We start from the raw sequence: 71,929 nt of genomic DNA, 5'->3' as shown, positions 1-71,929 counted from the left end.
CTTTCTCCTTTCTTATGCCAAATTGGGGCTGGTCTGTCTGGGCGACGCCAGCTCTCGCAAGAGTAGTTTACACTTGCAAGGGAGAGAAACAATAAGTTTTGACTACTGGACATTCCTTTTATTAGGGTAAATATTTTCCCACCTAGGATGTTGGTGTGTGTGCATCACGTTATTTAGTAGGGGCTAAGAGCCATGTCTGTCACAGCTTCTCTGTCTGCTGTGAGCCTAATCGTTGTATATGTTCCCAGAGGCACATTGTAGCAGCACACCTGTGCTTCTCACAGCTTCAAAGGCTGTGCTGGAATTTATGTTAAGTGCCCTGTTGTTTTGGCTCCCTTGTGTTCCCAGCAATGCTGGTCTGAGAGGGGGCTGGCTGTCTGGCTACACCATGCAAATGGCCATTTTGAAGTTTACTAATGAAGCGCTGAAATACATATTCAGCGCCACATTAGAATGCTGGCAGCCACAGCGCTTCGAAATTGACACTGCTCGCCGCTGCGCGGCTTGTCTAGACGGGGCTCCTTTTCGAAAGGACCCCGGCTACTTCTAAGTCCCCTTATTTCTAACTGCAGATAGGAATACGGGTATGTCGAAGTAGCCGGGGTGCTTTCGAAAAGGACCCCCGTCTGGACGAGCCGCGCAGCGGCGAGCAGTGTCAATTTCGAAGTGCCGCGGCCACCTGCATGCTAATGAGGCACTGAATATGTATTCCAGCGCTTCATTAGTAAACTTCAAAATGGCCATTTGCATGGCAATTTCAAAGTTTTGAGCTAGTGTACACGTAGCCACTGAAACACAACATGCTATATGGCCTCCATTCTTTTTCTACTGTTTCATTTGAAAGGCCTGCAGAGCAGGTGACCCAGCCTCCTTGGGCTCCTCACAGAATACAGACTAGTCCCCACTTCAGAATCTGAGCTGGCCATGAGTTCAGTCTTACCCTGAAAGCTCATTAGACCAACAAATGAAATTCTTTTTTCATACTTGTGTTAATCCCATCAAATGGGGTACACTCTGTTCAACGCTGAGCGCCAACATGCCTTTCTTTCTGATGACATCTGACCACTTGCTGTTGGGTCAGCCTCTGTCTCTCCTCCCAGCCTCCCCCAGTCAATCTTGATCGGGGGCTCTCTCACACATACCCTTATTGGGACTGTGCTGTACACACCCAAACCATCTAAGCGTCCACTCCCTCCTTTTTTCATTTAAGGATGTTACTTTGAGCACGCCTCGAACACACTTTTAGGCTCTTACCTAAGATGCTCATTATCTCAATATTCCAATCTTCTTTTTGCTGTCCAATACTGAGTGCCAGACATTGACACTGGAAGGACCACCACTTTGTGAACTTTCCCTTTCAATCTTCCTGTCACATTCTGCACCGCTCTCTTTCCATTTGTCTCAGGGATTTATTATCTAGCTCTACTTTTGCCATCCATCGCCCCAGATTTTCAAACCCATTTATTAAAAATGTTGCATTTTCAGTCACCTGCCAATCTAGTTTCAAGCATAATTCTTCAGTGTTCATGTTATTGAAATTGCACACCATAGACTCTGTTCCCCTCTGCCTACTTTGAGCTCATGGCTCTCCAACACATCTCTCCATTAATCAAGATCCTCTTCTTACTGCCTAGAATGTCATTTTCAAACATGTGCAAAGATGCTTCTTTCTGTATGTTTCTTGTGAGGGTTTCTAGGACCAGGACAAACAAGAAAGGGCTCTATGCTGCTGCCTTATGTACTACAACCTTTAATACCAGTTCATCAGTTTCAGCACTAGAAGTTGTGGCTATTGGCATTGCACCTACATACACGGCTTCAACAAGCCATACAAAGTTCTGCACAATTCCGCCCCCCCAGCCACATGGCCTCCCCTGGAACTCAGCCAATAGCTTTTTCCAGAATGAAGAACTTAACATAAACATTTTTCCCCCTGCCCTAACCTATTCCAAGGCCTGCTGCAAAATAACGATGGTTGGCAGCTGGTAGAAAAAAAATGTGGTACTGTGTTCGTGATTCGTTTCAGGACCATGAGGGGTATTCTATAAGCGATGCACTGTGCCCCCACACAACTGTTGTGGAAAGTTGACTGGAGCTATGGTATAATAGCTAAGAGAACAGAGTGAACCCCCTGCTAAATACATTCTGTAATTTCCCTTTACAAGGGCTTTTGATTAGATCTGGTGAAGAAGCAGTTTTACATCTGACATGAGCTCTACTAGAAACTATATTTTCTTGTGCAGGATTTGATCACCCAGGATGCATTTCTGTTTCCAGCAACTAAGATTCTATTTCTTTTTACTTTGTCAAGTTGCGTAAACCTCCATCCTTAGTTCTCGTACAACAAGATGCAAAGAACAGAGTCTCAAAAATAACCCAGACATCATAATCAAACCAGCTGACAAAGGGGGTGCTGTTGTCATCCTGAATAAGTCAGACTATGAACAGGAGGCAGCCAGACAACTCTCTTACACCACGTTTTACAGACCCCTCTCCACTGATCCCACTTTGGAATTCCAAAGGAAATTACAACAACTACTGAAGGAACTCCCTGCTGCTACTCGGGACCTCATTCACTGAGACACACCATCTGAGCGGCAGCCTGGATTATTCTATTTACTTCCCAAAATCCACAAACCTGGAAACCCCGGACGCCCTATCATTTCAGGCATTGGCACCCTCACTACCGGACTATCCAGTTACGCGGACTCCCTCCTCAAACCCTATGCCACCAACGCTCCCAGCTATATCCGAGATACCACTGACTTCCTGAGGAAATTACAAAACATCGGAAAAGTTCCTGATAACGCCATCCTTGCCACAGTGGATGTAGAGGCTCTGTACACTAATATTCTGCATAAAGACGGATTACAAGCAATCAGGAATACCATCCCTCATGCCACCACAGCCAATCTGGTGTCTGACCTCTGTAACTGTGTTCTCACACACAATTATTTCCGTTCTGGGGACAATTTATACCTCCAGATTAGTGGAACTGCTGTGGGCACCCGCATGGCCCCACAATATGCTAATGTATTTGTGGCTGACCTGAACAACGATTCCTCAGCTTTTGTCCCCTATTACCCCTCCTCTACTTAAGATACATTGATGACATCTTTATGATTTGGACCCATGGTACAGAGGCTCTAGAGGAATTCCACAGAGACTTTAACAATCCACACCCCACCGTCAACTTATGCCTCGATTACAACATGCAAGAGATACATTTCCTGGACACTACAGTACTAATCAAGGAAGGCCTGATCAGTACCACACTGTACCGAAAACCTACTGATCACTATACTTATCTACACCCTTCTAGTTTCCATCCTTCACACATGACTAGATCCATTGTTTACAGTCAAGCTCTTAGGTACAATCGCATTTGCTCTGATCCAACTGAGAGAGCCCGAAAAGTACAAGAACTTTACCAAGTATTCATTAACCTGAATTACCTATCAGGAGAAGTAAAAGAACAAATCGACAGGGCCAGACGAATATCCAGAGACCAGCTACTCCAAGATCGGCCCAAAAAAGCCAAGAACAGAACACCACTGGTCATCACCTACAGCCCCCAACTCAGACCACTGCAACGAATTATTAAAGACCTACAATCTATCCTTAATCAGGATGCTACACTCCAGAAGGCCCCGGGTGACATGCCTGTTCCTTCCTACAGACAACCTCCCAACCTCATGAGGATCCTCACTAACAGCCACAGTCTATACCCCAGGAATACCAGTCCTGGAACCTTTCCCTGCACCAAAGTCCACTGCCAGCTTTGTCCACATATCTTCTCTGGAAATACCATCACTGGACCTAACCAGGTTACTCACAGAATCACGGGCACTTTCTCACGCGCCTCTACTAACATCATATATGCCATCATGTGCCAACAATGCCCAGGTGCTTTGTATATTGGACAGACTTCTAACTCCCTTAGACAAAGGGTCAATGGGCACAAAACAGACATCAAAACACTCCAGATCCACAAACCAGTTAGTCAAAATTTTAATGGAATGGGGCATTCTGTCAATGACCTCAAGGTATGTGTGTTACAGAAAAGGAATTATCGCACTGTTTTGGAAAGAGAAACATCTGAGCTGGCTTTTATATTCAAATTCGGCACATTCACACATGGTTTAAATCGTGATGGGAACTTTCTGAGTCACTCTAGGGGCTTGTCTGCATACTTGGCTCAATCTAATTCTTGACCTTCCCCCCCAACCCCTCTGCTCTCGGCTTTGCTCACCTTGCTTATCTTTTTCTGATTTGTCCTCCTTGCTTACTGTTTTTGGTTCTCTGTGTCTTAAATATTGAGTCTGTTCTGCTCTGACTATGGTCTGAAGAAGTGGGTCTGTCCCACGAAAGCTCACCTAATAAACCATTTTGCTAGTCTTTAAAGTGCTACTTGACTGCTTTTTGTTTTGAACTCAATTAAATGTGTCTAGAAGAAAACCGAAATGTTTACCTTACTCCCTCCCTATCCTGGCGGCCTGGGTAAAGACGCCTCAACCCTCCCGTGTGGGAGCAAAACGAGATGTGGCAGATACCATTTTGGGAGGAGTTGGTTTTGGGACAGGGATTATGAACACAGTGAATCTAGAGGTGATCAAAAACAAGTTCAGCACCTTATCTCAGCTACAAGATAGTCTTATTCAAAAGCAGGTGCCCACCAATATGGATTTGGTCCAACTCAGTTCGGGAAACTTAAAAGCTAGATGACACATGTGGCAGTGGCTGAACACTACCACCTGGTTGCTGTATAAAAAAGAGATGGAATTAGGGAATAAAACTGCAATAGCCATTGGGTGTACTAACATGCAGATTCTCAGCTCGGCAACACTTGACCGTAAAATGTATTGGGTATTATCTGGACATATTAAGGTTTCAGCACATCTCCTGAAACAATGGAAAAGATCACTGTTTAACACCTACAGGTATAAAATGATACAGTATGTCTCCAGCATAATTTAACCTGATTTACTGTTTGGCGAAATTGTTGTCAAAGTTGCTCACCGGCAGTCTGTGGAGACAGAGCTATGGAAGGTGAGCCCACTCCCAATACTGACCGTGGGAGCCGTCTGGCTTCCCCGGGCTGTGAGTCAGTGGGCTGGGAGAGAGGACAAACGATTGGATACTCGAGAGTGTAATGAGTGGAGCCCTCGGAAATGGGTCTGCTTCTCCCTGCCTGTCACCACAGAGCCATGCAGTACAGAGAACTCCTTGGGAACATGCATATGGGACAAATTAGAAAACATAACATGGGTATTGTTCAATGGGCAGTGCGCATGTGTCACCTTCTGGGAGAGTGTGGTTTGGGAAGACGGGAGCACCAGCCAGCCACCAGTGCATGAATGTAGATGCAATGCTAGTGTGCTGCACACCGGCAACCACACCTACTAGCTACCAAAATTAAAAAAAATACAAACAACTCTAACTACCAGTGTGGTTAACTTTTCTGTAAACCTGAGTTTGGACTGGCATAATTCAACCCATCTTGTGCTGAAAGCAACAGAGGTGACTCAGTTTTTACAACAGACACAGAAGGATATAGGGAAACGTATCAGTCAGATACTGCATGCGAACGGAGACATGTTAAGAATTGCTGTGTCTAAAAAGGAAATCACTACATATCATTAGTATGAGATCTTCACAGGCTGGTCCCCCACATCCAAGGGCATCCTATCAGTTATGTTCCATCCCTTGCTAATCCTACTGGTATTTTGCTGTATTTGCTTGTTAGGTATGTGCGCCATGTGTTGTTGGATAAAATGACTGTACTCCAAATTAAAACCACAGGCTCACATTATGGCTCAATATATAGCCTTAAACCAGTTAGGCACCACAAGCTATGAACCCAAGCTGCCAACTCAGGACTGGTAATTATGCAGCAGGTGCAGAACATTTGGGATGTGTATGTGTGTTGTGTGTGTGTATAAAGGGTATGTAAATAGGTATTAAGTACTCCTATAATAAACGTGGCATACTGCCTTGTCCCCTAAAAAAGATCCTGTCTGTATTTTCTGCATAACACTTTGCCTTCATGATATTTAGCGGCTTTAATTCCATTGAGTTGTAATGCAAGAAACCTACAGGCCTGTATTCTGTAAGACATTAGCTGAAACATAAGTGTGGTTACGTAGGCCATAGCTGTTGGCATAGGTGAATACCAGCCTTCTGAGTTTGGGGCCTATAAAGCGCTGGTCAACAGCTGGAGTTGGAATGTGCCGGTACGTGCTGCCTTAAGGACCGTGGAAGTGATCAGCACAAATCCACTTAAGCGAGGGGTGATGAGGATGATCAAGAGGTAAAATGGTAGCTACACATATTAATCTAGACTCCTCTAGAAGAAAGACACCTCAACATTAGTAGGGTGAGGAAATACAAATAAGAAAAAGGGGAGAAACCCCTCCAGAATACACAGACATAATGGTGTCAGTGTGATCTCTTCTATACTTTAGTGTTCCTGCTGCTTGTCAGCGCTATGTTTGTTCCAGAACTCCTCTTAAACCATAAGAGCTATGAGCACAAATTTTGGTATTCAGCTTCCTCTTACCCTAACTTAAACCAGGATCAGGATTTGGTTGTGCATAGAATGTGGGATATGCCACAAATCCTAGAATTTCTGAACCGTGGAAAGGGAGAGGCACTGACAGGAGGGACGGTAAACATTAGACTCACCACTGGGGGCCACGAGTACAGGGAACAGCAATAATCTGGTGTAACACATATCAGAAACCCTCAAAATCATTCCTAGAGCAGCTCTCTTAGGAAAATCTCCAATCTTGATTTAAAAATGGCAAGGGATGGAGAATCCGCAATCATTGGTGAAGTATTGCAATGGTCTCCAGCCTGAGCTGATCTAGCTTAAATTTCTAGCCATTGAATCATTTTATCCTTTTCTCGGGTAGACTGAAAAGTCCATTGTCAGCTCTTTGTTCCTCACGTAGGTGCTTACAGACTGTCAGAGACAGAGATTTGGGTGGGTGAATGGATGCTGAAGAACGAGTATAAGCTCTGTGTGTGTTCATTTGTTATAAACTAATTCTGAAAATGAGCTTGAACGTGTGCAAGTGTGTGGGTGACTTATCTACACTAGAAAACTATTTGGAATGCATCTGCCATGATTTTATCTATACAAGAGGAGACAAGTTGGCTTGAATGGGTGCTGAATTGCTTTGGGAAATAAGTGGGAGGGTGTGGTGAGATGACTGGTACGTTGCATGTTTTACTGAAATCTTTTAGATGTATCTGTCCTGCAAAGACCTTACTAAAAATTAAGAACCTTTCATACAGTTTAAGCCAATGGATGCGAATGTCCAATAAGTAAAAGAAGCTGTGAAAAATGACATTATTTTGATTTTTAAAGAGAGTGGCAGGGCTAGCCTCAGTCCTGGGCTCTGGGCCTCTGTTTAGTCCACTGGCCCCATGGCCAGGATACTGTTGCCCCTCTTGAGATGGTGCCGGGGAGATGGTGGTGTGGGGGGAAAGGGACCCACCCACTCTTTCCAGGTTCTGGCCCATGGGCTCTCTGTGGCTGCTAGTGGTGGGGAAGGGCTCCCCTCATCATGAACACCACAGCTCTCCTCCCTGGGCCACTTCCCCAGATGATTCCTCCCCCCCGGTATCTTCTCCAGTTAGTGGCGGCAGGACGTTCTGCCTCCTGGATTGGCTCCTCCTGCATGATCAGTCTCTTCAAGCCATACACTAAATCTCAGGGCCTCCTGGGCAGGGGCCTTAGCCCCTTGTGGCCAAGCACTTCTCTTCTGTGCTGTGCTGTACTTCTAGAAGAACCCCTTTTGCTCCTCTTCTCTCGCTTTCTATCCTCTCCTCTGTCACGCTCCTCGCCTACTGGGCTAAGGGTTCTTTTAAAAGCAGGCTTAAGTGGGACCAGCTAGCCCCAATTGACCCAGGGCAGCTTCCTCCCCACCGTCTTTGTCAAGTCTGTTTAAAATAGCTGAGTCTCTTCCTCCGTACTGTCCGACGTGGGTGCATACACCTGAATGACTGAGATGTTGAACGGTTTTGCTTCGAATCACGTGACCATCATTCTTGCACTCACTGGTACGAGACAAGGAGATCCAATATCGCCAAGTATCTTCATCACACATCTGGAGAGCACAATGGACAAGATGAAGGAAGAGGTAGAAGGGATATCTGTGCACGGGAAAAGAATTAACAACTTGAGGTTCGCGGATGATATAGTTATCATTGAGGAAGATGAGGAGAAGCTGGTGAAAATGGTGTGGGTGTTATATGAAGATCGGAAGCGGTATGGACCGATTATGAACATGAAGAAAACAAAAACAACGGTATTTGGAGGTAAGGAAATCGGAAGGAAGATCAGGGTGGATGGTATTGAACTAGAAAATGTAGAGAAGTTCACATATCTGGGGAGCAACATAATGCATGACCTAGACTGTAAGAAGGAAATAGCGACTAGACTAGCGAAAGCAAGAGCGAGTTTGAAGGCGATGGATGAGATCTGGAAAAGCAAAGCAATTAGCTTAAAAATGAAGCTGGGCATCTGGAAAACGTGTGTATTCAGCAGCATGTTGTACTGATGTGAGACATGGATGATAACGAAAGATTTGAAAACAAGAATATTGGCGTTCAAAAGGAGTTGTTATAGAAAGATTCTGAGAATAGGGTGGATGCAGAAGGTCACCAATGCAGAATCATATCGGAAGACACAGCCGAAAGAGAACCTGCTGCAGAAGGTTATAAAAGAGAAGCTACAACTATTTGGACGTATTTGAGGAATGAACGATGAACGAAAAATCAAGACTCTAGTATTCGGCATCATGGATGGTTCAAATAGGAGAGGCAGACCCCACAGAGAATGGATAGATGATGTAGTAGATTGTTGTGGAACTAGTCTACAGAAACTAAGCCACTCTGCAGTGGATAGGGAAAGATGGAAGGAAATAGTGAGAGAGGCATCAGACACCAGCGGGTGCTGAGCCCACGGTTATTGATGGTGGTGATGATGATGATGAGCTTCCTCCCCATCTGCTCCCACTCTGCTTGTTTGCCAGCCCCACTTTTCCCGCTTGTACTCACCCCCTCCCAGCCTTACCCTGTCACAAGAGAAGCATTAAAGAAATAATGTAGAAAAAGGAAATGTTGTTCCTGGCGTGAAATTAAAATGTGATTAATTGCCAAATGCACGTAGGTTTTGCAGAAAGTTTGGTGAAGAACTCTACATGCGGAGTCTTGTTGGAAGGTGGGTCTTATTTCCCCCAACAGAAAGCTAAAACACAAGCCAAAGAACAGCTTAGGGTGGTAGCATGTGCCAACATTTTTATGATATGTGGTAATGTTAGTGCTAATATAGTACTGGGGTAACAATTGGGTGTAGCTCAGTGTTCACAATCAGTTCCTGAAGAAGGCTCCTAAGCACAAAGAGAGTCTCACCCCCTTTACGGGTGTTGAAACTAGTGATGAGTCAAGAAATTGCCACACCAGCCTGAACCAATTCTGGTAACTAATAGGGGTTAGGGGATTATTTGCTTTTTGCTTTCCTGGTCTCCTGAGAGCACTATAATGTCACATAATGGTTGTTGAAGTGCTCTTTACCGTACTAGTAACCATGTGACAGTGTTGTTTTGGTTTGTTCCTTACTTCCCTCCTTTCCCCTCACAAACCTAATGATGGTAAACTCCACCTATATAAATCACATGACTGTGTGACTATATAACACCAGATGCCTGGCCATTCTTGATCACATTTGCTCTAGATTTTGCTTGTCAGTGTCCAAACATCCTAAGAGGCTTTTTGCCACTATGATGCCAGGAGGCTTTTCAGATGTGGAGCCGGCAACTCCAGAAGTTCAAGCGATTGCTGACCAGGTGAGTTGCATCCAATGAAAGAAGTAAAACAGACAGTAACGGTAGAAAAGTGTGTGTCTTTAAGGCAAATGCTGGAGAGATGATGGAATTAAGCTAAACTTTATTTTAAAATCTAACATCCAGCATTGCAAATGAAACCCTCTTGATTGATTCCAAGTATGGGTGTTAGCGGATGGCCAGGTGAGATGCCACTTATGCCCTTGTCTATGGCAGAGCCCACCAGTGACCAGGCTGAGAGCCGCTGAAAAGCAGCTGGGTTCTTTGTTTTGTGTTCGGGTTTGCACAGTAACAGGAGGAGTCAGGTTACCACTTAATCAATTACTTTGTTTATTTATCTAACAAGTTAAGCTCTTACTGTTACAATGTTGGTTTGTTTGTTTACCTAGCGAGTTAAGCTCTTGTGGTTACAATTGTTACAAGGTTTATACTTTGATTACAAATAGCTAGCGTACACTCTGATTCATAGATCTATACTTGTTAAATGCGTGCAAAAAGAAATGAAAATTAAAATACCTAGCAGGTCATACTCTTACCACTGCATTACCAACGTGGCTTGGCCAGTTTCCTCTCGATCCCCTGGGGAGAAGTCCTTTGTCCCTTTTTCTCCAGAAGTCAGGCATCACCAGGGACCTGGGGAGACCCCCCACCCTCCTGTCCGGCAGGAAAGATGATTGGAGCTCAAATAGGGGGTCTGCCGGACCCCTCTTCTATACCCATTGGGTTACATAGGCTTCTTCCTTGGTTTAATTGAATTAAACTGTCTGATGCTGGTTCTCACAGGCAGTTCAAGGGTGTAGTTCACACCTGTGAGGTAGAAAATTGAGGGTATTTGTTCCTTAATGGGCCAGGAGATTTTCCTCCTGTCTGGGACAAGTATCCTGGCAAATCAACTGATGGTAATTAGCCAAGAGCACTCCGAGGCCCGGCTGTTAATTAGCCCATTGTTCTTAGCCTTGCACGATGGGTGGGATAAAACTCCCTTTCCTCAAAGGGGGACTGTGAGGTTTGATTCATGTTCGTGAGACACACTGAGGCTGTGTCTACACTAGCTCCCAACTTTGAAGGGAGGATGGTAAGTTGGGCGTCTGGAGATTACTAATGAAGTGCTGCAGTGCAGATACTGCACTTCATTAAACTAATTCTCCCCTCATGGCAACTTCAAAGTAAAGGGCCTTTGACATGGCCCAGGCACTTCGAAGTACAGGCGGGTGAGTCGTGGCTACACGCGAGCCAGTACTTCAAAGTTTAGCACTTCGAAGTTGCTGGGGGGGTGAGGGGAGGAGGAATTAGCTTAATGAAGTGCTACATGTGCATCACAGCACTTCATTAATAAACTCCCGGCACCCTGCTCACCATCCACCCTTCGAAGTAGGGAGCTAGTGTAAACGCAGCCTGAGCGTCTTGTCCTCCAAAAAAAAAAAAAAAGGCACCAGAGGAGAACAAAATACTAGTGCTGTGGTGTGCGCACACTGTAGAAATGTAACAAGCTCTGTCCAAGAAACTCTCGAGAAGCCAAGATTGAGCTTGCACCCACCTGCACCAGAAATGAGGCAATGATCCTTAGTTTTCAGTGTACGCAAAGACGCTAAAAAGGTGATTCTCCTTTCGTGTGCAGAGGGGTCAACTGGGGGGTTAAAATGTACCTCCCTGTTAACTAAGGGCAGTGGGGCCAAAAGGTATATATGAGACTGAACTGCTCTCAAGAAAGGGTCATGCACTTGGAATGATTTTACAGCAGCAGCTCCCAAGCAGGGGTCTGAGCCGCTCTTCCCCAGCCCATACCCCCGGAGGGCTGAAAGCAGGTTTCAGGGGGCCTGCGAAAATACACCAGAGAACAGGGCAGCATTAGATGTGCTGGGGCCCTGGGCAGAAGGCTAAAGGGGTGAAGCCCATGCGCCATCCCCCAGGGCTGAAGCCAAAGCCTAAGCATCTTAGCTTTGCAAGGCCACTGTGGCATGCGGCCCCCAAGCAATTGCCCAGCATGCGGCTCACTGCCACGAGCCCTGGCTTTTAACCTGGTGTACGTGACTGAAAACAGTTGCTGGGGCACGGGTGGGCTGTGGAATTTTTATAGCATTTGTGGTGTGCGTGTGTGTTGGGAGTGGGGAGGTGGTAACTGAGAAAGAAGGCGATTGAAAACCCCTGATTTAAAGCACTCGCTTGGTTGGTGAGCTTGAAAAAATGCAAACAAGAGTATTCACAGTTCTTTATGTTCTAAACGGTAGAACTCCTGCCTCATGCTTGGAGCAGGGGAACACTCCCGAGTGCTGGGTTCCCCTTTCTGGCCCTGCCGTTGCATGTGATGTGTGTGAGGCAGATTTTGAATAGCATCTGGTATTTGAGAGTCAGCTGGGACCTCCGTGATTTCATTAGCAACCAAGACTACCTGACCAGCAGCCTGCCGATGGGAACACTTGCGGTGGCTCTTACTTCACCCTTTGTGACCCTCTTTATAGCAAAGGACCCTGGCTGCCAGCAGAAAAATGCCATTGCTGATTGGCTTAAATACATGAATTGCCTTGATTGAGTAAATGCCTTTTACAGAAACGATCAACGTCCCCCATTAACTAATGACTGAAGCACAAGGGATTCGTGCTCAGTGCACTGGGAGTTGCAGCAACAAGCCAGGTGTGATTCCTGTGTCAGCCACAGCGCCAATGGGTGCGGCAATCACTTCAGCCCTCCCTGCCTCAGCTTCCCCATGTGTAAGGCTATTGCTACATGGGATGTCCTGACAGTCGCCAAAATGCTCTTAAAAGAGGCTCTAAAAGACGTAATTACAATCACAGCAAATGGACCTGATGTTTTGCCGAAAGCTCTCCAGAGAGACGAGGCGTTTAACCCTGATTGCCTCAGCAGCTACATTCTGCCCATGCTGCACTCCCTGGTCTCTCCATTTTACCCTGATTAGCGTAGCCGGCTCTCCGCTCTGCCTGCTGGCTTCTGAGGCTCATTTGCTTCGGCACTTAGATCTCCCCGTGCACTGCAGGAGACGCCTGGGTGCTGAGCTTAGGGCTGCGAATGCTGCCAGTCAGCAAGACACCAATGAGCCTCTGAATGCTAGTCCCCAACAGCCCTATCCACTTCTGGGGAGGTTGTCTTGTAACACTGCTGACCCCTGAGCGTGATGTCCAGTGGTGCCCTAAGCCTAGATAAGCCCAGAAACAGCAACCCAGAGTCCTTTGGTCAGGACTGGATTACGCTTTACAGCGCCTAGTCCCACAGGGGGTAGGCAGGAGCGGAGGACAATGAGCTGTCTGGCTGGGAGCGAGGCAGCTGTCTGCTTGGCCTCCCTTGAAGGGAAGGGCCCTTCCAGTAAATAAGGGCTGGGTAAATAGGGCTGGGAGGTTGGGAAAGGGGAGGGTGGTAGCGTGTCTGTCTGAGACAAGGACAGCTGGGGCTGACAAGACACTTAGAGCAACACTTCCGATGCAGTGGAAAGCCTGGGAGTAGTGTGGGGAAGCTGCTGAGAGCAGCAGAAAGGGAAGAGGCTGTGGGAACTGGAGGAACGAGTACTCCAGTGCAGGGGTGGTCGGGTGCTGGGAGGAATGTCGAGATCGCAGCTTTTGGATCATGAGCTGGGCAATGGGGAAGCTGCTGCTCAGGGAGGGGAGCTCCATATCCCATGGCCCCCACCACCTATACACCACCCCTGCCCTGCCCTGCCCTGCCCTGCCCCACCCCCACCCGTCTCCCCTCATCCCTTCTAGCCAAAGCCCTGAACCCAAATGTAGCACATGACATTTGGTAAAAACCATTCTTCTGTCATTTCTTTCTAAAGGCAACGGAGCCTGTTTTCCACTGCAGTGCCAGCTTGAGAAGGCTGGACATACAGAAAGCCCCTCATTAAAAGTCCTACAGTTGGGACTACAAATGTCAGTGACAGTGTTTTGTACAGTCTCTGAAGTGTTAGAGACTTCTTTGAAATAAGGGAACAGTGCTGTCCTGTAGCATAGAGTGGGGAAGAGTACGGAATACATCATGCAACTGGTCTCTGTTTCACATTGGCTTAATCAGTATTACTAGGATGATGTTATATTTGTACGCTGAAGCTTTCAAAAAATCATAATTCCAGCTTAGTACATATTTAACACATAGGAGCAAAGACATTAATTTACATTAATCAGTCAAAGTGGTTTAATGGCTTCATCAGCAGGTTAACTGCTTTTAGAAAAGGGAACATAAATTTCTTTTATGTGATCTCCATAACAATAGAAACTCATTTGTGCGGCTTTTGGGAAGAAAAGGGGTGTTGTCCCTTTGGAGGGAGAGTGATTATAGCAGGGATGGACAGAAATGACAGGAAAACTTTGGAAGCAAGTTTTTTTGTGTTATAGTAATTAAATGTATAATTTAAACCAGGATAGTCTTTTGAAGAATTTACTTTCAAAAACTATGTCTGAAGCCCCAAGCGTTTAAGGCTGGAAGATGTACACCTTGATTGTGCAGCTAAAAATCTATGCAAAGATATTTTTCAAAAGGTGATTGTATTGTCTTCAGCAACAAAGTAGGAAAATATTTCAAGCAACTGTAAAACTACAACCCTGTGGACTAACTGGTTCTGAGTAAATATGGAATGCACAGCTGCTTTCGTCAGCAAATTTTAAGGTTCTTTGCAGAGGTGCCACCACCTGGAGAGAGACTTGCATTTATTGCTTCAATCTGGATTCTCTCGATACCAGTAGGAAGAAGGAAAAAAAAAAAAGGGATTTTTAGCTAAATAGCTTAAACTGTCTTGGGGACTTTTTTCATCTCCCTCTGGCTAGAAGGGAGCTTCTACTTGGAAACATACCAGCAGCTTGGATGGCTCATTCAGTCCTTTGGTCACAGCTTCCTTTGTGGAAAGGTTACTCCAGAGGTCAGAAGCGGGATAGAAAACAGGAAGAGAAACTGAAGACAAAATTGAGCAGGTGCACGACTGTTACACTTCTTTGCCATGAGGCTTGATTTCCTCTGTTCCAAACACAGGCTGCCCAGCACATGGCCTGGAAGACTTAGGCTGCATCCACACTTGCATTCCTCTTTTGAAAGAGGCATGCAAATAAGGGCAATTGAAAATGCAAATGAGATGGAGATCTACATATCTGGCACCTCATTTGCATATTCTTTCAAAAGAAGAAAACCAGTGTAGATGTGGCTCTTTCAAAAGTACACCCCGTCTTCGAAAGAACCCTTCTTCCTTTTTTTATGGGAAGAAGGATTGTTTCAAAGATGGGGTTTACTTTCGAAAGAGCAGCATCTACACCGCTTTTCTTCTTTCCAAAGAAGCTCTTTTAAAAGAATAGGCAAATGAGGTGCCAGAGATGTAAATCTCCTCCTCATTTGCATTTCTGATTTCCCTCATTTGCATGCCTCTTTCAAAAGAGGAATGCAAGTGGAGACGCAGCCTTAGAGTTCTTTCTGTAGGCATACCCTCGTGTGCCTTGCTGAGTCCTGGGGTGTAACACTTGCCATCTCTGTGGGTCAGTTGTATAGCACATGTCTCCCGTGGGCCATCAACCAGGGCAGGCCGTGCTAAATGCCAAATTATTTGGGGGTGTCATCCAGATACACAGCACACGTTGGGGAATACAGACATACCATACGTATAACTTACCGTACAAAAACAGAAATGAGATTATCCTACCTGACATATTACATTTTCGCACACGCTTTAGATGACCTCGCCAGCATAACCCACTGCACGTTTACACTGTTGGTACTCCCAATATTTTCACGTGTCCTTCCGAGTCCATACAATGACACATACTGAACAGTCTTCTGTCTTCAGTCACAGACAGGCTGATTCCTGCCCCTGTGGTTTTGATGCTCAGCTTGATGGTTTTTAACTTTTTTTTTTTGTGGGTTGAGGCCACGGCAAACTGACTAAAGTAACAAATACTCCACCGACTACACCTGGCTGAGTCACAATTTCTCTGCTTGAATTAGCCATCCCTGAGCAGTATTATTCCCTGGTGACTCACTTTTCCTTCCAAGGCCTTAAGGGCATAATTTTCAATACATACTTAAGGAATAATGGAACTGTATCACCCATATGCACATCTTCCAATGCTATGAATATTGATTGCTATGTTACAGGTTTTACTACAGCCCGCCTGTGCCGTGAAGTACCATGAAAGTCATGTGGCAGGTATAGTGACCTGTCCAAGTGGAGACAGGAGGTGCTTGTACAGAACTGTGAAATCTTTGCCAGTTGGTGCTAACAGGCCACAGTGTCACACTGATTCAAGAGGAATGTGATGGCAAACTGGAGGTGCTGCTGCCTCCTTTCAGAGGGAGCTGGGCCAGGCAAACTCTGAGGTCGGTGGATGGAGCGGGGTTTTGGAAGGAGATGTTTGCAGAGAGCAAGTAAAAAAAATGGCTTTCTGGAACGTGCAGGCAGCAAGCATAGTTTTGACAGGGCTGTGAAGCCCAGGAAACAAGACTGGAAGAGCTGAGATGAGCTGAATTACAGAAAAAGCAATGCCCAAAGAGGGGAAATGCTATATGTGACATATCAGTCTCTGCACCTTCTTTGGGCCACTACAAAGGGGAAACTGAGGCACAAAACATCTGATGAAAAAAGTATCCTGAGCTCATTGCATTCTAATGCTTTTTTCCCCCTTTATAGGTGAAGCCAGAACTGGAAGAAAAGGAGAATACAACATACGAAGTCTTTGAAGCCTTAGAATATAGGATGCAGGTTGTTGCTGGAATAAACTATTTAATTAAGGTCAGTACTCAACAAAATTCCTCCCTTCTTCCATTCTTGCTGACATGTTTTGCTTGAAGCAGGTGAAATTTTGAGTGCCTTAAAGGCAGATATGCAAATAGTGAGCAAACAGTGCAAGGAACAGTCCAACATGACCTGCCCAAGGGGGAACTGAATGGCTTTTCCTTTGGCCCAGGTGTGCGCCCTTGCCACCGGGCTACAAGTCATAGGAACGTTTGTGCTCTTTCTAAAGTTTCTGTGGCATCTGAGCACTCTTACTGGACCTGGGCCTTCAGTAAGATGGCAGGGCAACACCTAGGCTAATGGCACTTGGGTGGGAGAGTCAGGGGTTTGTGTCCAGATGCCTGTTGCAGAAAGTAGGGTGCGTGGCCCCTGGCAGAAGTTTAGGCAAGCAGGGGACTCCAAACCATTTATGTGCTCAGAGGGGGTCAGTTCAGCGGGAGGTTTAAGTAACACTGCACTGAAATGTTGGGCTTCAACCCCCACCCCCAGTTTGGGCTTCTGAGTCCCTTCGTCAATCTGGCCTGGAAACTCTCATCACAAGCTAGCTGGGCAAGGACACTGCGCTCTCAAGGCCTGTGAGATGTATTGACCTGACTTAGAGCCCACACGCCAATTTACCGTAGTACTTGGACATTCTCCGCCCTGCAGAAATAGCCAATAATTGGAAACTTGCCAAGGCCCCCTCAGCCCTCGTAAATGAAGACTTTCGTTACCGTAGTCCCTCGAGTTACACAAGGGTTCTGTTCCCAGGCACTCTCACATAACTTGAATTTTGCGTAAGTGGGGGGCAGCTTTTTCCCCGGTGGAACACATGTTCTGCAGCCGGGGAAGCAGCAGGGGCACCTGGAGCTCCTTTTGAAAGTCCAGGGCTTGGGGAGGCAGTTGGGGAGGGTTAAGTCTGGCAGTGGGTTGGAGCCATGGAAGGAGGCCGGGGGGTTACTCCTCAGGTGGGTTAGGGCTGCATGGCAGGTAGGGGGGTGGAGCTGAGCCAGGGCTGTGCGGCTTTGCATGGGGGGGGTGGTTGAGCCAGAGCTGTGCATGGTGCGGGGGTTGGAGTTGAGCCGGGCGTGGGCGGAGATGGTAAGTCAGAGCCACCCAGGGGGCGGTGAGCATGAGCTGGGGCCGCATGGGGGGTTCGAACCCCTGGGCCTGCACAGCCCTAGAAGTGGGATTTTTGAGTTGCGCTTAACTCGAAATTGCACATTTCCAGGGATTACTGCAATGTGTGTGTTTGGGCTGGGTTGAATATATTATACATCATGGAAGCCTGGCTCCACTAGGCTGGCCCTGCATGGCGCTCCACCCAGCGCTGCTGCCAGCGAGCTGTGCAAAATGAGCTTCACGGGATTACAAATGGCGTGCTATTTGCATGCTCCCAAAGCTCATTACCATACCCCCTGACAGTTTGGCACTGGCAAAGTGGGGACTGGCACTGCAGAGGCCGTGTGGATATACCTGTGCCAGCTAAATCCCCCTCTGTCACCCTTCCCTTATCCCTCAAACGTTTTAAGGCATAAGGAGGTACAACTCCCAGAGCAAGGAGTGGGAGTGGCAGCTTCTTATGGCAGGGCTGAATTTAACCCGGTGAGTGCAAAGATAACGTTTCTATCTCTGCCGTGCATCACAAACACCCTAGTTTGGGCACAGAGGCCTGTCTGGCTCACACACGTAGTACGACACAGACCTGGTTAAGCATATTAAATAATAGCAGGTGTGATGTAATTTTTATTCTCTAGCGGTTCAAAGGTTCAGCACTACAGCGCTCCAAACCATCCTTTTATTAGACTCTGCTTCGTCCATGGCTGTCCTGTTCTTTGTGTCTTTCAGGTCTCCATCAGTGAAACTGAAGATCAATGTGTACACTTGATGGTGTACGTAGCCCTTCCTCCCGAGAACCAGGAGCCCTCTCTTACTGCCTATCAGCTTGACAAAACCAAGACCGATCCACTGGACCCTGTGGCATGAGATGCTTGGAATAGGCTCATTCTACAGAGTCCCAGCTCATACTGGCTGTGCCAATGCATGAATGAAAATAAAGTCAATCTTATTTTACGCTGGTGCTCCCATATTGTGTGTCTCAGAAGGGTATATTTATTCCAACTGCTGCTAACTTACCAGGGGCTCCCAAAGAAGTGTGTGGGCTCTATACAAATACCAGTGGTTCAGCCCTTCATCTGTCCCAAACAGGCCAGAATCTGTTTAGCTAGATCACGAACTCGACGGTCCCCTTTCTCCCAGCTTGCTGCTTTCAGCTAATAATGCTTCTGCACCAAACTGGAAGAGTTCTGCCAGCTCTGCCTCACGTGAATCTTGGTGCACAACAGACACCTCTGCACACAACCACCACGGAAAGTCACAAGAGAAAAGAATCTGCTGTGAAACCCTCACACATGCATTTCTTGCTGACCCTCCGAACTGCACACAACAGTCTTCAGCCCTTCCAGAGCCAGGGTGTGCTGCTGGGGTTCAGGGCTTCAGCTTCACCACCAGAAGGTGCCTGCTGAGACATCCGCCTCCCCTGGAGAGAAGCCCCAAGACCCCCACCCCCACCCCCACTGGGCACAAGCCCTGAGACTCCCCTCTCCCTGCAGCAAGGCAGAGGTCCCACCTGCCCTACGGTCTGGTGGGTGGAGAATAGGGTGCATCTGGATGGTGGGTGGGGGAGTGTTTGTGAGCCACAGTTTGGCCACAGCTGGATTACAAGTGTATCACAGAGCGTATAGTTCCTGGACTCCAACTGCCAGCTTAAGCGCAACCCAGTGGATAAAAGGAGCAATACTGTAGTCCCTACTCATGATAACTGTGTCAATCAGCACATTGCACAAGTCCCTGACCTCACCTACCAGAAAGAACTGAAAAAGACCTCCCACCCCACACATTATAATTCACAAAGAAACTTTGACACTAAAATATTTTCCCAAACAGCTCTTTTAAAAATAACTGGGGGGGCGGGGGGCGGGAAGAGAGGGGTAGGGGCAGGTGTGTCTGATGAAATGGGAATGGCTTGGTGGGCAGTCAGGGTCTGCATGGGGAAGACTCCCCCCCCTCCTTTATAATTCCCCCACCTCCCCCAAGCAGAGTTAGTCCAACTTCTCCCACCCACACCTAACAGCCTAGCAGGTTTAGCCCCATGCTCCTTGCCCCTCTCTTGGGCTCCTCACCCCAAGTCTCTTCACGGTGCTGGAGGGCTGGGAAGCACATTGGTTTAGTTTATATCAATTACTCTAATTTGGTGTTAATATCCTTAGTAAAGGCTTTATTTGTGCAAAATAAAGTACAATCCCAAATGTTATCCTTTGTCTGTGTGTTGCAGACATACTCTGACAGGTATTTTGAAATAAATTATCAAAACAATTGAAACTGGCATAATTATACTGTCACACTAGAAAACTTACGTGGTGCTGCTCAGGTTCTTTAGGGCAACACCCCGGGGGTGTGAGGAGTTCAGGTGTCAGGGTAGGGGGCTCAGGGAAGGAGGCTCAGGGCAGCTGATGGCTGTTCCTCAGGACTGGCTGACTCTGTATCCAGCGAAATTCACTGCCCCTTAGTTAAATCCATTGTAGTTAATGGATTTTCCACAATTTTTTTTTTAAAAGTACTTTTCCTTGACCTCGACCGAGTAAGTATAAGGCTGGCTATTTACAAAGACTTGCCTGTGCTCGAGCCAGTAAGGAATATGCTACCTCAGAGAAACATTGATCCTGAAATAATTTTTTTCTGCACCCAGATCATTGTCAATTCTCCATAAAACTGCTGGTGCTGAGATCATCCCGTTTTACCAGAAAGTATCCATCTAGTATTTCCCAGAATAGGGGAGACGTGAAGTCACAGTGGAGTCTATCTCAAGTTAAGCTGTGTGACAACATTTGAGTCATAATTACTTATTTTCCACTAGCTTGCTATGTGATTAGAAATTGTTCTTCCAGGAGCAGATTTTAATTAAAATGGCGGCTGGTACATAGAAATACCCATATATGTTACTTTCTAGATCTGCTTCCAGAATTTGTGTCACATTTTTATTACAGCAGGAAAAGGGGCGGGGTGCGTGTGGCAGGGGAGATGACTTTCATACCAACTTTTCAATACACGTTAAGCAAACTTAAGACAGAGGTCAAGGTAAGCATCCTGGAAAGAAAAAAGAAAAAGATGGGCCACTCTAAGAACAGCCAAATGAATATCACATGCCCTTTCATCTACTCTTGCTGAATGGTTCAGCAGAAATTATTTTCTCTGATCTCAGCTGCAGCCATAGGGCTGACATTTATTTACCTATATGATTGGTGAGCAACACTCACCCCTTTCAACTATTGGTTGAACAGTCACATGACTATTCGGCTGGTTGTCAGGTTCTAGACTTCATCATGCATGTGCAAAAGTATTTCCTTATCTTCAGCTATGAGTGTTTGGCAGCACAGGTCGGCCAGATTATGTTAACAATTTCTCCCTTTCACAAATATACACAACCCAGAGTATAATACGTGAGGGTTGGATCAAAGACAGACCTTTGGGGTTGTCTTCCAGCATGCTGATCAGGTGATGGATGCACATCTTCTTGCTCTCTGAGGCTCCCCAACCATCCTGTCTTGCTGGGTGAGAAGTTCTGATTTACCCCAGCTGAGGCGCAGAGGTACGGTTACAGTCCCACAGGAGACCAACATGGACACTGACTCAGTTCAGCTCAAGGAGGGCTCAGTTGTAAGGGCTCAGCACCCAGGAGGCCAACTCCCCAATGGGACCAAAACCCAACATACCCCTTACTTGCTCATAAGTGCAGTCCCTTTTAGCAATGAAAAAGCGATATGCCCAGGAGTTGCTGCCCCCGCCCCTTGTACCAGTTATTTACGCTGGGCTTGATGATAACCGTGTTTTTTTTAATCATAAAAAGTAAGATTAAAGTGATTGCAAGTGAAAACAGACAGCTCAAAGTGAATTTATGAAGGTAAAACAAGCATACACCACAAGCTTGTTACATGCAACTTCTTACCCTAAATGTCTGCTCTTACCTCCGGCAAAATACTTCAAGCCAGAGTTCATCTTTATTCGGGCCTCGGGCCACAGCTTTTTTCAGAGTTATTTAGAACTCTTTGTTTTCAGTATTCTTCATGTGGACCCTATTACGGTGAGTGAGGCAATTTCAAAGGCCAGCTAAAGACAAAGCCCCAACTGCTTTCCATTCCTTAAACAGACTTTCTCTCAGGGTGGGAACCCTTTGTTCAGTCTCCCCATCCTCACTGAAAATACAAAATTCAAGATGATGATATGGTCACATGCGTTCCTCAGGCTAACCACAGTTTGGGTTTACAAATCAAACAAGACTGTCCAGAGATCATCAGTTTGAATACTGACCCATTAAGTTCTGAAAATATCTCAAAAACGGCCCTCACTGGCATATTCAGAATTAAAAACAAGATTCATGTCATGTTACTAACGTCATACACAAGAATGATACATGTACAAAAATAGGAGAGGCAGCTTCAGCAGATTGTTACTTCAAAATGACCTGTTTTTCATAAAAAAGCATCTTTGAGTTGCCTATGAATGTGCATATGGCAATTTTCATAAATCAGAGGGAATAGGCCCATAAGAAGATGCACATAGGCTGTGTCTACACTAGCCCAAAACTTCAAAATGGCCATGTGTTAGCCGATGGCCAAGGATGTTTGGTGAGGTGCCAGCTATGCCTGTTTTATACCATCCGTGACTTTAACCGCTAGGACGCACTGTCCCTTTGCGGCGGGCAGCCCGGGCTAGGCTGACGGATGCCCCAAGGTCCTAAACACCCGTGACTTCAACTGCTAGAGCTCAGAGCCCCTTCGCAGTGGGCAGTCAACACTGACTGACAGGTGCCCCAATGGCAGCACTAAGAGCCTTTCCACACCCGTGACTTTAACTGCTAGGACTCACTGTCCCTTCGCAGTGGGCAGTCAGGATTGACTGACAGGTGCCCCAAGAGTTTGCCCCGTGGAGGCGGCACAACTCAACGCTAGGCTCTTAGTACTCTCACCTAATGGCCAGGCTTTATAGCCAAAAACGGCTGAGGTTCTTTAATAGTGTTGGCTGCTTTACAGTAAACCAGAGAAACAAGTCAGGCTTATGCACAAACGGTTACCCAAAATTTATTAAACTAGATTCTAATCATGTGGTTACAAAATTGCTAGTGCCTACTTATTTAAATGTATAGATGTTACACACACAAACAGGTCACAAAGCTGAAGCCACGATCCCAAAGAAAAGAAAACAAAGTATAGAGCTCTATTTCAAAATATGTGTACACTAAAGATAGGAGATCAGGTGTGGGTGCTTCTTACCCTCCTTGCATCTCTCGATTCCAGCGGTGCCAAGCCGGGATCAGTCACTCAATTCTGCGGAAAGACGAATAAGGGACAAGGCTTAGGGACCCTTTTAGCTGCAGAAGCCTTGGGAGGCTGTCACTTATCTGACTACCAGATAGATAGTGAAAAGCACTCAAAAATCATGGTGCTGTAGGTCCCATACTTGTACCTCTGTACTCCTTTATTCTCTTTCTCCTTTCTTATGCCAAATTGGGGCTGGTCTGTCTGGGCGACGCCAGCTCTCGCAAGAGTAGTTTACACTTGCAAGGGAGAGAAACAATAAGTTTTGACTACTGGACATTCCTTTTATTAGGGTAAATATTTTCCCACCTAGGATGTTGGTGTGTGTGCATCACGTTATTTAGTAGGGGCTAAGAGCCATGTCTGTCACAGCTTCTCTGTCTGCTGTGAGCCTAATCGTTGTATATGTTCCCAGAGGCACATTGTAGCAGCACACCTGTGCTTCTCACAGCTTCAAAGGCTGTGCTGGAATTTATGTTAAGTGCCCTGTTGTTTTGGCTCCCTTGTGTTCCCAGCAATGCTGGTCTGAGAGGGGGCTGGCTGTCTGGCTACACCATGCAAATGGCCATTTTGAAGTTTACTAATGAAGCGCTGAAATACATATTCAGCGCCACATTAGAATGCTGGCAGCCACAGCGCTTCGAAATTGACACTGCTCGCCGCTGCGCGGCTTGTCTAGACGGGGCTCCTTTTCGAAAGGACCCCGGCTACTTCTAAGTCCCCTTATTTCTAACTGCAGATAGGAATACGGGTATGTCGAAGTAGCCGGGGTGCTTTCGAAAAGGACCCCCGTCTGGACGAGCCGCGCAGCGGCGAGCAGTGTCAATTTCGAAGTGCCGCGGCCACCTGCATGCTAATGAGGCACTGAATATGTATTCCAGCGCTTCATTAGTAAACTTCAAAATGGCCATTTGCATGGCAATTTCAAAGTTTTGAGCTAGTGTACACGTAGCCACTGAAACACAACATGCTATATGGCCTCCATTCTTTTTCTACTGTTTCATTTGAAAGGCCTGCAGAGCAGGTGACCCAGCCTCCTTGGGCTCCTCACAGAATACAGACTAGTCCCCACTTCAGAATCTGAGCTGGCCGTGAGTTCAGTCTTACCCTGAAATCTCATTAGAGCAACAAATGAAATTCTTTTTCATACTTGTGTTAATCCCATCAAATGGGGTACACTCTGTTCAACGCTGAGCGCCAACATGCCTTTCTTTCTGACGACATCTGACCACTTGCTGTTGGGTCAGACTCTGTCTCTCCTCCCAGCCTCCCCCAGTCAATCTTGATCGGGGGCTCTCTCACACATACCCTTACTGGGACTGTGCTGTACACACCCAAACCATCTAAGCGTCCACTCCCTCCTTTTTTCATTTAAGGATGTTACTTTGAGCACGCCTCGAACACACTTTTAGGCTCTTACCTAAGATGCTCATTATCTCAATATTCCAATCTTCTTTTTGCTGTCCAATACTGAGTGCCAGACATTGACACTGGAAGGACCACCACTTTGTGAACTTTCCCTTTCAATCTTCCTGTCACATTCTGCACCGCTCTCTTTCCATTTGTCTCAGGGATTTATTATCTAGCTCTACTTTTGCCATCCATCGCCCCAGATTTTCAAACCCATTTATTAAAAATGTTGCATTTTCAGTTACCTGCCAATCTAGTTTCAAGCATAATTCTTCAGTGTTCATGTTATTGAAATTGCACACCATAGACTCTGTTCCCCTCTGCCTACTTTGAGCTCATGGCTCTCCAACACATCTCTCCGTTAATCAAGATCCTCTTCTTACTGCCTAGAATGTCATTTTCAAACATGTACAAAGATGCTTCTTTCTGTATGTTTCTTGTGAGGGTTTCTAGGACCAGGACAAACAAGAAAGGGCTCTATGCTGCTGCCTTATGTACTACAACCTTTAATAACAGTTCATCAGTTTCAGCACTAGAAGTTGTGGCTATTGGCATTGCACCTACATACACGGCTTCAACAAGCCATACAAAGTTCTGCACAATTCCGCCCCCCCCCCAACCAAATGGCTTCCCCTGGAACTCAGCCAATTGCTTTTTCCAGAATGAAGAACTTAATATAAACATTTTTCCCCCTGCCCTAACCTATTCCAAGGCCTGCTGCAAAATAAAGATGGTTGGCAGCTGGTAGAAAAAAATGTGGTACTGTGTTCGTGATTCGTTTCAGGACCATGAGGGGTATTGTACAAGTGATGCACCGTGCCCCCACACAACTGTTGTGGAAAGTTGACTGGAGCTATGGTATAATAGCTAAGAGAACAGAGTGAACCCCCTGTTAAATACATTCTGTAATTTCCCTTTACAAGGGCTTTTGATTAGATCTGGTGAAGAAGCAGTTTTACATCTGACATGAGCTCTACTGGAAATTATATTTTCTTGTGCAGGATTTGATCACCCAGGATGCATTTCTGTTTCCAGCAACTAAGATTCTATTTCTTTTTACTTTGTCAAGTTGCGTAAACCTCCATCCTTAGTTCTCGAACAACAAGATGCAAAGAACAGAGTCTCAAAAATAACCCAGACATCATAATCAAGCCAGCTGACAAAGGGGGTGCTGTTGTCATCCTGAATAAGTCAGACTATGAACAGGAGGCAGCCAGACAACTCTCTTACACCACGTTTTACAGACCCCTCTCCGCTGATCCCACTTTGGAATTCCAAAGGAAATTACAACAACTACTGAAGGAACTCCCTGCTGCTACTCGGGACCTCATTCACTCAGACGCACCCTCTGAGCCGCAGCCTGGATTATTCTATTTACTTCCCAAAATCCACAAACCTGGAAACCCCGGACGCCCTATCATTTCAGGCATTGGCACCCTCACTACCGGATTATCCAGTTACGCGGACTCCCTCCTCAAACCCTATGCCACCAACGCTCCCAGCTATATCCGAGATACCACTGACTTCCTCCGGAAATTACAAAACATCGGAAAAGTTCCTGATAACGCCATCCTTGCCACAGTGGATGTAGAGGCTCTGTACACTAATATTCTACATAAAGACGGATTACAAGCAATCAGGAATACCATCCCTCATGCCACCACAGCCAATCTGGTGTCTGACCTCAGTAACTGTGTTCTCACACACAATTATTTCCGTTCTGGGGACAATTTATACCTCCAGATTAGTGGAACTGCTGTGGGCACCCGCATGGCCCCACAATATGCTAATGTATTTGTGGCTGACCTGAACAACGATTCCTCAGCTTTTGTCCCCTATTACCCCTCCTCTACTTAAGATACATTGATGACATCTTTGTGATTTGGAACCATGGTACAGAGGCTCTAGAGGAATTCCACAGAGACTTTAACAATCCACACCCCACTGTCAACTTATGCCTCGATTACAACATGCAAGAGATACATTTCCTGGACACTACAATACTAATCAAGGAAGGCCTGATCAGTACCACACTGTACCGAAAACCTACTGATCACTATACTTATCTACACCCTTCTAGTTTCCATCCTTCACACATGACTAGATCCATTGTTTACAGTCAAGCTCTTAGGTACAATCGCATTTGCTCTGATCCAACTGAGAGAGCCCAAAAAGTACAAGGACTTTACCAAGTATTCATTAACCTGAATTACCTATCAGGAGAAGTAAAAGAACAAATCGACAGGGCCAGACGAATATCCAGAGACCAGCTACTCCAAGATCGGCCCAAAAAAGCCAAGAACAGAACACCACTGGTCATCACCTACAGCCCCCAACTCAGACCACTGCAACGAATTATTAAAGACCTACAATCTATCCTTAATCAGGATGCTACACTCCAGAAGGCCCCGGGTGACATGCCTGTTCCTTCCTACAGACAACCTCCCAACCTCATGAGGATCCTCACTAACAGCCACAGTCTATGCCCCAGGAATACCAGTCCTGGAACCTTTCCCTGCAACAAAGTCCGCTGCCAGCTTTGTCCACATATCTTCTCTGGAAATACCATCACTGGACCTAACCAGGTTACTCACAGAATCACGGGCACTTTCTCACGCGCCTCTACTAACATCATATATGCCATCATGTGCCAACAATGCCCAGGTGCTTTGTATATTGGACAGACTTCTAACTCCCTTAGACAAAGGGTCAATGGGCACAAAACAGACATCAAAACACTCCAGATCCACAAACCAGTTAGTCAAAATTTTAATGGAATGGGGCATTCTGTCAATGACCTCAAGGTACGTGTGTTACAGAAAAGGAATTATCACACCGTTTTGGAAAGAGAAACATCTGAGCTGGCTTTTATATTCAAATTCGGCACATTCACATCTGGTTTAAATTGTGATGGGAACTTTCTGAGTCACTCTAGGGGCTTGTCTGCATAGTTGGCTCAATCTAATTCTTGACCTTCCCCCCCAACCCCTCCACTGTGTGATTTGCTCACCTTGATTATCTTTTTCTGATTTGTCCTCCTTGCTTACTGTTTTTGGTTCTCTGTGTCTTAAATATTGAGTCTGTTCTGATCTGGCTATGGTCTGAAGAAGTGGGTCTGTCCCACGAAAGCTCACCTAATAAACCATTTTGCTAGTCTTTAAAGTGCTACTTGATTGCTTTTTGTTTTGAACTCAATTAAATGTGTCTAGAAGAAAACCGAAATGTTTACCTTACTCCCTCCCTATTTTGGCGGCCTGGGTAAAGACGCATCAACCCTCCCGTGTGGGAGCAAAACGAGATGTGGCAGATACCATTTTGGGAGGAGTTGGTTTTGGGACAGGGATTATGAACACAGTGAATCTAGAGGTGATCAAAAACAAGTTCAGCACCTTATCACAGCTACAAGATAGTCTTATTCAAAAGCAGGTGCACACAAGTATGGATTTGGTCCAACTCGGTTCGGGAAACTTAAAAGCTAGATGAAACATGTGGCAGTGGTTGAACACGACCACCTGGTTGCTTTATAAAAAAGAGGTGGAATTAGGGAATAAAACTGCAATAGCCATTGGGTGTACTAACATGCAGATTCTCAGCTCGGCAACACTTGACCGTAAAATGTATTGGGTATTATCTGGACATATTAAGGTTTCAGCACATCTCCTGAAACAACAGAAAAGATCACTGTTTAACACCTACAGGTATAAATGGATACAGTATGTCTCCAGCATAATTAAACCTGATTTACTATTTGGCGAAATTGTTGTCAAAGTTGCTCACCGGCAGTCTGTGGAGACAGAGCTATGGAAGGTGAGCCCACTCCCAATATTGACTGTGGGAGCCGTCTGGCTTCCCCGGGCTGTGAGTCAGTGGGCTGGGAGAGAGGACAAACGATTGGATACTCGAGAGTGTAATGAGTGGAGCCCTCGGAAATGGGTCTGCTTCTCCCTGCCTGTCACCACAGAGCCATGCATTACAGAGATCTCCTTGGGAACATGCATATGGGACAAATTAGAAAACATAACACGGGCATTGTTCAATGGGCAGTGCGCATGTGTCACCTCCTGGGAGAGTGTGGTTTGGGAAGATGGGAGCACCAGCCAGCCACCAGTGACTGAATGCAGATGCAATGCTAGTGTGCTGCACACCAGCAACCACACCTACTAGCTACCAAAATTAAAAAAAATACAAACAACTCTAACAACCAATGTGGTTAACTTTTCTGTAAACCTGGGCTTGGACTGGCATAATTCAACCCATCTTGTGCTGAAAGCAACAGAGGTGACTCAGTTTTTACAACAGACACAGAAGGATATAGGGAAACGTATCAGTCAGATACTGCATGCGAACGGAGACATGTTAAGAATTGCTGTGTCTAAAAAGGAAATCACTGCATATCGTTAGTATGAGATCTTCACAGGCTGGTCCCCCACATCCAAGGGCATCCTATCAGTTATGTTCCATTCCTTGCTAATCGTACTGGTATTTTGCTGTATTTGCTTGTTAGGTATGTGCGCCAAGTGTTGTTGGATAAAGTGACTGTACTCCAAATTAAAACCACAGGCTCACATTATGGCTCAATATATAGCCCTAAATCAGTTACATAAAGTGTGACCCTCTCACCACTGTCGTGAGTGAAGGGTCAAAAGGGGGACAAAGTAGGGTTAATGACAGAAAGTTAATTAGTCCAATTTAATTATTCATTTGTATCAGTTTATGTTTGTACAAATTCATATTTCGTTCTGTTATAACTGTAAAATCATTGAAACAAATCCAAACACCATATTGTACCAAACTCCATACTGCATTGTGTAAGCTCTCTTGGGGCTAAACCCTTGCCTAGTTAAGTAACTTTGGTGTAAGTTGTAGAATTGTATTAAATGTGTGAATGGGGTATGTATAATTGATCCTCCACGCCAGCCTGTCCTGAAGATCAAACACCAGTGGCTAAAGAAGCTAAAGAAGTGCAGACAAGGCCCTGAAGGTGAGGAAAGATCTACCCCAAAGACAAAAGAACAAGGTCCCACTAAGGACAAGCAGGAAAGTCATGTCTGGACATGACTCTGAGACAGCATGACACAGCCGGACCCATAGGCTAATATCTAGCCTGTATCCTATAAAAGAAAGGGTGAGAAGGAAAAACCTCTGGGCAACATTCTGCCTGCAACATCAAAGAGCATCGGTACACGCCCGACAGAGACCCGGCTCTTCCTTGTGCTCGGCTTTCCTGGCCAGTTAGGCACCACAAGCTATGAACCCAAGCTGCCAACTCATGACTGGTAATTATGCAGCAGGTGCAGAACATATGGGATGTGTGTGTGTGTTGTGTGTGTGTATAAAGGGTATGTAAATAGGTATTAAGTACTCCTATAATAAACGTGGCATACTGCCTTGTCCCCTAAAAAAGATCCTGTCTGTATTTTCTGCATAACACTTTGCCGTCATGATATTTAGCGGCTTTAATTCCATTGAGTTGTAAAGCAAGAAACCTACAGGCCTGTATTCTGTAAGACATTAGCTGAAACATAAGTGTGGTTACGTAGGCCATAGCTGTTGGCATAGATGAATACCAGCCTTCTGAGTTTGGGGCCTATAAAGCGCTGGTCAACAGCTGGAGTTGGAATGTGCCGGTACGTGCTGCCTTAAGGACCGTGGAAGTGATAAGCACAAATCCACTTAAGCGAGGGGTGATGAGGATGATCAAGAGGTAAAATGGTAGCTACACATATTAATCTAGACTCCTCTAGAAGAAAGACACCTCAACATTAGTAGGGTGAGGAAATACAAATAAGAAAAAGGGGAGAAACCCCTCCAGAATACACAGACATAATGGTGTCAGTGTAATCTATTCTATATTTTCGTGTTCCTGCTGCTTGTCAGCGCTATGTTTGTTCGAGAACTCCTCTTAAACCATAAGAGCTATGAGCACAAATTTTGGTATTCAGCTTCCTCTTACCCTAATTTAAACCAGGATCAGGATTTGGTTGTGCTTAGAACGTGGGACATTCCAGAAATCCCAGAATTTCTGGACCGTGGAAAGGGAGAGGCACTGACAGGAGGGACGGTAAACATTAGACTCACCACTGGGGGCCGCGAGTACAGGGAACAGCAATATGACAGAGTGACCACTGGCATAGGGCAGCCGCAGAAGGAAAACAGCGGCCATGTGGAGACAGGACTCTCCATCCTGCCGAGAGAGGTAAGTCCTCCGCCACTTGGGCATAGTGGCACACAGGGGGAGCTCTGCTACCTCCCACTGTCCCAATAATTTGCATAAACCATATTCTTTTTCCTTTTCTTTTCAAATCAGAAAAAAAAAAACTATTTCACTTAAACACCTGAGCAATGTGGGGGTCAATTTGCAAGTATATTCTAAAAGTTGCATCTGAGCTTGTGGGCAGGAGGAGAGAGAGAGATGAAGCTCTGGGGAGGTACCAGAATGATAGCTCCAGTGATGAGGAGAAGGAAGATCGTGGGTCACATTTCAGGTTGTCCTGCAAGGGATAGAGCACATAGCTGGATGTTCAAATGCATCTGCTATAGTCTCTTGGTCTGCGTTGCTGGGTTGAGTGATTGTGACTTTGCTAAATGTATTACTAACCTGTCTGTAAGTGGAGGGGTGTTGTAACCGTGCACACTGGGGTTCCCAGCTACATGGTAACTTTAATGGTACTAGGCCTGACCTTGAGACAAGGCTCTGTGTATCCTCAAAGTGACAACTGGGAATTCTTAAGGCAGGGTGTCCAATAAGAAATGAGAGATTGCCACGCTTCTGGCTGTCATCTTTCTGTATTTGCTACAGCCCCCTCTCCAGCTAGGCTCCCCCAGCATTCCTCTAAATAAATGGCGTGTCCCAGAGCCAGGCACCCCTCCAGAAAAGCATCTGGAGCCGCCGGGGCCGGAGTCAGCGCTGGGGCTAGAGAAGCGGCTCGGGCCGCCAGGGCCAGAGCTGGTGGAGCTTCCATGCGCTTCTCACATCAGGAGTGGGACGCGTGTGTGGGCAGGCAGCACTCAAGTGCGGCTCTACAAGGAGCCACATGTGGGCTCTGAGAACTGCATTGCAGCTCCAGAGCTGGGATCACCACACTTTGGTGTCCCGTTCGCCACGTGTCGCGAGTGGCAACTGTATTGGACACTGAAGTCTTAAGGCATCTACATAAATACATGAGCCACAGTTCAGCTACAATGGGTACATTAACCAAATCTACACTGTTAGGTATCCTTTAAATGGAGGAATTCCAAGGTAGGAAAGAGCCAGTATGATAATCTGGTGTAACACATATCAGAAACCCTCAAAATCATTCCTAGAGCAGCTCTCTTAGGAAAATCTCCAATCTTGATTTAAAAATGGCAAGGGATGGAGAATCCATCACAATCATTGGTGAAGTATTGCAATGATCTCCAGCCTGAGCTGATCTAGCTTTAATGTCTAGCCATTGAATCATTTTATCCTTTTCTCGGGTAGACTGAAAAGTCCATTGTCAGCTATTTGTTCCTCACGTAGGTACTTACAGACTGTGAGAGACAGAGATTTGAGTGGGTGAATGGATGCTGGTGTGTGTGGCAGGGGAGATGACTTTCGTACCAACTTTTCAATACATGTTAAACAAACCTAAGACAGAGGTGAAGGTAAGCATCCTGGAAAATAAAAAAAAAAAAAAAAGATGGGCCACTCTAAGAACAGCCAAATTAATATCACATGCGCATTCATCTACTCTTGCTGAATGGTTCAGCAGAAATTATTTTCTCTGATCTCAGCTGCAGCCAGAGGGCTGACATTTATTTTCCTATATGATTGGTGAGCAATACTCACCCATTTCAACTATTGGTTGAACAGTCACATGACTGTTCGGCTGGTTGTCAGGTTCTAGAATGCATCATGCATATGCAAAAGTATTTCCTTATCCTCAGCTATGAGTGTTTGGCAGTGCAGGTCGGCCAGATTACGTTAACAATTTCTCCTTTTCACAAACATACACAACCCAGGGTTTAATATATGAGGGTTGGATCACAGACAGACCTTTGGGGTTTTCTTCCAGAGTGCTCATCAAGCGACAGATGCACATCTTCTTGCCCTCTGAGACTCCCCAACCATCCTGTCTTGCTGGGTGAGAAGTTCTGATTTACCCCAGCTAAGGTGCAGAGGTACGGTTACAGTCCCACAGGAGACCAACATGGACACTGAATCAGTTCAGATCAAGGAGGGCTCAGTTGTAAGGGCTCAGCACCTAGGAAACCAACTCCCCAATGGGACCAAAACCCAACATACCCCTTACTTGCTCATAAGTGCAGTCCCTTTTAGCAATGAAAAAGAGATATGCCCAGGGGTTGCTGCCCCCACCCGTTGTACCAATTATTTACACTGGGCTTGATGATAAACGTGTGTTTTTATTAATCATAAAAAGTTAGATTAAAGTGATTGCAAGTGAAAACAGACAGCTCAAAGTGAGTTTATGAAGGTAAAACAAACACACACCACAAGCTTGTTACACGCAACTTCTTACCCTAAATGTCTGCTCTTACCTCCAGCAAAATGCTTCAAGCCAGAGATCACCTTTATTCTGGCCTGGGGCTACAGCTTTTTTCAGAGTTAGTTAGAACCCTTTGTTTTCAGCATTCTTCATGTGGACCCTATTGGGGTGAGTGAGGCAATTTCAAAGGCCAGCTAAAGACAAAGCCCCAACTGCTTTCCATTCCTTAAACAGACTTTCTCTCAAATGGGAACTCTTTGTTCTGTCCCCCGCTTTCAAATGGAACCCAGCTACTTGTAAGTTGCCTTATTTCTAACAGCAGAGAGGAATACGGGTATGTCGAAGTAGCCGGGGTGCTTCCGAAAAGGACCCCCATCTGGACGAGCCGCGCAGCTGCGAGCAGTGTCAATTTCGAAGTGCCGCAGCCGCCTACATGCTAATGAGGCGCTGAATATGTATTTCAGCGCTTCATTAGTAAACTTCAATATGGCCATTTGCATGGCAATTTTGAAGTTTTGGGCTCATGTACACGTAGCCATTGAAACACAACATGCTATATGGCCTCCATTCTTTTACTATTATTTCCTTTAAAAGGCCTGCAGAGCAGGTGACCCAGCCTCCTTGGGCTCCTCACAGAATACAGACTAGTCCCCACTTCAGAATCTGAGCTGGCCATGAGTTCAGTCTTACCCTGAAATCTCATTAGACCAACAAATGAAATTCTTTTTCATACTTGTGTTAATCCCATCAAATGGGGTACACTCTGTTCAACGCTAAGCGCCAACATGCCTTTCTTTCTGACGACATCTGACCACTTGTTGTTGGGTCAGACTCTGCCTCTACTCCCAGCCCCCCGCAATCAATCTTGATCAGGGGCTCTCTCACACACACTGTTATTGGGACTGTGCTGTACACACCCAAACCATCTAAGTGTCCACTCCCTTGTTTTTTCATTTAAGGATGTTACTTTGAGCACGCCTCGAACACACTTTTAGGCTCTTACCTAAAATGCTCATTATCTCAATATTCCAATCTTCTTTTTGCTGTCCAAAACTGAGTGCCAGACATTGACACTGGAAGGACCACCACTTTGTGAACTTTCCCTTTCAATCTTCCTGTCACATTCTGCACCGCTCTCTTTCCATTTGTCTCAGGGATTTATTATCTAGCTCTACTTTTGCCATCCATCGCCCCAGATTTTCAAACCCATTTATTAAAAATGTTGCATTTTCAGTTACCTGCCAATCTAGTTTCAAGGATAATTCTTCAGTGTTCACGTTACTGAAATTGCACACCATAGACTCTGTTCCCCTCTGCCTACTTTGAGCTCATGGCTCTCCAACACATCTCTCCATTAATCAAGATCCTCTTCTTACTGCCTAGAATGTCATTTTCAAACATGTACAAAGATTCTTCTTTCTGTACTTTTCTTGTGAGGGTTTCTAAGACCAGGACAAACGAGAAAGGGCTCTATGCTGCTGCCTTATGTACTACAACCTTTAAGAACAGTTCATCAGTTTCAGCACTAGAAGTTGTGGCTATTGGCATTGCACCTTCCTACATGGCTTCAACAAGCCATACAAAGTTCTGCACAATTCCTGCCCCCGCGCCCCTCGAGTCAAATGGCCTCCCCTGGAACTCAGCCAATGGCTTTTTCCAGAATGAAGAACTTAATATAAACATTTTTCCCCCTGCCCTAACCAATTCCAGGGCCTGCTGCAAAATAAAGACGGTTGGCAGCCGGTATTAAAAAAATGTGGTACTGTGTTCTTGATTCGTTTCAGGACTATGAGGGGTATTGTACAAGTGATGCACTGTGCCCCCACACAACTGTTGTAGAAAGTTGACTAGAGCTGTGGTATAATAGCTAAGAGAACAGAGTGAACCCCCTGCTAAATACATTCTGTAATTTCCCTTTACAAGGGCTTTTGATTAAGATCTGGTAAAGAAGCAATTTTACATCTGACATGAGCTCTACTGGAAACTACATTTTCTTGTGCAGGATTTGATCACCCAGGATGCATTTCTGTTTCCAGCAACTAAGATTCTATTTCTTTTTACTTTGTCAAGTTGCGTAAACCTCCATCCTTAGTTCCCGAACAACAAGATGCAAAGAACAAACGCAATTTACAGCACATAACACATCTTCTAATCCTGCTAGAGTGGTAAGTTCTTACACTGCTCTATATCACACTTCCTTTCTCTTTAGCTTTCAAGAGAGTCTGGATTTTACACTAGCCTAACTCCATTAATTTCAATGGATCTACATCTCTTTTACACTAGAGTGACAGCCACAGTTTTAAGAACATTTTTATTCTATTCAGTAACACAGGAAATGTCATGTTATAGCCTAAAAAAACACGAAACACAAAAGCAGCTCTTTCAAAGAGGCCCCCGAAAAGTAAGACAGCTCATCGTGCTGAGTTTTGCTGCTCTGATAACTGGTGAGGCTCAGTGGTTTGTTCTCATGAGGAAGGCTTTTGAAAACCCGCAGGTGAAAGAACTCATCGTTGCCAACATGGACCTGAAAGGTAAGCAGAAAGGGAGAGTAAATTCCATGGGATAAAAGCCTTCTAGGGAATGGACATTTTCGCATGTGGGTTTGGGGGAAGGAAATGAGAGCAGAGGAGGGCCTGTCTACTTGCTGGGGCACAGATGAGCTCACTTCCTGACTCTTTCCCTCCAAATACACCTAACTCCTCAAAATGCACGTAACTCCTCACTGGAGGAAGGCAGGGAGAAGCGGCCAGAAAACTGACCTGCCTACCACAGTCCTGCAAGCAGGGCGAACCTGGAAACCAAGTGGCACTCTGGTTGGCTGGTCTGTTTCCCAGCTCCTGCAAGCCCAGGGCGGCCAGGAACCAGGCAGAAGCCTGGTTGCCTGTCCCCCACCAACTTGTGCGAAAATTTGGGTTATGTGGGGGGTTGCAAGAACACAACCCCCGTGTAATTCAAGGGTTTACTGTATTCATTGTATGGCTCTGAGGCAAGTCACGCAGACACACAAAGGCTGTTTCTCATGTGTAAAGTGAGGATAAGGATACTCATTGAGCCTGGCGGTAGAAGAGGTAATTTATTAATGAGACTGAAAAACTCTAAACGGACCTCAGACTACAAACACTGAAACACCTTCCTGAGAATCACATGGCTATTGCATGGTGTCACTGCAGGGGAGAATGGCTTGTTTGGGGCCCGCAGTGAACAAACATACAGTGGAGTTTTCCCATCTCCCCCTTCAGGGCACTAACAGCAAGTCAACCTACGGGAACACTTTTGTCTTGATCCAGTGGCCCCCTGACAGTGACCAGTCTTCCCACAGTTTTGCACTTAGATCTTCTTCTTAAAGGGGCGAGTTTCTCTGTGACACTCACTCTAAGGACTAAATCACAGGGACCTCTTTGGCTACGTTGACACCAGCACCTTCCTTTTGGAAGGGGCATGGTAATGAGCGAGGTGGGAAGATGCTAATGAGGTGCTGCCATGAATAGTAACAAGTCTCCAGGACCAGATGGCATTCACCCAAGGGTTCTGAAAGAACTCAAATGTGAAATTGCGGAGTTATTAACAGTGGTTTGTAACCTATCCTTTAAATCCACTTTGGTACCAAATGACTGGAAGACGGCCAATATAACACCAATATTTAAAAAAGGCTCTAGAGGAGATCCTGGCAATTATAGACCGATAAGTTTAACATCAGTACCAGGCAAATTAGTAGAAACACTAGTAAAGAGTAAAATTGCAAGGCACATAGAAGAGCACGAATTGTTGGGCAAAAGTCAGCATGGTTTCTGCAGAGGGAAGTCGTGTCTGTCTAATCTATTAGAATTCTTTGAAGGGGTTAATAAACATGCGGACAAGGGGCACCCAGTGGACATAATATACCTAGATTTCCAGAAAGCCTTTGACACGGTCCCACACCAAAGGCTTTTATGTAAATTAGGTGGTCATGGGATAGGAGGAAAGGTCCTTTCATGGATCGGGAATTGGTTAAAAGACAGAAAACAAAGGGTGGGAATAAATGGTAAATGTTCACAATGGAGGGGGGTAACTAGCGGTGTTCCCCAGGGCTCAGTCCTGGGACCGATCCTGTTCAACTTGTTCATCAATGATCTGGAAAATGAGGTAAGCAGTGAGGTGGCAAAGTTTGCAGATGACACCAAGTTGTTCAGGACAGTCAAAAGCAAAAGGGATTGTGAAGAACTACAAAAAGATCTCAGCAAACTGAGTGATTGGGCAGCAAAATGGCAAATGAAATTTAATGTGGGTAAGTGTAAGGTAATGCATGTTGGAAAAAATAACCCAAATTACACGTACTACATGATGGGGTCAAATTTAGCTACGACAGATCAGGAAAGGGATCTTGGAGTTATAGTGGATAGTTCTCTGAAGACATCCACGCAGTGTGCAGCGGCAGTTAGTAAGGCAAATAGGATGTTAGGAATTATTAAAAAAGGGATCGATAATAAGACAAAAGATATCATACTTCCCCTATATAAAACTATGGTACGCCCACATCTCGAGTACTGCGTGCAGATGTGGTCTCCTCACCTCAAAAAAGATATATTGGCATTAGAAAAGGTTCAGAAAAGGGCGACTAAGATGATTAGGGGCTTGGAAAGGGTCCCATATGGGGAGAGGCTAGAGAGACTGGGACTTTTCAGTTTGGAAAAGAGGCGATTGAGGGGCGATATGATAGAGGTATATAAAATCATGAATGGTGTGGAGAAAGTGAATATAGAAAAATTATTTACCTTTTCCCATAATACAAGAACTAGGGGACACCAAATGAAATTGATGGGTAGTGGGTTCAAAACTAATAAAAGGAAATTTTTCTTCACACAGCGCACAGTCAACCTGTGGAACTCCTTGCCCGAGGCGGCTGTGAAGGCCAGGACTCTATTAGGGTTTAAAAAAGAGCTTGATAAATTTTTGCAGGTCAGGTCCATAAATGGCTATTAGCCAGGGATAAAGTATGGTGCCCTAGCCTTCATAACAAGGGCAGGAGATGGATGGCAGGAGATAAATCACTTGTCTTCTGTTCTCCTTCTCTGGGGCGCCTGGCATTGGCCACCGTCGGCAGATGGGATGCTGGGCTTGATGGACCTTTGGTCTGACCCAGTATGGCCATTCTTATGTTCTTATGTTCTTAATATGCAGTGCCTCATTAGCGTTAGGGCAGCTGCGCATGGTTTGAAGGTACCGCTTTGGATCATGCGTCACCTGAGTAGCCGGGGCCCTTCTGAAAGGACCCCCCAGACTTTGAAAGCCCCTTATAGCTATTTAGTTTTGGGAAGAAGGGGCTTTTGAAGTGCAGGAGGTCTTTCCGAAAGGCTCCCTTCTACACGGGTGGCACGTGATTCAAAAGCAGCACTTTTGAATCACATGTGGCTGCCATTATGCTAATGAGGCGCTATACATTCATGGCGGGGCCTCATTAGCATCTTCCCAACTCGCTCGTTACTACGCCCCTCCCGTCAGCAAGGGGCTAGCGTAGACGTAGCCTTTGTAATGAATTGATTGAACAAGCATAAGGTACTATGGCTATAAGATTCAGTTCCCCACTGCTCTGTACCTTGATGAAGTAATTCATTCCAGCAACCAACTGTGTTTTATACTCAACAGCCGTAAAAACATCAAACATCTTCCCTTCTTTTTCTTCCACATGTTGCTTCACCTTAAGAAGGAAACAAAAGAGAACCTTTACTACTTATTCAAGGCAGATGTGAAGTCTGGAATCCATGAGCTCCACTGTTGGTGGCTCTACGACATGGTACAGGTCACACTTTCACAGTATCTCTAGGTCTGTAGCTCGTCATGTTTCTCAAAAACATAATGGTTAGAAGAGGAGATGTTCCAGGAAGCATAATGGTTAGAAGAGGAGATGTTCCAGGAAGCATAATGTAACAGAGATGGCAATTTCTTGCACTATTCCCTAAAAACCTGAGGCTAGGGCTACGCCTAGCTCGACATAAGTTGCATTGCACAAACTGTGTAACTTATTCCATGGCATTTTAGTTTGAACTCCCCCAGTAATGCTCATACGAGGTTTACTGGGAACGCACCACCGTGCTTGGAAAAGCCCTGCTGTTTTGAGTGCGGTGTTTGCCCATGCGGTTTCTGTTTCAGGGTACTAATGTTATTTCTTCTGCCTGAGTCTCAGTCTCTCCTTCTGAGTGGCGGGAAATGCTTGTTGACCCACCTATGCAAGGTGCTTTGAAGTCTACAGCTGATATTAAAAAAAACCAAAAACCAAAAAACCACAAACACTGTGTCAAACAGACGCACCCATTCCTCTTGGCACCGAGGGTTCTCTTTGGTTCCAGATTTCTTTTCAAAATTAAAACCTGTTATGGACACACGGAGGGACTCAGGTGTTACCACACCTCTGCTGTGTTTCTGATTTTTATGGCAGCTCACCGTGATCCATGAAGCCTGAGTTAGGCACCCTGGTTCCCTTTACAATGAACTGCAAGAACTAGGCAGCTTAGACCGAGAGCCGCAAAAAGCCAGCACGCTAGGCAGCGAGTGGCCCAAGCTAACCGAGGCTGGCTGATGTGAACAACAGAGGTATACCAACCTCCACCCTTCTCAAGGAGATAGGGGCCTCAGCCTGGGCTGCAGGGATTTGTCTTTCCCTGCTTAGGGATGCCCAAACAAGACCATGCATTGGTGTCAGGTGCCTGAATAGGTTCTCATGAAGATCAGTTTGGTACTCGTGTGTCTTGTTCACACAAAACGAGGGCAGATCAGTGGTGGTAGGAGGGGGCCAAACTTTTCAGTGCACTCTTCACCGCGCTCATGTGGGATGCAGCAGATGTAGGCTCACTTGCCTCCTCTGCTTAACGGGAAGAATGGAGGCCCTTGTTTAAATCCTGTTAGAACCAGGATCTCATTTCCTATGGGAGTATAAGTGAAGGCATCTTAAGTGTAAGACTTTTGAAGGTCTGTTTAATGGGTCTTTCAGAGTACGATACCTGCTACTTATGACTGACGATAATGTATAAAAAGGGTTATAAAGTAACAAGGGGTTTGAATTTCAAAGCTTCTTTGATCACTGACTGAGGCCGACAACCCCTTGTGAGCAAGGAATTGTTAGTCCCATTTTTCAGAATGGAAAATTGCAGTACAGAGAGAGGAAGTGACCTCTAATATCACGCACAAAAGCAGTGGTAGAACCTGAAAGAAGTCACACATTATGTAGAGTTAATTAGAGAAAGTTAATTAGTCATATTTGATTATTCATTTATATCCGTTTATATTTGTACAAATTTATATCTAGTTCTGTTATAACTGTAAAATCATTTAAACAAATCCAGACTCCATATTGTACCAGACTCCATACTGCATTCTGTAAGCTCTCTTGGGGTTGAACCCTTGCCTAGTTAAGTAACTAGGGTGTAAATTGTAGAATTGTATTAGATGTGTAAAATTGCTCTTTCAGGCGTTGTAAAGTTGAACTTCCAGGAGTTGTAAAATTGCTCTTTCAGGCGTTGTAAAGTTGCTCTTCCAGGAATTCTGTGGTAAAGTTGCTCTTCCAGGAATTCTGTTGTAAAGTTGCTCTTCCAGGAGTTGTGTTGTAAAGTTGCTCTTTCAGGAGTTGTAAAGTTTCTCTTTCAGGCATTGTAAAGTTGCTCTTCCAGGAGCTGTGTTGTAAAATTGCTCTTTCAGTAGGTGTAAAGTTCCTCTTTCAGGAGTTGTATAGTGAAATTGCTATTGTATATACTGGTTTTTGTGCAGTGGGTGGTTTTTGCTCACAGCAGTTGGGAAAAATGTTGAGGAAAGCACAGTCTAAAAAGATCAGACGAGGAAAGCAGGAGACCCTGCCTTTCATACAAGAGCCCACTCCCTTCACACAAGTTTTACAAAGGGTCAGGCACAGTCCCTGGGCTGAAGGGGGCTGGCAGATGTTTGCAGTGTTCCAGATTTAGGAGACAGACTGGCACAGTACACAGTCCTGAACAAACCCACCCTGACCAAGAGAGATTCAGCAGCAGTCTGGCTTTTGTGGGAGGCGTGCAGGGATTCACACTCCCGTTCAGCTGCTTGTCGGGAGGACAATGCCTCCCCGCACGAAAAGCTAGTTCATATGGAAAAGGAGGCACAAAGGTGGAAAGTGATAGCGACAGGAGCACAAAGTCAGCTAGACCCCCTCAGGGAGGCAATCAGAGAAGCAAAACAAAACAAAAAAGATTCGAGGGAGAAGTTGGAGAAAAGAAAAAACTAGAGAAAGAGACAGTTTCCCATCAGATCTTGTGTGCAGCAAGATGCCCTCTGTTGAAGATCCAAAGGCGTGCTTCAGGAGGAGTGCGAAGAAGATCCCAAACAATGTCGGAGCAAGCGCGCATCCTTGTTTGACGTCGCTCCTGATTCTGAAAGCATCCGATAACACGCCGTCAGATTGGATGGTTCCTCTCATGGTTTCGTGGAACGACTGGATCATCTTGAGTAACCGTGGAGGACAGCCTATCTTGTGGAGCAGTTTGAACAGACCATCCCTGCTGACCAAGTCAAAAGCCTTGGTCAAGTCAATGAAGGCTATGTAGAGTGGCTTTCTCTGCTCCCTGCACTTCTCCTGCAGCTGCCTTAGAGAGAAGACCATGTCAACGGTAGACCTCTCTGCGCAGAATCCGCACTGCGATTCGGGTACACCCTCTCAGCAATCTTCTGGAGTCTGCCAAGGATGACGCGAGCAAACAGTTTACCAGTGACGCTTAGGAGGGAGATTCCACGGTAGTTGTTGCAGTCACTTCTGTCTCCTTTGTTCTCACACAACGTTACAATGTTAGCGTCATGCATATCCTGTGGAACCTTGCAAGGCTGAAAGCTAAGTCTAAGGTGCGAGAAGTCCTCATCAGAGACATGCTGTTTGCAGACGATGCTGCTGTAGTGTCTCACACAGAAGACCAGCTTCAAAAACTGCTGGATCGGTTCTCCAAAGCGTGCAAGGACTTTGGGCTTACCATCAGCCTAAAGAAGACGAACGTACTCGGTCAGGATGTTGCTGAATCCGCATCAATCAGCATTGACAACTACACGTTAGAGGTTGTCCACGAGTTCATTTACCTCGGGTCCACCATCACTGACACCCTGTTGTTGGACACTGAGCTAAATAGGAGGATCGGAAAAGCGGCCACAACTCTATCCAGACTCAGCAAGAGAGTGTGGAATAACAACAAGCTGTACACTCACACCAAAATGCAAGTCTACAGAGCCTGCATCCTCAGCACCCTCCTTTATGGCAGCGAGACTTGGACCCTGTGTGCCTGCCAGGAAATAAGGCTGAATGTCTTCCACTTGCGCTGCCTCAGGCACATCCTTGGAATACCATGGAAGGATAGAGTTACCAACACCGCCGTCCTCGAGCAAGCTGGAATCCCAACCATGCACACCCTCCTCAGGCAGCGTCGACTCTGCTGGCTTGGCCACGTCCACAGGATGAACGATGGAAGGATTCCAAAAGACATCCTGTATGGTGAGCTAGCCTCTGGCAAAAGACCTCCCGGACGCCCCCAGTTGCGTCACAAAGATGTCTGCAAGAGAGACCTCAGACAGGTAGACATCGAGCTGGACAACTGGGAAGAACTAGCAGACAACCGCAGCAGATGGAGGCAGGGGTTACACAAGGGCCTTCAGAAGGGCGAGTTGAAGATCAGAGAGCGAGCAGAGGAGAAGCGAGCACACAGAAAGCACAATAAGGACTTGCCAGACACCCACTACATCTGCAAGAGATGCAGCAAGGACTGTCACTCTTGTGTGGGTCTTTACAGTCACAATAGATGCTGTAAATGAAGTCCTCAATTGAAACTTTAAAGGGCGCGATCCGTATTCTATGCAGACTGAAGGATGCCTACTAGAGAAAGAGAATAAAATCTTGCAGGGCTGGGCAAAAAAGCTAACCCTAAAGCAAAGCCAAACACTCCCTGCTAATCACAGCCGCTGTGAATCACTTAGCAAGCACCTGAAACAAAAGCTGGAATTTGCAAACCGCCAGACAGTCGCAGGAACAGCAGGCAAATGGGATTCTGATCCCTGTAGTGATACCCCAAATTGGGAGGATGCCCCGTGGGAGTCTAATAAAGTGTGGAAAAAAAACCAGGGGGGGTAACCATTCCAAGCCCCAGGGTATGGTCGCTGCTGTCACGAGAACCACAGTATCCACAGCAAACACAGCTGAAGGGACAAGTACAGCTACTACAACTGTCCCTGTATCAGCTGCTGACCTCCAAGTGATGACAAACATGCTTGGACCCCCTTTGCAGGGAAAGTTTCTCCAGATCCCTTTTAGGTAATGCCCTCACCTGGAATCCTGCAGGCAGCAGATCACCTCCCACTAGATTGTTAACCAATTAACAGTTTTGTTTCTTTTTTCTTTTCTTTTTCCTTCTCCTTCTTCTCTTTCTAATTGCGCATGCGATAGAGGGAGAAAGAGTCCCAAAACCAAAGCTTAAAAGTGTGGGAACGCCAATTCACAAAAGTCCATCCCAGAAAAAGATGAGCCCACAAAATAAGGGATGGCTTTGTCTGCTTGTGGGGATTCTCAGCACGAAGCTAGTTAAAGCAGTCTTGGAAAAAAATGCTGTCCTCCTTATAAATCAACACCTAAGAAACAACTCATTCCCTGAGCACCAGTCATGGATCCCTACCAGTGACCCACTGACCCTCATAGAACGGCGTAATAAAAATACTAGCCAAATTCTAAGACTTCTAGGGGATACCCAGGTGTATGCCTGGGTAGGGGAAGTTCACCTCACAGACACTGCCAGGGTAAAGAAAAACACTGGGCCATAGAAGTAAAAATGGAAGGTCTTTTGGGGGATACAATGTGGGTTACAAGTTACCCACTACTCCCATATGAGTGGAATGGGCTTATGAAATCAGGGACCGTGGTCACTGTGATTGTAGGATATTGCCCAATACCTAGTGGGCAAAAATCAAACTTATGGTTTCCAAACACTTGTACCAAAACTTGGGACACTAACTATACAGTTATAAGGGGAACCCCAGTAAAAATCAAAAAGCCTAAATTGTTTAAAACTCAAATCAACCCAGTAAAAGTTCTGTTCAACCCATTACTAGTAGAGGTAAAAATTAGCATGAACTGAACTCAATTAAATGTGTCTAGAAGAAAACCGAAATGTTTACCTTACTCCCTCCCTATCCTGGCGGCCTGGGTAAAGACACATCAGCCCTCCTGTGCTGGAGCAAAACAAGATGTGGCAGATACCATTTTGGGAGGAGTTGTTTTTGGGACAGGGATTATGAACACTGAATGTAGAGGTGATCAAAAACAAGTTTAGCACCTTAACACAGCTGCAAGATAGTCTTATTCAAAAGCAGGTGCCCACCAGTATGGATTTGGTCCAACTAGGTTCAGGAAACTTAAAAGCTAGATGAAACATGTGGCAGTGGCTGAACACGACCAACTGGTTGCTTTATAAAAAAGAGGTGGAATAAGGGAATAAAACTGCAATAGCCATTGGGTGTACTAACATGCAGATTCTCAGCTCGGCAACACTTGACCGTAAAACGTATTGGGTATTATCTGGAAATATTAAGATTTTAGCACATCTCCTGAAACAACGGAAAAGATCACAGTTTAACACCTACAGGTATAAATGGATACAGTATGTCTCCAGCATAATTTAACCTGATTTACTATATGGCGAAATTGTTGTCAAAGTTGCTCACCGGCAGTCTGCGGAGACAGAGCTGTGGAAGGTGAGCCCACTCCCAATACTGACAGTGGGATCCTTCTGGCTTCCCCGGGCTGTGAGTCAGTGGGCTGGGAGAGAGGACAAACGATTGGACACTCGTGAGTGTAATGAATGGAGCCCTCGGAAACGGTGCGATAATTCCTTTTCTGTAACACACACACGTTTAGGTCATTGACAGAATGCCCCATTCCATTAAAATGTTGACTAACTGGTTTGTGGATCTGGAGTGTTTTGATGTCTGTTTTGTGCCCGTTGACCCTTTGTCTAAGGGAGTTAGAAGTGTGTCCAATATACAAAGCACCTGGGCATTGTTGGCACACGATGGCATATATGATGTTAGTAGAGGAGCATGAGAAAGTGCCCGTGATTCTGTGAGTAACCTGGTTAGGTCCAGTGATGGTATTTCCAGAGAAGACATGTGGACAAAGCTGGCAGCGGACTTTGTTGCAGGGAAAGGTACCAGGACTGGTGTTCCTGGGGTATAGACTGTGGCTGTTAGTAAGTGTTAGTGTTGGTCACGTATTGCAATGGTGTCCAGCCTGAGCTGATCTAGCTTTAATTTCTAGCCATTGAATCATTTTATCCTTTTCTCCAGTAGACTGAAAATTCCAATGTCAGCTATTTTTTCCTCACTCCTGGGCTCTGGGCCTCTGTTTAGTTCATTAGCCCCATGGCCAGGATACCGTTGCCTCTCTTCAGATGGTGCGGGGGAGATGGTGGTCTGGGGGGAACCTGGGCCCCACCCACTCGTTCCAGGTTCCAGCCCATGGGCTCTCTGTGGCTGCTAGTGGTGGGGAAGGGCTCCCCTCGTCATGAACACCACAGCTCTCCGCCCTGGGCCACTTCCCCAGATGATTCCTCCCCCCCAGTATCTCCTCCAGTTAGTGGCAGCAGTACGTTCTCCCTCCTGGATTGGCTCCTCCTGCATGATCAGTCTGTTCAAGCCATACACTAAATCTCAGGGCCTCCTGGGCAGGGGCCTTAGCCCCTTGTGGCCGAGCACTTCTCTTCTGTGCTGTGCTGTACTTCGAGAAGAACCCCTTTTGCTTCTCTTCTCTTGCTTTCTATCCTCTCCTCTATCACGCTCCTCGCCTACTGGGCAAAGGGTTCTTTTAAAAGCAGGCTTAAGTGGGACCAGCTAGCCCCAATTGACCCAGGGCAGGTTCCTCCCCACCGTCTTTGTCAAGTCTTTATAAAATAGCTCAGTCTCTCCCTCCGTACTGTCCGACGTGGGTGCATACACCTCAATGACTGAGATGTTGAACGGTTTTGCTTCGAATCACGCGACCATCATTCTTGCACTCACTGGTACAAGACGAGGAGATCCAATATCGCCAAGTATCTTCATCACACATCTGGAGAGCACAATGGACAAGATCAAGGAAGAAGTAGAAGGGATATCTGTGCATGGGAAAAGAATTGACAACTTGAGGTTCGCAGATGATATAGTTATCATTGAGGAAGATGAGGAGAAGCTAGTGAAAACGGTGCGGGTGTTAAATGAAGAATAGAAGTGATACGGACCGATTATGAACATCAAGGAAACAAAAACAATGGTATTTGGAGGTAAGGAAATCGGAAGGAAGATCAGTGTGGATGGTATTGAACCAGAAAATGTAGAGAAGTTCACATATCTGGGGAGCAACATAATACATGACCTAGACTGTAAGAAGGAAATAGCGACTAGACTAGCGAAAGAAGAGCGAGTTTGAAGGCGATGGATGAGATCTGGAAAAGCAAACCAATTAGCTTATGAACGAAGCTGGGCGTCTGGAAAACGTATGTATTCGGCAGCATGTTGTACAGTTGTGAGACATGGATGATAAGGAAAGATTCGAAAAGAAGAATATTGGCGTTCAAAAGGAGTTGTTATAGAAAGATTCTGAGAATAGGGTGGATGGAGAAGGTCACCAATGCAGAATTATATAGGAAGATACAGCCGAAAGAGAACCTGCTGCAGAAGGTTATAAAAGAGAAGCTACAACTATTCGGACGTATTTGAGGAATGAACGATGAACGAAAAATCAAGACTCTAGTATTCGGCATAATGGGTGGTTCGAATAGGAGAAGCAGACCCCACAGAGAATGGATAGATGATGTGGTAGATTGGTGCGGAGCTAGTCTACAGAAACTAAGCCAGTCTGCACTGGATAGGGAAAGATGGGAGGAAATAGTGAGAGAGGCATCAGACACCAGCGGGTGCTGAGCCCACGGTTATTGATGGTGGTGATGATGATGATGAGCTTCCTCCCCAGCTGCTCCCACTTTGCTTGTTTGCCAGCCCCGCTTTTTCCGCTTGTACTCACCCCCTCCCAGCCCTACCCTGTCACAAGAGAAGCATTCAAGAAATTATGTAGAAAAAGGAAATGTTGTTCCTGGCGTGAAATTAAAATGTGATTAATTGCCAAATGCACGTAGGTTTTGCAGAAAGTCTGGTGAAAAACTCTACATGCAGAGTCTTTTTTGAAGGTGGGTCTTATTTCCCCCAGTAGAAAGCTAAAACACAAGCCAAAGAACAGCTTAGGGTGGTAGCATGTGCCAACATTTTTGTGATGTGTTGAAATGTTAATGCTAATATAGTACTGGGGAAACAATTGGGTGTGGCTCAGTGTTAAACAATCAGTTCCGGAAGCAGGCTCCTAAGCACAAAGAGAGCATCACCCCCTTTACGGGTGTTGAAACAAGTGATGAGTCAAGACATTGCCAAACCAGCCTGAACCAATTCTGGTAACTAATAGGGGTTAGGGGGTTATTTGCTTTTTGCTTTCCTGGTCTCCTGAGAGCACTATAATGTCACATAATGGTTGTTGAAGTGCTCTTTACCTTACTAGTAACCATGTGACAGTGTTGTTTTGGTTTGTTCCTTTCTTCCCTCCTTTCCCCTCACAAACCTAATGATGGTAAACTCCACCTATATAAATCACATGACTGTGTGACTATATAACATCAGATGCCTGGCCATTGTTGATCACATTTGCTCTAGATTTTGCTTGTCAGTGTCCAAACATCCTAAGAGGCTTTTTGCCGCTATGATGTTTGGAGAGTTTTCAGAGGTGAAGCCAGCAACTCCAGAAGTTCAAGCGATTGCTGACCAGGTGAGTTGCATCCAATGAAAGAAGCAAAACAGACACTAATGGTAGAAAAGTGTGTGTCTTTAAGGCAAATGCTGGAGAGATGATGGAATTAAGCTAAACTTTATTTTAAAATCTAACATCCAGCATTGCAAATGAAACCCTCTTGACTGATTCCAAGAATGGGGCATGGAAAAAATTGCTTAAGAAGCGACTACAGCCCAGGAAATTCTTAGATATGCCAAGGTTGGATGGGACCAGGTAGTCTGACGATTGTACAACACCAGTGTAGACCTTTTCAATCTTTTAATCAATGTAGTGAGGCCATGTTAATTTTGTATTGTTCTAGTATTTTAATCAAAATGTCATGTGATACCAAGTATAATGCCATACAGCAGGATGGCACATCAGTTGTGTTACCTTTTATCACCACTTTTATAATCTCATCTACAAAGATACCAGGTTAGTCAGACAGGAACTATTTTCCATATATTCACACTGATTGCCATTAATATACAAATGTCCTTTAATTCTTTATTAATCAAGACCCATATCAGCTATTCCAGTTTCTTACTCAAGATCAGAGTTAGATTGGCAAGTCTATGATTACCCGAATCATCCCATTTTACTCTTTGAAAGGTAGATCAGAAGACTATAAAAACAGAGTATATGCTCTTATTTTGTCTTCTGGAAACTCTGGGAAGCTGGTGGCTGTAAACAAACTTTAAGGAACCTCGAGAAACACATGATAAGTCATTGTCTGGCTACGTAAGATCACGCCAGATAATGGATGTTGCCCAACGAGAGAGCTGCGGATTAGAGCGGTTCAGCTTGTAGCAAAAATAGCCGTGTTCTCTGTCTACACTGGAACTGGTGTACTTGGAGTAGTGGAGCTGCACGGGCAGTGAATTAGAGGTCCCATTTGAGCACCCAGAAAGTCAGCCTTTTGTTCCTAGTGCCAGGTCTGCTACTAGAGCCCCATTACCAGAGGGCAGAGGAGGGGGATGGGTATTTCAGTGTCCCTGGATGTCACTATTTAAAAAAAAACAAATTACCTTCTGAGAGTTCTGCGGCTTGTTAGATCCCTGGAAAATCTTGGATTTTAAGGGTCTAAGAAAGTGCAAATGGGCTTCTTTGTCAGTATTCTGCTCTGGTTTGTAACTTGGGTCTTTCCAATAATGATTTAGGGTCCCTTGAAGGGTATTTGGGCTTGTGGAGCTCGGACAGGGAAATACTCGGGGTTTGCCTGGCTCTGTCATGGACTCCCTGTGTAAGCCAGGGCAAAGCATGGCACCGCTTTGTGCTTCAGTTTCCTTGGCTGTAGAAGGGGGTCACGGTGTGTGGGATAAAACTCCCTTTCCTCAAAGGGGGACTGTGAGGCTTAATTTATGCTCGTGAGACACACTGAGGCTGTGTCTACACTAGCTCCCAACTTTGAAGGGAGGATGGTAAGTTGGGCGTCTGGAGATTATTAATGAAGTGCTGCAGTGCAGATACTGCACTTCATTAAACTAATTCTCCCCTCGTGGCAACTTCAAAGTAAAGGGCCTTTGACGTTGCCCAGGCACTTCGAAGTACCGGCGAGTGAGTTGCGGCTACACGCGAGCCAGTACTTCAAATTTCAACACTTCGAAGTTCCTGGGGGCGGGGGGAAAATTAGCTTAATGAAGTGCTACATATGCACCACAGCACTTCATTAATAAACTCCCGGCACCCTGCTCTCCATCCGCCCTTTGAAGTAGGGAGCTAGTGTAGATGCAGCCTGAGCGTCTTGTCCTCCAAAAAAAAAGGCACCAGAGGAGGACAAAATACTAGTGCTGTGGTGTGCGCACACTGTAGAAATGTAACCAGCTCTGTTCAAGAAAATCTCTAGAAGCCAAGAGTGAGCTTGCACCCCCCTTGCACCAGAAATGAGGCAACGATCCTTAGTTTTCAGTGTATGCAAAGATGATCAAAAGGTGATTCTCCTTTCACGTGCAGAGGGGTCAACTGGGGGGTTAAAATGTACCTCCCTGTTAACTAAGGGCAGTGGAGCCAAAAGGTATATATGAGACTGAACTGCTCTCAAGAAAGGGTCATGCACTTGGAATGATTTTACAGCAGCAGCTCCCAAGCAGGGGTCTGAGACGCTCTTCCCCAGCCCATACCCCCGGAGGGCTGAAAGCAGGTTTCAGGGGGCTGCCAAAATACACCAGAGAACAGGGCAGCATTAGATGTGCTGGGGCCCTGGGCAGAAGGCTAAAGGGGTGAAGCCCATGCGCCAGCACCTAGGGCTGAAGCCGAAGCCTAAGCAACTTAGCTTTGCAAGGCCACTGTGGCATGCCGCCCCAAGCAATTGCCCAGCATGCGGCTCACTGCCACGAGCCCTGGCTTTTAACCTGGTGTACGTGACTCAAAACAGTTGCTGGGGCACAGGTGGGCTGTGGAATTGTTATAGCATTTGTGGTGTGCGTGTGTGTTGGGGGTGGGGAGGTGGTAACTGAGAAAGAAGGCAATTGAAAACCCCCTGATTTAAAGCACTCGCTTGGTTGGTGAGCTTGAAAAAATGCGAACAAGAGTATTCACAGTTCTTTATGATCTAAACGATAGAACTCCTGCCTCGTGCTTGGAGCAGGGGAACACTCCCGAGTGCTGGGTTCCCCTTTCTGGCCCCGCCGTTGCATGTGATCTGTGTGAGGCAGATTTTGAATAGCATCTGGTATTTGAGAGTCAGCTGGGATCTCCGTGATTTCATTAGCAACCAAGACTACCTGACCAGCAGCCTGCCGATAGGAACACTTGCAGTGGCTCTTACTTCACCCTTTGTGACCCTCTTTATAGCAAAGGACCCTGGCTGCCAGCAGAAAAATGCCATTGCTGATTGGCTTAAATACATGAATTGCCTTGATTGAGTAAATGCCTTTTACAGAGATGATGAAAGTGCCCCATTATTTAATGACTGAAGCACAAGGGATTTGTGGTTAGCGCACTGGGACTTGCAGCAACAAGCCAGGTGTGATTCCTGTGTCAGCCACAGCGCCAATGGGTGCGGCAATCACTTCAGCACTCCCTGCCTCAGCTTCCCCAACTGTAAGGCTATTGCTACATGGGATGTTCTGACAGTAGCCAAAATGCTCTTAAAAGAGGCTCCAAAAGACGTAATTACAATGACAGCAAATGGACCTGATATTTTGCCAAAAGCTCTCCAGAGAGACGAGGCGTTTAACCCTGATTGCCTCAGCAGCTACAAGCCACTCCTCACCTGGCCCTCTGCCAGCATGAATCTCAAGCAGAGGTGTGCGCTTCTCTCCAGCCCACCAGTAAGCCTGTGGCCCTTCCCATGCTGCACTCCCTGGTCTCTCCATTTTACCCTGATTAGTGTAGCCGGCTCTCCGCTCTGCCTGCTGGCTTCTGAGGCTCATTTGCTTCGGCACTTAGATCTCCCCGTGCACTGCAGGAGACGCCTGGGTGCTGAGCTCAGGGCTGCGAATGCTGCCAGTCAGCAAGACACCAATGAGCCTCTGAATGCTAGTCCCCAACAGCCCTATGCACTTCTGGGGAGGTTGTCTTGTAACACTGCTGACCCCTGAGCGTGGTGTCCAGTGGTGCCCTAAGCCTAGATAAGCCCAGAAACAGCAACCCAGAGTCCTTTGGTCAGGACTGGATTACGCTTTACAGCGCCTAGTCCCACAGGGGGTAGGCAGGAGCGGAGGACAATGAGCTGTCTGGCTGGGAGCGAGGCAGCTGTCTGCTTGGCCTCCCTTGACGGGAAGGGCCCTTCCAGTAAATAAGGGCTGGGTAAATAGGGCTGGGAGGTTATGAAAGGGGAGGGTGGTAGCGTGTATGTCTGAGACAAGGACAGCTGGGGCTGACAAGACACTTAGAGCAACACTTCTGATGCAACGGAAAGCCTGGGAGTAGTGTGGGGAAGCTGCTGAGAGCAGCAGAAAGGGAAGAGGCTGTGGGAACTGGAGGAACGAGTACTCCAGTGCAGGGGTGGTCGGGTGCTGGGAGGAATGTCGAGATCGCAGCTTTTGGATCATGAGCTGGGCAATGGGGAAGCCGCTGCTCAGGGAGGGGAGCTCCATATCCCATGGCCCCCACCACCTATACACCACCCCTGCCCTGCCCTGCCCTGCCCCACCCCCACCCGTCTCCCCTCATCCCTTCTAGCCAAAGCCCTGAACCCAAATGTAGCACATGACATTTGGTAAAAACCATTCTTCTGTCATTTCTTTCTAAAGGCAACGGAGCCTGTTTTCCACTGCAGTGCCAGCTTGAGAAGGCTGGACATACAGAAAGCCCCTCATTAAAAGTCCTACAGTTGGGACTACAAATGTCAGTGACAGTGTTTTGTACAGTCTCTGAAGTGTTAGAGACTTCTTTGTAATAAGGGTACAGTGCTGTCCTGTAGCATAGAGTGGGAAATAGTACGGAATACATCATGCAACTGGTCTCTGTTTCACGTTGGCTTAGTCAGTATTACTAGGATGATGTTATATTTGTACACTGAAGCTTTCAAAAATCATAATTCCAGGTTATTACATATTTAACACATAGGAGCAAAGACATTAATTTACATTAATCAGTCAGAGTGGTTTAATGGCTTCATCACCAGGTTAACTGCTTTTAGAAAAGGGAACATAACTTTCTTTTCTGTGATCTCCATAAGAATAGAAACTCATTTGTCCAGCTTTTGGGAAGAAAAGGGGTGTTGTCCCTTTGGAGGGAGAATGATTACATCGGGGTGGACAGAAATGAGAGGAAAACTTTGGAAGCAAGTTTTTTTGTATAATGCTAATTAAAATGTATAATTTAGACCAGGGTGGTCTTTTGACGAATTGATTTACAAAAACTATGCCTGAAGATCCAAGCATTTAAGGCTGGAAGATGTACACCTTGATTGTGCAGCTAAAAATCTATGCAAAGATATTTTTCAAAAGGTGATTGTATTGTCTTCAGCAACAAAGTAGGAAAATATTTCGAGCAAATGTTAAACTACAACCTTGTGGACTAACTGGTTCTGAGTAAATATGGAATGCACAGCTGCTTTCGTCAGCAAATTGTAAGGTTCTTTGCATAGGTGCCACCACCTGGAGAGAGACTTGCATTTATTGCTTCAATTTGGATTCTCTCAATACCAGTAGGAAGGAAAAAAAAAAGGATTTTTAGCTAATTAGCTTAAATTGTCTTGAGGACTTTTTTCATCTCCCTCTGGCTAGAAGGGAGCTTCTGTTTGGAAACATACCAGCAGCTTGGATGGCTCATTCAGTCCTTTGGTCACAGCTTCCTTTGTAGAAAGGTTACTGCAGAGGTCAGAAGCGGGATAGAAAACAGGAAGAGAAACTGAAGACAAAATGGAGCAGATGCACATGACTGTTACACGTCTTTGCCATGAGCCTTGATTTCCTCTGTTCCAAACACAGGCTGCCCAGCACACGGCCTGGAAGACTTAGGCTGCGTCTACACTTGCATTCCTCTTTCGAAAGAGGCATGCAAATAAGGGCAATTGAAAATACAAACGAGATGGAGATTTACATATCTGGCACCTCATTTGCATATTCTTTCAAAAGAAGAAAACCAGTGTAGACGTGGCTCTTTCAAAAGTACACCCCATCTTCAAAAGAACCCTTCTTCCCTCTTTTTACGGGAAGAAGGATTGTCTCAAAGATGGGGTTTACTTTCGAAAGAGCAGCATCTACACTGCTTTTCTTCTTTCCAAAGAAGCTCTTTTAAAAGAATAGGCAAATGAGGTGCCAGAGATGTAAATCTCCACCTCATTTGCATTTCTGATTTCCCTCATTTGCATGCCTCTTTGGAAGGAGGAATGCAAGTGTAGACGCAGCCTTAGAGTTCTTTCTGTAGGCATACCCCCGTGTGCCTTGCTGAGTCCTAGAGTGTAACACTTGGCATCGCTCAGTGGGTCAGTTGTATAGCTCATGTCTCCCGTGGGCCATCAACCAGGGCAGGCCGTGCTAAATGCCAAATTATTTGGGGGTGTCATCCAGATACACAGCACACGTTGGGGAATACAGACATACCATACGTATCATTTACCGTACAAAAACAGAAATGAGATTATCCTACCTGACAAATTTCATTTTCTCCAGCGTAACCCACTGCACGTTTACACTGTTGGTATTCACAATATCTTGACAAGTCCTTCAGAGCCCATACAATGACACATACTGAACAGTCTTCTGTCTTCAGTCACAGACAGGAGGATTCCTGCCCATGTGGTTTTGATGCTCATCTTGATGGTTTTTAACTTCCTTTTTGGGTTGAGGCCACGGCAAACTGACTAAAGTAACAAATACTCCACCGACTACACCTGGCTGAGCCTCTGCTTGAATTAGCCATCCTTGGGCAGTATTATTCCCTGGTGACTCACTTTTCCTTCCAAGGCCATAAGGGCATAATTTTCAATACATACTTAAGGAATAATGGAACTGTATCACCCATATGCACAGCTTCCAATGCTATGAATATTGACTGATATGTTACAGGTTTTGCCACAGCCCGCCTGTGCCGTGAAGTACCATGAAAGTCATGTGGCAGGTAGAGTGACCTGTCCAAGTGGAGACAGGAGATGCTTGTTCAGAACCGTGAAACCTTTGCCAGTTGGTGCTAATAGGCCACAGTGTCACACTGATTTAAGAGGAATGTGATGGCAAACTGGAGGTGCTGCTGCCTCCTTCCAGAGGGAGCTGGGCCAGGCAAACTCTGAGGTCGGTGGATGGAGCGGGGTTTTGGAAGGAGATGTTTGCAGAGAGCAAGTAAAAAATGGCTTTCTGGAACGTCCAGGCAGCAAGCATAGTTTTGACAGGGCTGTGAAGCCCAGGAAACAGGACTGGAAGAGCTGAGATGAGCTGAATTACTTAAAAAGCAATGCCCAAAGAGGGGAAATGCTATATGTGACATATCAGTCTCTGCACCTTCTTTGGGCCACTACAAATGGGAAACTGAGGCTCAAAACATCTGATGAAAAAAGGTATCCTGAGCTCATTGCAGTCTAACTCTTTTTTAACCCTTTATAGGTGAAGCCACAGCTCGAAAAGAAGGAGAATACAACATACCAAGTCTTTGAAGCCTTACAATATAGGACGCAGGTTGTTGGTGGAATGAACTATTTAATTAAGGTCAGTATTCAACAAAATTCCTCCCTTCTTCCATTCTTGCTGACATGTTTTGCTTGAAGCAGGTGAAATTTTGAGTGCCTTAAAGGCAGATATGCAAATAGTGAGGAAACAGGGCAAGAAACGGTTCAATATGACCTGCACAAGGGGGAACTGAATGGCTTTTCCTTTGGCCCAGGTGTGCGCCCTTGCCAACGAGCTACGGGTCATAGGGACGTTTGTGCTCTTTCTAAAGTTTCTGTGGCGTCCGAGCCCTCTTACTGGATCTGGGCCTTCAGTAAGATGGCAGGGCAACACCTAGGCTAATCCCACCTGGGTGGGAGAGTTGGGGGTGGGGTTCCTGATACCTGTTGCAGAAAGTAGGGTGCGTGGCCCCTGGCAGAATTTCAGGCAAGCAGGGGACTCCAAACCATTTATGTGCTCAGAGGGGGGCAGTTCAGCGGGAGGTTTAAGTTACACTGTACTGAAATGTTGGGCTTCAACCCCCCCCACAGTTTGGGCTTCTGAGTCACTTTGTCAATCTGGCCTGGAAACTCCCACCACAAGCTAGCTGGGCAAGGACACTGCGCTCTCAAGGCCTGTGAGATGTATTGACCTGACTAAGAGCCCACACGCCAATTTACCGTAGTACTTGGACATTCTCCATCCTGCAGAAATAGCCAATAATTGGTAACTTGCCAAGGCCCCCTCAGCCCTAGTAAATGAAGACTTTCATTACCGTAGTCCCTCGAGTTACACAAGGGTTCTGTTCCCAGGCACTCTCACATAACTTGAATTTTGCGTAAGTGGGGGGCAGCTTTTTCCCCGGTGGAACACATGTTCTGCAGCCGGGGAAGCAGCAGGGGCACCTGGAGCTCCTTTTGAAAGTCCAGGGCTTGGGGAGGCGGTTGGGGAGGGTTAAGTCTGGCAGTGGGTTGGAGCCATAGAAGGAGGCCGGGGGGTTACTCCTCAGGTGGGTTAGGGCTGCATGGCGGGTGGAGGGGGTGGAGCTGAGCCAGGGCTGTGCGGCTTTGCATGGGGGCGTGGTTGAGCCAGTGGTGTGCATGGTGCGGGGGTTGGAGTTGAGCCAGGCTTGGGCGGGGATGGTAAGTCAGAGCTGCCCGGGGGGCGGTAACCGTGAGCCGGGGCCGCATGGGGGGTTTGAACCAGGGCTGTGCGGGGCCAGAGGAAGTGGGATTTTTGAATTGCGCTTAACTCAAAATTGCACATTTCCAGGGATTACTGGAATGTGTGTGTTTGGGCTGGGTTGAATATATTATACATCATGGAAGCCTGGCTCCGCTAGGCTGGCCCTGCATGGCGCTCCACCCAGCGCTGCTGCCAGCAAGCTGTGCAAAATGAGCTTCATGGGATTGCAAATGGCGTGCTATTTCCATCCTCCCAAAGCTCATTACCATAGCCCCCTAAGAGTCTGGCACTGGCGAAGCGGGGGCTGGCACTGCAGAGGCCGTGTGGATGTACCTCTGCCAGCTTAATCCCCCTCTGTCACCCTTCCCTTATCCCTCAAATGTTTGAAGGCATAAGGAGGTACAACTCCCAGAGCAAGAAGTGGGAGTGGCAGCTTCTTATGGCAGGGCTGAATTTAACCTGGTGAGCGCAAGGATAACATTTCTATTTCTGCCGTGCATCACAAACACCCTAGTTTGGGCACAGAGGCCTGTTTTAGCTCACACACGTAGTACGACACAGACCTGGTTAAGCATATTAAATAATAGCAGGTGTGATGTAATTTTTATTCTCTAGCAGTTCAAAGGTTCAGCACTACAGCGCTCCAAACCATCCTTTTATTAGACTCTGCTTTGTCCATGGCTGTCCTGTTCTTGGTGTCTTTCAGGTCTGCATCAGCAAAACTGAAGATCAATGTGTACACTTGAAGGTGTACATAGCCCTTCCTCACAAGAACGAGGGGCCCTCTCTTACTGCCTATCAAATTGAAAAAACCAAGACCGATCCACTGGACACTTTTTAATGAGATGCTTGGAATAGGCTCATTCTACAGAGTCCCAGCTCATACTGGCTGTGCCAATGCATGAATGAAGATAAAGTAAATCTGATTTTACACTTGTGCTCCCATATTGTGTGTCTCAGAAGGGTATATTCATTCCAACTGCTGCTAACTTACCAGGGGCTCCCAAAGAAGCGTGTGGGCTCTATACAAATACCAGTGGTTCAGCCCTTCTTCTGTCCCAAACAGGCCAGAACCTATTTAGCTAGATCACAAACTCGATGGTCCCCTTTCTCCCAGCTTGCTGCTTTCAGCTAATAATGCTTCTGCACCAAACTGGAAGAGTTCTGCCGGCTCTGTCTCACGTGAATCTCGGTGCACAACAGACACCTCTGCACACAACCACCATGGAAAGTCACAAGAAAAAAGAATCTACTGTGAAACCCTCACACATGCATTACTTGATGACCCTATGAACTGTGCACAACAGTCTTCAGCCCTTCCAGAGCCAGGGTGTGCTGCTGGGGTTCAGGGCTTCAGCTTCACCACCAGAAGGTGCCTGCTGAGACATCCGCCTCCCCTGGAGAGAAGCCCTAAGATTCCCCCCCAACCCCACTGGGCACAAGCCCTGAGACTCCCCTCTCCCTGCAGCAAGGCAGAGGTCCCACCTGCCCTACGGTCTGGTGGGTGGAGAATAAGGTGCATATGGATGGGGGTGGGGGAGTGTTTGTGAGCCAGTTTGGCCACAGCTGCATTACAAGTGTATTACACAGCATATAGTCCCTGGACTCCAACTGCCAGCTTAAGCGCAACCCAATGGACAAAAGGAGCAATACTGTAGTCCCTACTCATGATAACTGTGTCAATCAGCACATTGCACAAGTCCCTGACCTCACCTACCAGAAAGAACTAACCCCCCCCACCCACACACATAATTCACACAGAGACTTAGACACTAAAATATTTTCCCAAACAGCTCTTTTAAAAATAACTGCGGGGCGGGGAAGAGAGGGGTAGGGGCAGGTGTGTCTGATGAAATGGGAATGGCTTGGTGGGCAGTCAGGGTCTGCATGGGGAAGACTCCCCACCTCCTTAATAATTCCCCCACCTCCCCCAAGCAGAGTTAGTCCAACTTCTCCCACCCACACCTAACAGCCTAGCAGGTTTAGCCCCATGCTCCTTGCCCCTCTCTTGGGCTTCTCACCCCAAGTCTCTTCACGGTGCTGGAGGGCTGGGAAGCACATTGGTGTAGTTTATATCAATTACTCTAATTTGGTATAAATATCCTTAGTAAAGGCTTTATTTGTGCAAAATAAAGTACAATCCCAAATGTTATCCTTTGTCTGTGTGTTGCAGACATACTCTGACAGGTATTTTGAAATAAATTATCAAAACAATTGAAACTGCCATAATTATACTGTCACACTAGAAAACTTACGTGGTGCTGCTCAGGTTCTTTAGGGCAACACCCCGGGGGTGTGAGGAGTTCAGGTGTCAGGGTAGGGGGCTCAGGGAAGGAGGCTCAGGGCAGCTGATGGCTGTTCCTCAGGACTGGCTGACTCTGTATCCAGCGAAATTCACTGCCCCTTAGTTAAATCCATTGTAGTTAATGGATTTTCCACAATTTTTTTTTTAAAAGTACTTTTCCTTGACCTCGACCGAGTAAGTATAAGGCTGGCTATTTACAAAGACTTGCCTGTGCTCGGGCCAGTAAGGAATATGCTACCTCAGAGAAACATTGATCCTGAAATAATTTTTTTCTGCACCCAGATCATTGTCAATTCTCCATAAAACTGCTGTTGCTGAGATCATCCCGTTTTACCAGAAAGTATCCATCTAGTATTTCCCAGAATAGGGGAGACGTGAAGTCACAGTGGAGTCTATCTCAAGTTAAGCTGTGTGACAACATTTGAGTCATAATTACTTATTTTCCACTAGCTTGCTATGTGATTAGAAATTGTTCTTCCAGGAGCAGATTTTAATTAAAATGGCGGCTGGTACATAGAAATACCCATATATGTTACTTTCTAGATCTGCTTCCAGAATTTGTGTCACATTTTTATTACAGCAGGAAAAGGGGCGGGGTGCGTGTGGCAGGGGAGATGACTTTCATACCAACTTTTCAATACACGTTAAGCAAACTTAAGACAGAGGTCAAGGTAAGCATCCTGGAAAGAAAAAGGAAAAAGATGGGCCACTCTAAGAACAGCCAAATGAATATCACATGCCCTTTCATCTACTCTTGCTGAATGGTTCAGCAGAAATTATTTTCTCTGATCTCAGCTGCAGCCAGAGGGCTGACATTTATTTACCTATATGATTGGTGAGCAACACTCACCCCTTTCAACTATTGGTTGAACAGTCACATGACTATTCGGCTGGTTGTCAGGTTCTAGACTTCATCATGCATGTGCAAAAGTATTTCCTTATCTTCAGCTATGAGTGTTTGGCAGCACAGGTCGGCCAGATTATGTTAACAATTTCTCCCTTTCACAAATATACACAACCCAGAGTATAATACGTGAGGGTTGGATCAAAGACAGACCTTTGGGGTTGTCTTCCAGCATGCTGATCAGGTGATGGATGCACATCTTCTTGCTCTCTGAGGCTCCCCAACCATCCTGTCTTGCTGGGTGAGAAGTTCTGATTTACCCCAGCTGAGGCGCAGAGGTACGGTTACAGTCCCACAGGAGACCAACATGGACACTGACTCAGTTCAGCTCAAGGAGGGCTCAGTTGTAAGGGCTCAGCACCCAGGAGGCCAACTCCCCAATGGGACCAAAACCCAATATACCCCTTACTTGCTCATAAGTGCAGTCCCTTTTAGCAATGAAAAAGCGATATGCCCAGGAGTTGCTGCCCCCGCCCCCTGTACCAGTTATTTACGCTGGGCTTGATGATAATCGTGTTTTTTTTAATCATAAAAAGTAAGATTAAAGTGATTGCAAGTGAAAACAGACAGCTCAAAGTGAATTTATGAAGGTAAAACAAGCACACACCACAAGCTTGTTACATGCAACTTCTTACCCTAAATGTCTGCTCTTACCTCCGGCAAAATACTTCAAGCCAGAGTTCATCTTTATTCGGGCCTGGGGCCACAGCTTTTTTCAGAGTTATTTAGAACCCTTTGTTTTCAGTATTCTTCATGTGGACCCTATTACGGTGAGTGAGGCAATTTCAAAGGCCAGCTAAAGACAAAGCCCCAACTGCTTTCCATTCCTTAAACAGACTTTCTCTCAGGGTGGGAACCCTTTGTTCAGTCTCCCCATCCTCACTGAAAATACAAAATTCAAGATGATGATATGGTCACATGCGTTCCTCAGGCTAACCACAGTTTGGGTTTACAAATCAAACAAGACTGTCCAGAGATCATCAGTTTGAATACTGACCCATTAAGTTCTGAAAATATCTCAAAAACGGCCCTCACTGGCATATTCAGAATTAAAAACAAGATTCATGTCATGTTACTAACGTCATACACAAGAATGATACATGTACAAAAATAGGAGAGGCAGCTTCAGCAGACTGTTACTTCAAAATGACCTGTTTTTCATAAAAAAGCATCTTTGAGTTGCCTATGAATGTGCATATGGCAATTTTCATAAATCAGAGGGAATAGGCCCATAAGAAGATGCACATAGGCTGTGTCTACACTAGCCCAAAACTTCAAAATGGCCATGTGTTAGCCGATGGCCAAGGATGTTTGGTGAGGTGCCAGCTATGCCTGTTTTATACCATCCGTGACTTTAACCGCTAGGACGCACTGTCCCTTTGCGGCGGGCAGCCCGGGCTAGGCTGACGGATGCCCCAAGGTCCTAAACACCCGTGACTTCAACTGCTAGAGCTCAGAGCCCCTTCGCAGTGGGCAGTCAACACTGACTGACAGGTGCCCCAATGGCAGCACTAAGAGCCTTTCCACACCCATGACTTTAACTGCTAGGACTCACTGTCCCTTCGCAGTGGGCAGTCAGGATTGACTGACAGGTGCCCCAAGAGTTTGCCCCGTGGAGGCGGCACAACTCAACGCTAGGCTCTTAGTACTCTCACCTAATGGCCAGGCTTTATAGCCAAAAACGGCTGAGGTTCTTTAATAGTGTTGGCTGCTTTACAGTAAACCAGAGAAACAAGTCAGGCTTATGCACAAACGGTTACCCAAAATTTATTAAACTAGATTCTAATCATGTGGTTACAAAATTGCTAGTGCCTACTTATTTAAATGTATAGATGTTACACACACAAACAGGTCACAAAGCTGAAGCCACGATCCCAAAGAAAGAAAACAAAGTATAGAGCTCTATTTCAAAATATGTGTACACTAAAGATAGGAGATCAGGTGTGGGTGCTTCTTACCCTCCTTGCATCTCTCGATTCCAGCGGTGCCAAGCCAGGATCGGTCACTCAATTCTGCGGAAAGACGAATAAGGGACAAGGCTTAGGGACCCTTTTAGCTGCAGAAGCCTTGGGAGGCTGTCACTTATCTGACCAGCAGATAGATAGTGAAAAGCACTCAAAAATCATGGTGCTGTAGGTCCCATACTTATACCTCTGTACTCCTTTATTCTCTTTCTCCTTTCTTATGCCAAATTGGGGCTGGTCTGTCTGGGCGACGCCAGCTCTCGCAAGAGTAGTTTACACTTGCAAGGGAGAGAAACAATAAGTTTTGACTACTGGACATTCCTTTTATTAGGGTAAATATTTTCCCACCTAGGATGTTGGTGTGTGTGCATCACGTTATTTAGTAGGGGCTAAGAGCCATGTCTGTCACAGCTTCTCTGTCTGCTGTGAGCCTAATCGTTGTATATGTTCCCAGAGGCACATTGTAGCAGCACACCTGTGCTTCTCACAGCTTCAAAGGCTGTGCTGGAATTTATGTTAAGTGCCCTGTTGTTTTGGCTCCCTTGTGTTCCCAGCAATGCTGGTCTGAGAGGGGGCTGGCTGTCTGGCTACACCATGCAAATGGCCATTTTGAAGTTTACTAATGAAGCGCTGAAATACATATTCAGCGCCACATTAGAATGCTGGCAGCCACAGCGCTTCGAAATTGACACTGCTCGCCGCTGCGCGGCTTGTCTAGACGGGGCTCCTTTTCGAAAGGACCCCGGCTACTTCTAAGTCCCCTTATTTCTAACTGCAGATAGGAATACGGGTATGTCGAAGTAGCCGGGGTGCTTTCGAAAAGGACCCCCGTCTGGACGAGCCGCGCAGCGGCGAGCAGTGTCAATTTCGAAGTGCCGCGGCCACCTGCATGCTAATGAGGCACTGAATATGTATTCCAGCGCTTCATTAGTAAACTTCAAAATGGCCATTTGCATGGCAATTTCAAAGTTTTGAGCTAGTGTACACGTAGCCACTGAAACACAACATGCTATATGGCCTCCATTCTTTTTCTACTGTTTCATTTGAAAGGCCTGCAGAGCAGGTGACCCAGCCTCCTTGGGCTCCTCACAGAATACAGACTAGTCCCCACTTCAGAATCTGAGCTGGCCGTGAGTTCAGTCTTACCCTGAAATCTCATTAGAGCAACAAATGAAATTCTTTTTCATACTTGTGTTAATCCCATCAAATGGGGTACACTCTGTTCAACGCTGAGCGCCAACATGCCTTTCTTTCTGACGACATCTGACCACTTGCTGTTGGGTCAGCCTCTGTCTCTCCTCCCAGCCTCCCCCCGTCAATCTTGATCGGGGGCTCTCTCACACATACCCTTATTGGGACTGTGCTGTACACACCCAAACCATCTAAGCGTCCACTCCCTCCTTTTTTCATTTAAGGATGTTACTTTGAGCACGCCTCGAACACACTTTTAGGCTCTTACCTAAGATGCTCATTATCTCAATATTCCAATCTTCTTTTTGCTGTCCAATACTGAGTGCCAGACATTGACACTGGAAGGACCACCACTTTGTGAACTTTCCCTTTCAATCTTCCTGTCACATTCTGCACCGCTCTCTTTCCATTTGTCTCAGGGATTTATTATCTAGCTCTACTTTTGCCATCCATCGCCCCAGATTTTCAAACCCATTTATTAAAAATGTTGCATTTTCAGTTACCTGCCAATCTAGTTTCAAGCATAATTCTTCAGTGTTCATGTTATTGAAATTGCACACCATAGACTCTGTTCCCCTCTGCCTACTTTGAGCTCATGGCTCTCCAACACATCTCTCCATTAATCAAGATCCTCTTCTTACTGCCTAGAATGTCATTTTCAAACATGTACAAAGATGCTTCTTTCTGTATGTTTCCTGTGAGGGTTTCTAGGACCAGGACAAACAAGAAAGGGCTCTATGCTGCTGCCTTATGTACTACAACCTTTAAGAACAGTTCATCAGTTTCAGCACTAGAAGTTGTGGCTATTGGCATTGCACCTACATACACGGCTTCAACAAGCCATACAAAGTTCTGCACAATTCCGCCCCCCCCCAACCAAATGGCTTCCCCTGGAACTCAGCCAATTGCTTTTTCCAGAATGAAGAACTTAATATAAACATTTTTCCCCCTGCCCTAACCTATTCCAAGGCCTGCTGCAAAATAAAGATGGTTGGCAGCTGGTAGAAAAAAAATGTGGTACTGTGTTCGTGATTCGTTTCAGGACCATGAGGGGTATTGTACAAGTGATGCACTGTGCCCCCACACAACTGTTGTGGAAAGTTGACTGGAGCTATGGTATAATAGCTAAGAGAACAGAGTGAACCCCCTGCTAAATACAGTCTGTAATTTCCCTTTACAAGGGCTTTTGATTAGATCTGGTGAAGAAGCAGTTTTACATCTGACATGAGCTCTACTGGAAACTATATTTTCTTGTGCAGGATTTGATCACCCAGGATGCATTTCTGTTTCCAGCAACTAAGATTCTATTTCTTTTTACTTTGTCAAGTTGCGTAAACCTCCATCCTTAGTTCTCGAACAACAAGATGCAAAGAACAGAGTCTCAAAAATAACCCAGACATCATAATCAAGCCAGCTGACAAAGGGGGTGCTGTTGTCATCCTGAATAAGTCAGACTATGAACAGGAGGCAGCCAGACAACTCTCTTACACCACGTTTTACAGACCCCTCTCCGCTGATCCCACTTTGGAATTCCAAAGGAAATTACAACAACTACTGAAGGAACTCCCTGCTGCTACTCGGGACCTCATTCACTCAGACGCACCCTCTGAGCCGCAGCCTGGATTATTCTATTTACTTCCCCAAATCCACAAACCTGGAAACCCCGGACGCCCTATCATTTCAGGCATTGGCACCCTCACTACCGGATTATCCAGTTACGTGGACTCCCTCCTCAAACCCTATGCCACCAACGCTCCCAGCTATATCCGAGATACCACTGACTTCCTCCGGAAATTACAAAACATCGGAAAAGTTCCTGATAACGCCATCCTTGCCACAGTGGATGTAGAGGCTCTGTACACTAATATTCTACATAAAGACGGATTACAAGCAATCAGGAATACCATCCCTCATGCCACCACAGCCAATCTGGTGTCTGACCTCAGTAACTGTGTTCTCACACACAATTATTTCCGTTTTGGGGACAATTTATACCTCCAGATTAGTGGAACTGCTGTGGGCACCCGCATGGCCCCACAATATGCTAATGTATTTGTGGCTGACCTGAACAACGATTCCTCAGCTTTTGTCCCCTATTACCCCTCCTCTACTTAAGATACATTGATGACATCTTTATGATTTGGAACCATGGTACAGAGGCTCTAGAGGAATTCCACAGAGACTTTAACAATCCACACCCCACTGTCAACTTATGCCTCGATTACAACATGCAAGAGATACATTTCCTGGACACTACAATACTAATCAAGGAAGGCCTGATCAGTACCACACTGTACCGAAAACCTACTGATCACTATACTTATCTACACCCTTCTAGTTTCCATCCTTCACACATGACTAGATCCATTGTTTACAGTCAAGCTCTTAGGTACAATCGCATTTGCTCTGATCCAACTGAGAGAGCCCAAAAAGTACAAGGACTTTACCAAGTATTCATTAACCTGAATTACCTAGCAGGAGAAGTAAAAGAACAAATCGACAGGGCCAGACGAATATCCAGAGACCAGCTACTCCAAGATCGGCCCAAAAAAGCCAAGAACAGAACACCACTGGTCATCACCTACAGCCCCCAACTCAGACCACTGCAACGAATTATTAAAGACCTACAATCTATCCTTAATCAGGATGCTACACTCCAGAAGGCCCTGGGTGACATGCCTGTTCTCTCCTACAGACAACCTCCCAACCTCATGAGGATCCTCACTAACAGCCACAGTCTATACCCCAGGAATACCAGTCCTGGAACCTTTCCCTGCAACAAAGTCCGCTGCCAGCTTTGTCCACATATCTTCTCTGGAAATACCATCACTGGACCTAACCAGGTTACTCACAGAATCACGGGCACTTTCTCACGCGCCTCTACTAACATCATATATGCCATCATGTGCCAACAATGCCCAGGTGCTTTGTATATTGGACAGACTTCTAACTCCCTTAGACAAAGGGTCAACGGGCACAAAACAGACATCAAAACACTCCAGATCCACAAACCAGTTAGTCAAAATTTTAATGGAATGGGGCATTCTGTCAATGACCTCAAGGTACGTGTGTTACAGAAAAGGAATTATCGCACCGTTTTGGAAAGAGAAACATCTGAGCTGGCTTTTATATTCAAATTCGGCACATTCACATCTGGTTTAAATTGTGATGGGAACTTTCTGAGTCACTCTAGGGGCTTGTCTGCATAGTTGGCTCAATCTAATTCTTGACCTTCCCCCCCAACCCCTCCACTGTGTGATTTGCTCACCTTGATTATCTTTTTCTGATTTGTCCTCCTTGCTTACTGTTTTTGGTTCTCTGTGTCTTAAATATTGAGTCTGTTCTGATCTGGCTATGGTCTGAAGAAGTGGGTCTGTCCCACGAAAGCTCACCTAATAAACCATTTTGCTAGTCTTTAAAGTGCTACTTGACTGCTTTTTGTTTTGAACTCAATTAAATGTGTCTAGAAGAAAACCGAAATGTTTACCTTACTCCCTCCCTATTTTGGCGGCCTGGGTAAAGACGCATCAACCCTCCCGTGTGGGAGCAAAACGAGATGTGGCAGATACCATTTTGGGAGGAGTTGGTTTTGGGACAGGGATTATGAACACAGTGAATCTAGAGGTGATCAAAAACAAGTTCAGCACCTTATCACAGCTACAAGATAGTCTTATTCAAAAGCAGGTGCACACAAGTATGGATTTGGTCCAACTCGGTTCGGGAAACTTAAAAGCTAGATGAAACATGTGGCAGTGGTTGAACACGACCACCTGGTTGCTTTATAAAAAAGAGGTGGAATTAGGGAATAAAACTGCAATAGCCATTGGGTGTACTAACATGCAGATTCTCAGCTCGGCAACACTTGGCCGTAAAATGTATTGGGTATTATCTGGACATATTAAGGTTTCAGCACATCTCCTGAAACAACAGAAAAGATCACTGTTTAACACCTACAGGTATAAATGGATACAGTATGTCTCCAGCATAATTAAACCTGATTTACTATTTGGCGAAATTGTTGTCAAAGTTGCTCACCGGCAGTCTGTGGAGACAGAGCTATGGAAGGTGAGCCCACTCCCAATACTGACCGTGGGAGCCGTCTGGCTTCCCCGGGCTGTGAGTCAGTGGGCTGGGAGAGAGGACAAACGATTGGATACTCGAGAGTGTAATGAGTGGAGCCCTCGGAAATGGGTCTGCTTCTCCCTGCCTGTCACCACAGAGCCATGCAGTACAGATACCTCCTTGGGAACATGCATATGGGACAAATTAGAAAACATAACACGGGCATTGTTCAATGGGCAGTGCGCATGTGTCACCTCCTGGGAGAGTGTGGTTTGGGAAGACGGGAGCACCAGCCAGCCACCAGTGACTGAATGCAGATGCAATGCTAGTGTGCTGCACACCAGCAACCACACCTACTAGCTACCAAAATTAAAAAAAATACAAACAACTCTAACAACCAATGTGGTTAACTTTTCTGTAAACCTGGGCTTGGACTGGCATAATTCAACCCATCTTGTGCTGAAAGCAACAGAGGTGACTCAGTTTTTACAACAGACACAGAAGGATATAGGGAAACGTATCACTCAGATACAGCATGCGAACGGAGACATGTTAAGAATTGCTGTGTCTAAAAAGGAAATCACTGCATATCGTTAGTATGAGATCTTCACAGGCTGGTCCCCCACATCCAAGGGCATCCTATCAGTTATGTTCCATTCCTTGCTAATCGTACTGGTATTTTGCTGTATTTGCTTGTTAGGTATGTGCGCCAAGTGTTGTTGGATAAAGTGACTGTACTCCAAATTAAAACCACAGGCTCACATTATGGCTCAATATATAGCCCTAAATCAGTTACATAAAGTGTGACCCTCTCACCACTGTCGTGAGTGAAGGGTCAAAAGGGGGACAATGTAGGGTTAATGACAGAAAGTTAATTAGTCCAATTTAATTATTCATTTGTATCAGTTTATGTTTGTACAAATTCATATTTCGTTCTGTTATAACTGTAAAATCATTGAAACAAATCCAAACACCATATTGTACCAAACTCCATACTGCATTGTGTAAGCTCTCTTGGGGCTAAACCCTTGCCTAGTTAAGTAACTTTGGTGTAAGTTGTAGAATTGTATTAAATGTGTGAATGGGGTATGTATAATTGATCCTCCACGCCAGCCTGTCCTGAAGATCAAACACCAGTGGCTAAAGAAGCTAAAGAAGTGCAGACAAGGCCCTGAAGGTGAGGAAAGATCTACCCCAAAGACAAAAGAACAAGGTCCCACTAAGGACAAGCAGGAAAGTCATGTCTGGACATGACTCTGAGACAGCATGACACAGCCGGACCCATAGGCTAATATCTAGCCTGTATCCTATAAAAGAAAGGGTGAGAAGGAAAAACCTCTGGGCAACATTCTGCCTGCAACATCAAAGAGCATCGGTACACGCCCGACAGAGACCCGGCTCTTCCTTGTGCTCGGCTTTCCTGGCCAGTTAGGCACCACAAGCTATGAACCCAAGCTGCCAACTCATGACTGGTAATTATGCAGCAGGTGCAGAACATATGGGATGTGTGTGTGTGTTGTGTGTGTGTATAAAGGGTATGTAAATAGGTATTAAGTACTCCTATAATAAACGTGGCATACTGCCTTGTCCCCTAAAAAAGATCCTGTCTGTATTTTCTGCATAACACTTTGCCGTCATGATATTTAGCGGCTTTAATTCCATTGAGTTGTAAAGCAAGAAACCTACAGGCCTGTATTCTGTAAGACATTAGCTGAAACATAAGTGTGGTTACGTAGGCCATAGCTGTTGGCATAGATGAATACCAGCCTTCTGAGTTTGGGGCCTATAAAGCGCTGGTCAACAGCTGGAGTTGGAATGTGCCGGTACGTGCTGCCTTAAGGACCGTGGAAGTGATAAGCACAAATCCACTTAAGCGAGGGGTGATGAGGATGATCAAGAGGTAAAATGGTAGCTACACATATTAATCTAGACTCCTCTAGAAGAAAGACACCTCAACATTAGTAGGGTGAGGAAATACAAATAAGAAAAAGGGGAGAAACCCCTCCAGAATACACAGACATAATGGTGTCAGTGTAATCTATTCTATATTTTCGTGTTCCTGCTGCTTGTCAGCGCTATGTTTGTTCGAGAACTCCTCTTAAACCATAAGAGCTATGAGCACAAATTTTGGTATTCAGCTTCCTCTTACCCTAATTTAAACCAGGATCAGGATTTGGTTGTGCTTAGAACGTGGGACATTCCAGAAATCCCAGAATTTCTGGACCGTGGAAAGGGAGAGGCACTGACAGGAGGGACGGTAAACATTAGACTCACCACTGGGGGCCGCGAGTACAGGGAACAGCAATATGACAGAGTGACCACTGGCATAGGGCAGCCGCAGAAGGAAAACAGCAGCCATGTGGAGACAGGACTCTCCATCCTGCCGAGAGAGGTAAGTCCTCCGCCACTTGGGCATAGTGGCACACAGGGGGAGCTCTGCTACCTCCCACTGTCCCAATAATTTGCATAAACCATATTCTTTTTCCTTTTCTTTTCAAATCAGAAAAAAAAAAACTATTTCACTTAAACACCTGAGCAATGTGGGGGTCAATTTGCTAGTATATTCTAAAAGTTGCATCTGAGCTTGTGGGCAGGAGGAGAGAGAGAGATGAAGCTCTGGGGAGGTACCAGAATGATAGCTCCAGTGATGAGGAGAAGGAAGATCGTGGGTCACATTTCAGGTTGTCCTGCAAGGGATAGAGCACATAGCTGGATGTTCAAATGCATCTGCTATAGTCTCTTGGTCTGCGTTGCTGGGTTGAGTGATTGTGACTTTGCTAAATGTATTACTAACCTGTCTGTAAGTGGAGGGGTGTTGTAACCGTGCACACTGGGGTTCCCAGCTACATGGTAACTTTAATGGTACTAGGCCTGACCTTGAGACAAGGCTCTGTGTATCCTCAAAGTGACAACTGGGAATTCTTAAGGCAGGGTGTCCAATAAGAAATGAGAGATTGCCACGCTTCTGGCTGTCATCTTTCTGTATTTGCTACAGCCCCCTCTCCAGCTAGGCTCCCCCAGCATTCCTCTAAATAAATGGCGTGTCCCAGAGCCAGGCACCCCTCCAGAAAAGCATCTGGAGCCGCCGGGGCCGGAGTCAGCGCTGGGGCTGGAGAAGCGGCTCGGGCCGCCATGGCCAGAGCTGGTGGAGCTTCCATGCGCTTCTCACATCAGGGGTGGGACGCGTGTGTGGGCAGGCAGCACTCAAGTGCGGCTCTACAAGGAGCCACACGTAAAGGCTCTGAGAACTGCATTGCAGCTCCAGAGCTGGGATCACCACACTGTGGTGTCCCGTTCGCCACGTGTCACGAGTGGCAACCGTATTGGACACTGAGGTCTTAAGGCATCTACATAAATACATGAGCCACAGTTCAGCTACAATGGGTACATTAACCAAATCTACACTGTTAGGTAACCTTTAAATGGAGGAATTCCAAGGTAGGAAAGAGCCAGTATGATAATCTGGTGTAACACATATCAGAAACCCTCAAAATCATTCCTAGAGCAGCTCTCTTAGGAAAATCTCCAATCTTGATTTAAAAATGGCAAGGGATGGAGAATCCATCACAATCATTGGTGAAGTATTGCAATGATCTCCAGCCTGAGCTGATCTAGCTTTAATGTCTAGCCATTGAATCATTTTATCCTTTTCTCGGGTAGACTGAAAAGTCCATTGTCAGCTATTTGTTCCTCACGTAGGTACTTACAGACTGTGAGAGACAGAGATTTGAGTGGGTGAATGGATGCTGGTGCGTGTGGCAGGGGAGATGACTTTCGTACCAACTTTTCAATACATGTTAAACAAACCTAAGACAGAGGTGAAGGTAAGCATCCTGGAAAATAAAAAAAAAAAAAAAGATGGGCCACTCTAAGAACAGCCAAATGAATATCACATGCCCATTCATCTACTCTTGCTGAATGGTTCAGCAGAAATTATTTTCTCTGATCTCAGCTGCAGCCAGAGGGCTGACATTTATTTTCCTATATGATTGGTGAGCAATACTCACCCATTTCAACTATTGGTTGAACAGTCACATGACTGTTCGGCTGGTTGTCAGGTTCTAGAATGCATCATGCATATGCAAAAGTATTTCCTTATCCTCAGCTATGAGTGTTTGGCAGTGCAGGTCGGCCAGATTACGTTAACAATTTCTCCTTTTCACAAACATACACAACCCAGGGTTTAATATATGAGGGTTGGATCACAGACAGACCTTTGGGGTTTTCTTCCAGAGTGCTCATCAAGCGACAGATGCACATCTTCTTGCCCTCTGAGACTCCCCAACCATCCTGTCTTGCTGGGTGAGAAGTTCTGATTTACCCCAGCTAAGGTGCAGAGGTACGGTTACAGTCCCACAGGAGACCAACATGGACACTGAATCAGTTCAGATCAAGGAGGGCTCAGTTGTAAGGGCTCAGCACCTAGGAAACCAACTCCCCAATGGGACCAAAACCCAACATACCCCTTACTTGCTCATAAGTGCAGTCCCTTTTAGCAATGAAAAAGAGATATGCCCAGGGGTTGCTGCCCCCACCCGTTGTACCAATTATTTACACTGGGCTTGATGATAAACGTGTGTTTTTATTAATCATAAAAAGTTAGATTAAAGTGATTGCAAGTGAAAACAGACAGCTCAAAGTGAGTTTATGAAGGTAAAACAAACACACACCACAAGCTTGTTACACGCAACTTCTTACCCTAAATGTCTGCTCTTACCTCCAGCAAAATGCTTCAAGCCAGAGATCACCTTTATTCTGGCCTGGGGCTACAGCTTTTTTCAGAGTTAGTTAGAACCCTTTGTTTTCAGCATTCTTCATGTGGACCCTATTGGGGTGAGTGAGGCAATTTCAAAGGCCAGCTAAAGACAAAGCCCCAACTGCTTTCCATTCCTTAAACAGACTTTCTCTCAAATGGGAACTCTTTGTTCTGTCCCCCGCTTTCAAATGGAACCCAGCTACTTGTAAGTTGCCTTATTTCTAACAGCAGAGAGGAATACGGGTATGTCGAAGTAGCCGGGGTGCTTCCGAAAAGGACCCCCATCTGGACGAGCCGCGCAGCTGCGAGCAGTGTCAATTTCGAAGTGCCGCGGCCGCCTACATGCTAATGAGGCGCTGAATATGTATTTCAGCGCTTCATTAGTAAACTTCAATATGGCCATTTGCATGGCAATTTTGAAGTTTTGGGCTCATGTACACGTAGCCATTGAAACACAACATGCTATATGGCCTCCATTCTTTTACTATTATTTCCTTTAAAAGGCCTGCAGAGCAGGTGACCCAGCCTCCTTGGGCTCCTCACAGAATACAGACTAGTCCCCACTTCAGAATCTGAGCTGGCCATGAGTTCAGTCTTACCCTGAAAGCTCATTAGACCAACAAATGAAATTCTTTTTTCATACTTGTGTTAATCCCATCAAATGGGGTACACTCTGTTCAACGCTGAGCGCCAACATGCCTTTCTTTCTGACGACATCTGACCACTTGCTGTTGGGTCAGCCTCTCTCTCTCCTCCCAGCCTCCCCCAGTCAATCTTGATCGGGGGCTCTCTCACACATACCCTTATTGGGACTGTGCTGTACACACCCAAACCATCTAAGCGTCCACTCCCTCCTTTTTTCATTTAAGGATGTTACTTTGAGCACGCCTCGAACACACTTTTAGGCTCTTACCTAAGA

The 71,929-nt window shown here is 45.9% G+C and overlaps 2 protein-coding genes across 2 annotated transcripts; both read left to right on the top strand.

Moving 5' to 3' along the window:
• The first annotated feature begins 9,758 nt into the window (after positions 1-9,758).
• On the top strand, positions 9,759-18,615 carry LOC142007066 (cystatin-A-like). The gene is made up of 3 exons (XM_074983595.1): positions 9,759-9,854; positions 16,465-16,566; positions 18,397-18,615. The coding sequence occupies exons 1-3, from the start codon at positions 9,789-9,791 to the stop codon at positions 18,532-18,534; spliced, it is 306 nt and encodes a 101-aa protein (XP_074839696.1). The 5' UTR covers positions 9,759-9,788; the 3' UTR covers positions 18,535-18,615.
• A 28,896-nt stretch (positions 18,616-47,511) lies between these two features.
• On the top strand, positions 47,512-56,955 carry LOC142007065 (cystatin-A-like). Its single transcript, XM_074983593.1, has 3 exons — positions 47,512-47,609; positions 54,602-54,703; positions 56,535-56,955. Exons 1-3 carry the CDS (start codon positions 47,544-47,546, stop codon positions 56,667-56,669), a joined length of 303 nt encoding a protein of 100 aa, XP_074839694.1. The 5' UTR covers positions 47,512-47,543; the 3' UTR covers positions 56,670-56,955.
• Positions 56,956-71,929: the final 14,974 nt, after the last annotated feature.

The sequence above is a fragment of the Carettochelys insculpta genome, chromosome 1, assembly GCF_033958435.1.
Source record: "Carettochelys insculpta isolate YL-2023 chromosome 1, ASM3395843v1, whole genome shotgun sequence".
Classification (NCBI taxonomy): Eukaryota; Metazoa; Chordata; order Testudines; family Carettochelyidae; genus Carettochelys; species Carettochelys insculpta.
Note: the sequence above shows the minus strand (reverse complement) of the source record. Positions and strands in the feature narration are given on the sequence as shown.

Excerpts from the sequence above, each read along its gene's own strand:
- LOC142007065 (XM_074983593.1), top strand. The coding sequence starts at position 47,544 with ATGATGTTTGGAGAGTTTTCAGAGGTGAAGCCAGCAACTCCAGAAGTT. Across the intron at positions 47,610-54,601 it reads TTCAAGCGATTGCTGACCAG|GTGAAGCCACAGCTCGAAAA; the intron begins GTGAGTTGCATC and ends AACCCTTTATAG. Across the intron at positions 54,704-56,534 it reads GAATGAACTATTTAATTAAG|GTCTGCATCAGCAAAACTGA; the intron begins GTCAGTATTCAA and ends GGTGTCTTTCAG.
- LOC142007066 (XM_074983595.1), top strand. The coding sequence starts at position 9,789 with ATGATGCCAGGAGGCTTTTCAGATGTGGAGCCGGCAACTCCAGAAGTT. Across the intron at positions 9,855-16,464 it reads TTCAAGCGATTGCTGACCAG|GTGAAGCCAGAACTGGAAGA; the intron begins GTGAGTTGCATC and ends CCCCCTTTATAG. Across the intron at positions 16,567-18,396 it reads GAATAAACTATTTAATTAAG|GTCTCCATCAGTGAAACTGA; the intron begins GTCAGTACTCAA and ends TGTGTCTTTCAG.